General features: G+C 37.2%; 1 pseudogene; it reads left to right on the top strand.

The window, feature by feature from the left end:
• Positions 1–13,745: 13,745 nt before the first annotated feature.
• On the top strand, positions 13,746–54,931 carry LOC100296640 (proteasome maturation protein-like; annotated as a pseudogene).
• Positions 54,932–72,089: the final 17,158 nt, after the last annotated feature.

Below are 72,089 nucleotides of genomic sequence, written 5' to 3'. Positions count from 1 at the left end.
AAACAATTTCAAGGATCTCTAGGAGTTGATAGAAGATGCTGGCTGACAATCACTGGGAAAATGGGAACCTGCTTCCTACAACCACAGAGAACTGAGTTCAGCCAATAGTCGGTGAGCTCAGAATAGGACCCTTGCTTCAGAAAGAAATGTAGCCCTGCTGCCACATCTAAATTTCAGCCCTGTGAAACAGTAGATCACTCAGCTAAACTGTGACTGAACTCATGAGTCGTGGAAACCGTGAAATGATAAATGAATGCTGTCTTGTGCCATTAAGTTTAGGCTAATTTGTCATGCAGTGATAGAAAATGGATATATTTAGCAATAAAAATTATATGACCTACATACAAAACATAGATTAATCTCAAAACCATTGCTAAATGAAATCAGGTCTAATAGATTACCTATTAGGTTTTTTCATTTATGTAAATTTCTAGAATGGGAAAAGCATATTTCTAATGATAGAAATGAGTACAGTGATTGTTTCTGAGAATGGAAAGATTGACTAGAAAGGGAGACAAGATAATTTTGTGGAGTGTATAGAAATAGTTCTGTGTCTATGTTTATATTTGTCAAAACTCATTGAACTGTATACTTAAGATTTGTGCATTTGACTCTGTAAATTATACCTCCATTTAACAAAAAAGAAAGAGTGCCTAATAGTGTCAAATGTAGCTAAGAGGCTAGGACAAAGAGAAGTGTTCATTGGATTTGGCAATTCTCAGATACTTGGTAAACCTGAGAAAAGCACAAGGTGCTGATAAAATTAGATTAGAATATGTTATAGTGGGAATAGAAGCAGAAACACTCGAGTCATTGTGTATAGACAAGTCTTTTGGGATGTTTAGTTATCAAAGGGCAGTAGAAGATGAGGCAGTCTTTTGAGGATAAATGTGAAATAAGGGGAGGTATGCATTTCAAGATGGTAGATCCCAGAATATGTTGGAACTGATTAAGTATAGAAGAAAAATGCATCATTCAAAGTTTAGAAGGAATATATTAAAAAAAAAAACTTTTTGGCTGTGCCATGTGGCTTGTATAATCTTAGTTCCCCAACCAAGGATCGAAGGCACAGCTGGATTGCCAGGTATGCAATAACCACTGGATTGCCAGGGAATTCCATAGAAGGAATATATAAATGGATAGATTCCTTGAGAAGGCCAAGTTAGATGATCTTCAGAGTATAAGTGAAGGCAAAACCTGACAGGAGTAAAAAAGGTAAATGTATAAATTAAAATTGTGTTGAATATTTCAATGATTATCTTTTAATAACTGATAAATAAGTAGACAGATTGTTAGTAAGGATATAGAAGACATAGGAAGCATTTCAAAGAAATTTACCTAATTTACATTATAGAACAGTCCCCTAGCAATATCAGAGTATATTTTATTTTTATTTCTTCTTCTTATTATTTTGAATGTTATGTAGAAACCCATTTATTTATTTCCCTATTTGTTTTTACAGCTTCTTTTTAAACATGCATGGCTCATATAATGATAAAGTATGTACTGGGATATAAAGCAAATCTGAATAAATGCCAGGAGATTAAAATCATAAACAATATGTTCACAGACAACAATAGCATGGAATTAAAATTAATAGACAGCTATCAGCAAAATATCTACATATTTGGAAATTAAACAACACACTTCTAAATAATTCATGAGCTAAAGGAGAAATCAAAATGGAAATTAAAAAACATTTTGAAGTGAAGAAAATAGAAACATGAGATTCTTATTCCAGCCAAGCTGGGATAACTAAAAACTTTAGAAAAATGTATCTATAATTCTCTTGGTTCAATTTTCCAATTAATAAAAAATTCTACTGCTTCTCACCACCCCACTACTATGGTGATAGTCCAAGTTGTCATCATTTTTGCTTACATTGTTATAATAACCTTTTCTCTGCTCCCATCTCACTCCACAATTTAGTCAAACATTTTGAGTGAAACTTATAACATTTAAGTCACATCATATTATTGCTACTTTCAGAAATATTCAGTGATTTCTCATTATTCTCATTGTTAAAATAATGAAGGTCCAAAGAGACCAGTAGAACTTGGCTCATTGTTTCTCCAGCCTATTTTTAATACTCCTTCCTTTCTTGACTCTTAGTACTTTTGTCTCCTTTCTTGACTTTTACTATTTGTGTCTCCTTGATCTTTCTTTTCTTTCTCCCAATTTTTTTCTTGTATTGAAGGTATACTTCAGTGACTTTCCATCAGCTTAGAATAATTTTTTTTAAGCTTATCTGTAAAGGTTCTACCTGATCTGACTTTTGTCTACCTCTGTGACCTCATTCACCATTCCCCTGCTATCTGTCTCTCTCTCTCTCTCACAGACACACACACACACACACACACACACACACACACACACACACACACACACTATGTCCCAACCACCCTGGACCTCTTCCCATTCCTTGAACACATTAAATACTTTCCTGCCCCCAGCACCTTTTTCTTGCTGGTCCCTCTGCCTGGAATATTTTACTTTCATTTCTTCACATAGGCTTTCTTTTTCATCTTTCAAGCATCAGCTTTAAAGTAATTGCTTCTGAGATTATTTGCCTGTCCAGACCAGCTAAGGCTGCCCACCCTGCAGATACCATCCAGTAACTAATCCCATTTGATTTGCTTATAGCACATATGTACTGAAATTCTCTTATCCCATTACTTCTACATTATCATTTTCCCCTGTTGGACTCTGAGCTCCAAGAGCAGAGATCACATCTGGTTGTTCATCATGATATTCTCAGCTCAGAATATGTATACAAAAAAATTGCTGAATAAATGAATGATGTAAAGAAAATAAAACAGCAGGAATAAATAAATAAAATGGTGTGCATTGGATTCTCAGTTTCTTCTGGATTCCAGCTGGATTCTCAGCTTAGAGCAGATACTTTTTCCCTCACCGAAAAAGATGAGTGAAGGGACCAGATCAGTCCAGCAGGCATGTAGTGAAGATAACAGGAAAAGCCTTGTGCATGTAGTGAAGATAACAGGAAAAACCTTGTGAAATGGGCCTGGAAGAACAGTTGTTCTTAGAAGTACTGTCTCAACTACAAAGATGCTTAAGTTGCACTGAAGGGCTGAGATTCTGGGGCCAGACCACTTGAGTTTGAATTTAACTCTAGTACTTCCTAGCTTTACAGGTTTGGGCAAGTTCCTTTACCTCTCTGTGCCTCAGTTTGTCTGTCTGTAAATATCTGTACCTACTACTATCTAGACTCACTGTGCAGATAAGATGCCTTAGTATGCCTAGATGACTTAGAAAAATGACTGGCAGCTGCAAATGGTCTAAAACTATTTGTTAAATCTGTTTGGTTTCCTTGAAGCATCAAGGAAGAATGGCAGACACTAGTTATTAACGACGCCAGAGTCTGGTTCTGGTGTCAGCCCACTTGTCCCATGCCCCATGTTGCTTAATGGAGTAGATGAACAGAGTAAATGCAGTTTTGGCATGGTTTTCTCTGAGCCCAGACTTCTGAGTTTGTGCTTCATCTCCTTCTGAGCCAGAAACTCCCAGGTTTCCAGTCTGTCTGTATGTACATTGATGATGGAGCAGCTGGAAGACCCAACAGAATGAGTGTCTAGCCCATGTGGACCAAGGGTACTCAGCAGGCACTGCACAGGTCCTCAGTATTTCATTATGAAAATGTCAGATTTTTGTGAAAGATGAAAGAATTTTTACCTTGAAAACCCATGCATTTACTAGATAGATTCCATTAACATTTCTATACATACCACATAGTCAGTTCATCTGATTATTGATACATCATTCATCTTGTTTTACATATATTTCAAAGCAAGTTGCAGACACCAGTACCTTCACTCCTCAACACTTCAGCATGAATATCATTAGCTTGATGTCAGTATCTAATTAGTATTTTAAAAATCTTTTCTTTTGAAGTAAAAATTTAACCTACAAGGAAATATAAATTTATAAATATACTTTTCCATGAGCTTTGAGCTTGGAAACTGCATACAACAATGTAACTAAATCCCTATCAAGACTTTAAATGTTACCATCACCACAGAAAAGTTCCAGTCAATCTTTAACCCTGTTCCCCAATAATAATTCCCACTAGCCTCCTCATAGTTTTTTTTTTGTTGTTGTTCTAGAACTTAAAATAAATGAAATAATTTGGACGAGGTTTCTTTTACTCAGTATCATTTTGTGTTACATTCATATTTTTCCATGTTTCTGTAGTAGTTCATTTTTATGATGATAAAATATATGATATTCCATCACATAAATATACCAGTTTATTTTTATGCATTCACCAGTTGATGGATATATGTGTTTTCTCCAGTTTTGCTTTATTATGAATAAAGCTGCTTTGAACATTCTTGTACATATATTTTTATAGACGTATGTCTTTGTTTCTCTTGGTCTATATTTAGGATGAGAATTGCTGGGTTACAGAGTAGATATAAACCTATTTTTATAAGGAAATGAAAGACTTTTGTCAAAGTGATTATGACATTCCCTCAACAATGTACCAGAATTCCTGTTTTTCACTTCCTCTTCAACATTTGATGCACACCCTATCAAGGGTTTTGTACTTCCTGCACCTTCTGTCAACTACATTCTTCCCTGTGGATTGTTCACTCACAGACTTTTAAAAGACTTAAAAGAAAGACTTTTAAAAGTCTTAAAGTCTTTTTCTCAGAGCAGCCTTCCTTTTTTGTCAAACTTAAAATTGCACTCAGAGCACCCCCCTACCACCCACCAACAACCCTATGTCCCTTACTTCTTTAATTTTCCCAGAGAATTTGTGTACTTGTCAGTTTGTCTAGCCACCCTCCCCTCTGGTGATTTGTGATCTCCGTGATAACAGGAATTTTTTGCCATTTCTTCCATATGTGTTTAAAAAAGAATGTATTCTGATATTGTTGAGAGGGTGGATCGTTCCATAAAGTAAAATGTTATTCTTGCATTCCTTGTCTCTGTCAATGCTCCTAGCTCACAGTAAGCAGTTAATATATATCTTTTGAGTCAGTGAATGGCTAGAAACACTTGTGGAGTGAATAGAAGTACAGCAAGACTCCTTATATTTTCAAAAGTTTACTTTCATTTTTAGTCAAAATCATCGAGGGGTGAATTTGAAATAATTGGCTTAAATCGGATCACTTGTTTCACCAATTAGAATTTGTCCCTTTTTCCTTTGCTTGAACCTAAAAAGGTACAACAGATGTGATAGTAACTCATCAGGAGTGATAGTGTGTGTTTCAGTGCCTAGCAGTGAAGGAGTATCTTTTCCAAAGCCAACAATGAAAACTTTGAAGAGAAGTAGATATTTTTCCAAACTAATTTTAACATCCCTTAGACTGTCTGGAAGACTTTCATGATAAAAATAAAAAGTCTATAAAATGTTTGTAGCCCACACCTCATTATATTGTGTATCACTCAAACGGAGGAAACACATATGGCAGCTTAATTGAATATTGTTTCTTGACATTGTTTTGAGATCCACTTATCTTCCTAGAATTTTTTGCCTTGTTAATGAGATTTGAATATACTAAGAAAAGTTTCAGAATTTGTACAGCTGTTCCGTGAAACACTATTGAACTGTTACATTTTTTCCCTCTGGGTCTTATTTCCTTTTGAGTTGATTATAACTTTGATTCTTTTTTCATCAGAGTAAGGCCACAAATTCTCAAAGTAGCCTTTGAGAAGGAATAAATATATGTTGACTTTGCTCTAAATATTGTTTACATTATTAAATACAGAATTTCATCTACTTACAAAGTGGTTAAGTTCTAAAAGTCAATTTGCAAAAAATATTTATTTCTAAGTCTACAGAGTGTCCAAGGCAAGGGAGGCAAGGGGTTAAGCTTGCAGTTCATAGATATATTGCCACCAGTTAGGAAGTCTGCTGTCTCTTTAAAGCTTTAATAGCTTTTTAAAATATTTTAAAATTTTCTTCTCTTTCTTGATATTGTAACAGCAGTGACACTTTAAAATCTTCAATGTGATTTTTTATTTGCCTTTGTGAACTTTATTTATATTTTTAATTGTAGGATAATTACTTTGGGATGGTTTCTGTCATATATCAACATGAAAGGGCCATAGATATACATATGTCCCCTCCCTCTAATACACACCTCCCTCCCCCTCTCACTGCTTTAGGTTGTCACAGAGCATTGGCTTTGGGTTTTCTGCATCATACATCAGACTCCCACTGACTATCTATTTTGCATATGCTAATGTGTATGTTTCAATGCTATTCTCTCTAATCATCCCACCTTCTCCTTCACCCACCGTGTCCAAAAGTTTGTTCTTTATGTCTGTGTCTCCTTTGCTGCCCTGCACGTGGGATTCATCAGTACTATCTTTAGAGATTCCATATATATGCCTGAGCTTTTAACCTTGATGCTTTACTGACTGAGACATCTATTACTTTGGAAATAATGAAGATTTATAAAAGAAAGCAGTAGACCTTATTAAGGAAAGATTGTATAGAAAAATATAGTGGTATTTAAAAGCATAAATAGTGGCATTATTGTCTTTGGGTAGATTTTCCAATTTTTTTTCCTTTTCCCCTTTCCTTTGAAGAGTATCTCAGATCAAACAATGAAAACCCATCTCATAGTTTGAGCCACAGTGTAGGTGAGATACCCATTTGTCTAGCACATCAAGATGACCTCTTCTATAGAAGGAAATCATAACAGGAGAATCAAAAGGGAAAGTCAGTTTCCATTTCTGAGGATTATGGGAATGTGAAAGAAGAGAGAAGCAGGAGATAACATAGGTATCTTTTGCTTATTCTTAGAAAATATCCTAATTTGAAAAAAAAAAAAGTTTAGAATTTTAAGTCCTATGAGAAGAGTGGAGCTTTGTGTACTATGGATAAGAATTGGATATTTATAATAAGCAGTTCTTCAAGGATCAAATTAGACCAAAATTTTAAATGCTTTAAAAAGGAGCGCATTGCATGTGTGGGGAGGTGGGTGCTGGTGCGCTCAGCTATGGTGTAGTCATTTGATTACTGCAAAGCTAGTGAGCTCATTTCAAATTTATATTAGCAAATTCAGTTTTCTAAATTAGGTATGATTTACAGGCTTTGTGGTTATCACATATTCTATAGTTAAGATTACTTTTATAAGATTAAATAATATCTTTATATTAAACTGCTAAGTGACTTGAAGGAACTTTAGCCATTTTATTTTTAAATGAAAAGATATAGAAGGAGCTATAATCAATAATAAAAAGAAATTAAATACAATATTTTATTGCCACCAATTTACTGTGGTGTCTTGTATTTTGATTGTGTATTAAAATATAATCATGTGTTTTTTAAAAGATATGGAACATGCTTAGCTTTAATTTTAAATGAAATATTTCTTTCAAAAGTACCCTTTGTTCCCCTGTGCTTCCGAGATTACCAAACTCTTTATGTTATAAAACTCTGCTATAACTTTCATAGCAGTAGTAACATGGATTAAGATGTGTTGTCATTGGCTCCTGACACCTGCTGAGAATAAGGGCTGGAAGCAGGCTAATGTTCTTATTTTGTGGAGCAGGTAGGGTGTGAGAAGAATAAAACAGGGAGCTCTGTCATCTTTAAGAGGAATCTCCAATATTCTTCCAGGTTAATTACCTTGACAAGGCTAGTTAGTTGAATATAGGTTGAAGATTTATTACCTAAAAATACAGGATAACCTGTTAAATTTGAATTTAAGGAGACATGGGAGATACAGTTTTGATCCTTGGGTTGGGAAGATCCCCTGCAGAAGGAAATGGCAACCGACTCCAGTATTCTTGCCTGGAGAATCCCATGGATAGAGAATCCTGGTGGGCTACAACCCATGGGGTCAGAAAGAGTCAGACACAACTGAGTGACTAAACAACAACAACAAATAATTACTCAGTATACATCAGATCAGAGATCAGATCAGTCACTCAGTCGTGTCCAACTCTTTGCAACCCCATGAATCGCAGCACGCCAGGCCTCCCTGTCCATCACCAACTCTGGGAGTTCACTCAGACTCATGTCCATCGAGTCAGTGATGCCATCCAGCCATATCATCCTCTGCCGTCCCCTTCTCCTCCTGCCCCCAACCCCTCCCAGCATCAGAGTCTTTTCCAATGAGTCAACTCTTTGCATGAGGTGGCCAAAGTACTGGAGTTTCAGCTTTAGCATCATTCCTTCCAAAGAAATCCCAGGGCTGATCTCCTTCAGAATGGACCCGTTGGATCTCCTTGCAGTTCAAGGGACTCTCAAGAGTCTTCTCCAACACCACAGTTCAAAAGCATCAATTCTTCGGCGCTCAGCCTTCTTCACAGTCCAACTCTCACATCCATACATGACCACAGGAAAAACCATAGCCTTGACTAGACGAACCTTTGTTGGCAAAGTAATGTCTCTGCTTTTGAATATGCTATCTAGGTTGGTCATAACTTTCCTTCCAAGGAGTAAGCATCTTTTAATTTCATGGCTGCAGTCACCATCTGTAGTGATTTTGGAGCCCAGAAAAATAAAGTCTGACACTGTTTCCACTGTTTCCCCATCTATTTCCCATGAAGTGGTGGGACTGGATGCCATGATCTTCGTTTTCTGAATGTTGAGCTTTAAGCCAACTTTTTCACTCTCCTCTTTGACTTTCATCAAGAGGCTTTTTAGTTCCTCTTCACTTTCTGCCATAAGGGTGGTATCATCTGCATATCTGAGGTGATTGATATTTCTCCCAGCAATCTTGATTCCAGCTTGTGTTTCTTCCAGTCCAGCATTTCTTATGATGTACTCTGCATATAAGTTAAATAAACAGGGTGACAATATACAGCCTTGACGAACTCTGTCTGTACAATATTTGGAACATAATTTATTCATCACCTAGCTGAAATTCAGTCTTAACTGGGCATCTGATATTTTTTTGTCAGTCTTAATCAGATACTAATGGACTAGAAGAGCCTTAGGGTTATTGTCCCTGTCCTTCAAATTACACAAGCCAGCCACAAGATCCACAAATATCCTCATCAATGTTTTGCCACACATTTGCGATGAATGGTCCTGTGGAAATGCTCCAATTTCCTGATCAAAAAGGGCAAACAGATAAAGGATACCCACCTCAATAATCTGAAGGCCCACAGTTCTTTCCATTGTAACCAGCTGATTGGCCACAAGGCTGTGGCATGGAGCCAGCAGCAGATGGCAAAGGGGCCTGGAGGTGGTGAAGTGGAGGTCTGGCCTTGCCACCTCCTGCATGCAGACCACCGCCAACAAGAACTACTCCCCTGCCACCTCAGCAGCATCCAGCATGTCATCTGCAAGAACAAGTGCCTCTGGGATCCATCCTGCACAGCAGACGCCTGTGATGGTGAAGGGGAAACAGTGTGGTCACTCACTGCCCCCCAGAGCAACGAAGACGTCAGCCAACATTTCTCAAAAAAAGAAAAAAAAAAAAAAATGATACCAGATCATTCTGAACTGCAACCAGAACAAAAAAAGTTGGATTTGCATCATGAAGAACCTTTAGACTACAAGGTCAAGTGATTGGCCACACTTTCTGTGGTTATCTCAGTATCCACAGTACTGCAATTGTGCATCTTCATATTTTGTTGTTCAACCGCTATGTCCTGTCTGACTCTTTGTGACCTTATATACTGCAGCACTCCCAGCTTCCCTGACTTCATGTTTTGGATGCTGCTTATAGTAACTTTCTCTTCCCTATCTCATGAAAAGGGACCATAATCAGCTCAGTACTTGAATTAAGGAAGTTTGTATGACAAGATTATTTTCTCTGAATGTCTTTTCCATAAATAGCTCTGTGACCTACAGTTTCTTTTAGTTTTCAAAACAGAATTTTCATGTTTTCATAATATTTTATAATAATATATAATGTATATATAATATAATCAATATTTTATAATATTGATTATATTTTATAATATTTATTATAAAGACTAGAGAGAGGGAGACAAATATCTGATAAATAAGAGTCTTCTTGCCTCTCACTTGTGAGTCTGGGATGTGTCCTCCAGAAAAGCTGCCCTTGTCCAATCAGGGGTTTTCCTTCTTTAAATCAAATGGGTTAGTGCTACATGCTCTTACAGGTGGAGCTGTGAAGTTTAGATTTCTCAGCTACCCTTTGCTTCTCTGTGACAATCTTGCAGAAATAGCTGGTTTATTAATGAAGAACCTTCTAAGGGGATACATTAACAGTAAAATGACTCTGAGTGGAAGGCAAAAAAAAAGTCTATACCTGAGCAAAGCCAAGGGGAATGGATTGATGATGGGAAAGCATAGACGTCTGTGAAAGCAAATGAAGGAGATGTTGTTGAAGTCCTTTGGTGGCAAATCTGAAGATATTTCTGAGCCAAAGGAGAAGTCTTTGAGTTATACCATCTGCAGTCTTCTGCTAAGGATGTAAAGCCTCACAGGTGTACAAAACACATCATCCAGTAATCAGGAGCCCTACATTTGTCCCCACCAAAGTCCCATAAACTACACCCTGCCTAAGGCATCAGTATAGAGTAAGAAGCAGGGGATAGAGGAAGTTATCTGAGAAACTAAGCACTCTTCTCCAGAGAGATTTCTTTCTCTCAGTGCCTCTGTATCAGATATCCTGGATTCATTGCACACAACACAAATTCCTCATACAGATAGCTTTATCATCAATATGAATATGAGATTCTTGAGCGTAGACATTGTACCTCAGTATCCTTGGTAAAGTGCCTCGGGAAAGAAAACGCACTTCTAAAGAGATCAAATTGAACAGAAAAATATGTAGCAAAAAGAGAGATGTGCCAAAGGCATACCTGGCTAAAATAAATCTTTCTCTATTCAATATTCATAGAAAATTCTGGAAACTGTAAGTAAAAAAGTCAACAGAGTGAAAAATCACCTGTAGCTGTATTGTTCAAACATGTCTCCCATTTGTATTTTGTCTTCTACCCCTTGCAGTGGAATTACATGAGGCACAATGGTTATACTAGACTTTTCAGCGATTCACATATTTTGAACAATTCTCCTTGACAACACACTCAAATCTACACACATTCTTAATGTTGGAGCATGATTCTTTGCACTAAACTTTTTTAGATTAAATTAGCCGTTTAAGTAAATTGTTATCATGTGTGGATGTGAGAGTTAGACTATAAAGAAAACTGAATGCCGAAGAATTGATACTTTTGAACTGTGGTGTTGGAGAAGACTCTTGAGAGTCCCTTGGACTGCAAAGAGGTCCAACTAGTCCATCTAAAGGAGATCAGTCCTGAGTGTTCATTGGAAGGACTGATGTTGAAGCTGAAACTCCAATACTTTGGCCATCTGATGCAAAGACCTGAGTGATTTGAAAAGACCCTGATGCTGGGAAAGATTGAGGGGAGGAGGAGAAGGGGATGACAGAGGATGAGATGGTTGGATGGCATCACCGACTCGATGGACATGAGTTTGGGTAAATTCTGGGAGTTGGTGATGTACAGGGAGGCCTGGCGTGCTGTGTTCCATGGGGTTGAAAAGAGTTGGACATGACTGAGTGACTGAACTGAACTGATTGCTTTAAAGAATGATATCATTAGCAGCCTTGCATTTACATAGTTGGTTACACACTATTTATTACCTATTTTGATGAGATTATATTTGAATATTTTTGAAAAATTCATCTATTTTCATATTTTTCTTCCACATGAATGCTGTGTTTATTCATTAAGATTTTCTCCAGACCCTCATTTGTGTTGATTTGGAAATAATCAGAGTTTTACAATTTTGTATCTCCTTATTTAATTGTTTATTCATTTAACAAATGTTTATGAGGGACCTGCTGTTTGCTTGGCACTAGACAAATGAAGGTAATAAGTATGGCTTAGTGGGAAGAAGCATGGGAAAACACAAGTAATCAGAGAGTAAGTACATGATTTCTATTTGAAATGAGAGTAACGACAAAAGCTCACAGTGATTGAATTGTTAATATTGTGTCAGAGACAGCATCTTCATAAATGGAGATTTAGAATGAGACATGATAAATGCAAAGTGCAGGAGGAAACACATTAGTGAAAAAGGGAACAGCTGTAAAAGGGTCCTATGGCTACACATTTTTGAAGAACTGAAAGACTTCCATGGTCAGAGCATATAAGCAAGGGAAGCAAGCACACAAGATACACTAGGAGAAATAAGACAGCACTTCAAATGCTTTGATAAGGATTTCTGTTTTGGGCATTACATTGTGCAGCTATTTAAATTTAAATCTATGAAAAATACTGTGCTTTGTTTGAAGCTCATTTTAAATCACCTCTTGTTTATTAAGAAACAGCCATGTCATTTTTCATTGTGAAATAGTTCTAATTATTTAAGATTTGAAACCACAATATTTAATATTTAGATATTTAGGTGTACACCATTGAATGAGGCAGTCAGATTATGTTCTTTTCTGAGGCACACAGAGGCTTCTCTTATTGTAGAGAAAGGGCTCTAGAGCATGAAGGCTCAGTAGCTGTGGTGCATAGACTTAGTTTCCCTGCACCATTCTAAACATACATTTAGGTTTTTTTTTTTAACCTGTATTCAGTACAAGCATAAATCTTATCTGTGTTGTTATTTTAGCTTAATCTTTATTTTTAACCATAGTTCTTAACATTGTTTCTAATATTGACATATGACTTCTTAAAAATTATTATGATTAGTTGCTCAGTTGTGTCCAACTCTGCGACCCCATGGGCAATGGAGTCCATGGAATTCTCCAGCCCATGATACTGGAGAGGGTAACCTTTCCCTCTGCCAGGGATCTTCCAAACCCAGGGATTGAACCCATTGCAGGCAGATTCTATACCAGCTGAGCCACAAGGGAAGCCCAAGCTGGAATCAAGATTGCCGGGAGAAATATCAATAACCTCAGATACGCAGACAGTACCACACTTATGGCAGAAAGCGAAGAAGAGCCTCTTGATGAAAGTGAAAGAGGAAAGTGAAAATGTTGACTTAAAACTCAACATTCAGAAAACTAAGATCATGACATCTGGTCCCATCACTTCATGGCAAATAGATGGGGAAACAATGGAAATGGTGACAGACTTTATTTTGGGGGGCTCCAAAATCACTGCAGATGGTGCCTGCAGCCATGAAATTAAAAGACGCTTGTTCCTTGGAAGGAAAGTTATGACCAACCTAGATAGCATATTAAAAAGCAGAGACAATACTTTGCCAACAAAAGTCCGAATAGTCAAAGCTTTAGCTTTTCCACTAGTCATATATAGATGTGAGAGTTGGCCTATAAAGAAAACTGAGCACTGAAGAATTGATGCTTTTGAACTGTGGTGTTGGAGAAGACTCTTGAGAGTCCCTTGGACAGCATGGAGATCCAACCAGTCCATCCTAAAGGAAATCAGTCCTGAATATTCATTGGAAAGACCGATGCTGAAGCTGAAACTCCAGTTCTTTGGCCATTTGATGTGAAGACCTGACTCATTTGAAAAGACCCTGATGCTGGGAAAGATTGAAGGCAGGAGGAGAAGAGGACGACAGAGGATGAGATGTTTGGATGGCATCAGCAATTCTATGGACATGAGTTTGAGTAAGCTCTGGGAGTTGATGATGGACAGGGAGGCCTGGTGTGCTGCAGTCCATGGGGTCACAAATAGTCGGACATGACTGAGCGACTGAACTGAACTGAACTGTGATGAATCTGTTGCATTTGTAGCAAGGTGTGGCTAATAAAGAATGGGGTTGAACCAGAATCTAACTGGATCCTGTCACTGGGAGAGGCTGTTCCTAATGGGAGTTAGCCAGGATGTAGGTTTACAAAATGGTTCTTTTTTGTACCAGGAAGCTAAATTTTGAGAACTACAGCCAGCCTCCAGTATCCACAGGTTTGTATGCTGTGTGCTCAGTTGCTAGGTCAAGTCCGACTCTTTGTGACCCCTGGATTGTAGCCTAGCAGGTTCATCTGTCCATGGAATTTTCTGGGTAAGAGTACTAGAGCATATTGCCATTTCCTAAGGGGTGCAGGGGGAAAGTATCTGCCTGCCAATGCAGGAGAGATATGGGTTTGATCCCTAGTTCAGAAAGATTGTTTAGAGTAGGAAATGGTAACCCGATCCAGTATTCTTGCCTGTGGGGTCACAAACAGTTGATCACGACTGAGCACAGCACAGCACTCCAGAGGATCTTCCTGACCCAGAGATTGAACCTGCATCTCCTGCATTGGCAAGTAGATTCTTTACCACTGTGCCACTTGGAAAGCCCTATCCACAGGTTTGCATCAGCAAATTCAACTAACTGGATCAAAAATATTCAAAAAATTTCCAGAAAGTTCTAAAAGGCAAAATTTGAATTTTCCATGCTCTGGCAAATCTTTGCATAGTATTTATGTTACATTAGGCATTAATGTACTCTAGAGTTGATTGATGGAGAAGGCAATGGCACCCCACTCCAGAACTCTTGCCTGGAAAATCCCATGGATGGAGGAGCCTGGTAGGCTGCAGTCCATGGGGTCCTAAGAGTCAGACACGACTGAGTGACTTCACTTTCACTTTTCATGAATTGGAAAAGGAAATGGCAACCCACTCCAGTGTTCTTGCCTGGAGAATCCCAGGGATGGGGAAGCCTGGTGGGCTGCCGTCTATGGGGTCACACAGAGTCGGACACGACTGAAGTGACTTAGCAGTAGCAGCAGCAGCAGAGTTAATTGAAAATAAACAAGAAGATGTTCATAGAGGATATGAATGTCTAGGATTTGGGTATTTTGGGAGAGTGTCCTGAAACAAATCCCTCACAGCTGCTAAGGGATGACCATGTAAAAATGAGAAAGTTTTTGACAATTCAAACTGATCAGTTCTTACATAAATGCTTAGGAATATTTTGTTCAGGAGTGTTTTTCCCGAACTGAATTATAACATATTACTTTCTTTTATTCTCCCTAATGTGACTTTAACCAGTGATTTATATAATTATATACAATAAACTGTGAAAAATTCTGAAAGAGATGGGAATACCAGACCTCCTGACCAGCCTCTTGAGAAATTTGTATGCAGATCAGGAAGCAACAGTTAGAACTGGACATGGAACAACAGACTGGTTCCAAATAGGAAAAGGAGTACGTCAAGGCTGTATATTGTCACCCTGCTTATTTAACTTCTATGCAGAGTACATCGTGAGAAATGCTGGGCTGGAAGAAGCACAAGCTTGAATCAAGATTGCCAGGAGAAATATCAATCACCTCAGATATGCAGATGACACCACCCTTATGGCAGAAAGTGAAGAGGAACTCAAAAGCCTCGTGATGAAAGTGAAATAGGAGAGTGAAAAAGTTGGCTTAAAACTCAACATTCAGAAAACAAAGATCATGGCATCTGTTCCCATCACTTCATGAGAAATAGATGGGGAAATAGTGGAAACAGTGTCAGACTTTATTTTTTGGGCTCCAAAATCACTGCAGATGGTGACTGCAGCCATGAAATTGAAAGACGCTTACTCCTTGGAAGGAAAGTTATGACCAACCTAGATAACATATTCAAAAGCAGAGACATTACTTTGCCAACAAAGGTCCGTCTAGTCAAGGCTATGGTTTTTCTAGTGGTCATGTTTGGATGTGAGAGTTGGACTGTGAAGAAAGCTGAATGCCGAAGAATTGATGCTTTTGAACTGTGGTGTTGGAGAAGACTCTTGAGAGTCCTTTGGACTGCAAGGAGATCCAACCAGTCCATTCAGAAGGAGGTCAGCCCTGGGATTTTTTTGGAAGGAATGATGCTAAAACTGAAACTCTGGTAGTTTGGCCACCTCATGAGAAGAGTTGACTCATTGGAAAAGACCCTGATGCTGGGAGGGATTGGGGGTAGGAGGAGAAGGGACGACAGAGGATGAGATGGCTGGATGGCATCACTGACTCGATGGACGTGAGTCTGAGTGAATTCCGGGAGTTAGTGATGGACAGGGAGGCCTGGTGTGCTGCAATTCATGGGGTCGCAAAGAGTCGGACACGACTGAGCAACTGAACTGAACTGAACTGATACCTAAAATATCACTGTAAAGTTCTGTATCTATCTAAAAACAAATGCAGGACCAAGGATTATAACTCTATGATAACACTTCCCTTAGAGTTTATTATGGATGTTATTTAAATAAGTTCTACTCTATAAGAGACAGTATTTCATGCTTCTCATATATTAGCACTATTCCTCATATGAGCTCTGAAAAGTATGAATTGATATTTCTATTTTATTTGTGAGGAACCTGAATCTCAGAGAGGTGTCATCACTTTCTCAAAGTCACAATACCATAAGTGGCAGAGTCAAGATTCAAACTGCATCTGTTTTTTTTTTTTTTGTTTTTGTTTTTTTAATGCCAAGACTGTAGTAGTCTTTATTACACCACTTTCTTTGATGGAAATTTGTTTAACACCATGTCTTATACCAGGAACTCTACTAACCCATCTGGCATCATTGTAGTGCAAATTTAAAAGAGCAGCTCGTGAACAAGCAGCCTGGTGCTAAAAGTATATGTCTTGGTAGAGAGAGAACAAGCTGAACTTCAGTGCCCACTTGCACTTTCAGCCAGGACCCCAGAGCTATGAACAGTAGACACAATTGTATCTGAGGACCTTGAACATGATGGAACTTATATTATATCAACAAATCATCTAAATTAAAATGTCTACTTAATATTTGAAAGCCAATTAATAAAGAAAAGTTGCTCAGTTGTGTCCCACTCTTTGCAATACAGTCCATGGGATTCTCCAGGCCAGAATACTCAAGTGGGTAGCCTTTCCCTTCTCCAGGGGATCTTCCCAACCCAGGGATTGAATCCAGGTTTCCCACATTGCAGGTGGATTTTTTTACCAACTGATCCTCCAGGGAAGCCCAAGAATACTGGAGTGGGTAGCCTATCTCTTCTCCAGTGGATCTTCCCTGCCTAGGAATTGAACCAGGTCCCCTGCATTGCAGGTGGATTTTTTACCAGCTGAGCTATCATAAATTGAACTGCAACAAAACTAAAATAAGTCCTTGGTTTTTCCAGAAGGTGAAGTTGCCCAGTCGTGTCCGACTCTTTGCGATCCCATGGACTGTAGCCTACCAGGCTCCTCTGTCCATGGGATTTTCCAGGCAATAGTACTGGAGTGGATTGCCATTTCCTTCTCCATGGGATCTTCCCAACCCAGGGATTGAACCCGGGTCTCCCGCATCGTAGACAGACGCTTTACCATCTGAGCCACCAGGGAATTAGTTTTTCCAGAGCATTTGATTATTCCAAATATTAAATTTTATTCCCAGGTATAATTAAGAGTACAGCTTCCTGTTATATCCTGACAAATTCTATATGGCTTTGTTAATCATTAGCCTAGTGTCTGGTTCATGCATGCTGTGTGCACAGTCACTTCAGTCATGTCCAACTCTTTGCAACACCATGGACTGTAACCCGCCAGGCTCTGTCCGTGGGATTCTCCAGGCAAGAATACTGGAGTGGGTTACCATACCCTCCTCCAGGGGATCTTCCTGACCCAGGGATTGAATGTGTGTCTCTTACTCTACTTCATAATGGGATTCAACCCTGATTTTTTTTTAATTTTTAATTAGTAAAATTAAGTAAAGTATCCAACTTTCATTTCATAATATATATTTAATTTAATTTAATATCAATTTATATTTATTTAATTTTGTTTAATTACTTAATATTTAAATATATTCATAAATAAAATGTTCAGTTCAGTCATATCAAATTGTAGACTTTGAAAGAGTAACATAAGCCTTGCTGCTGCTGCTAAGTCGCTTCAGTCGTGTCCGACTCTGTGCAACCCCATAGATGGAAGCCTACCAGGCTCCCCCGTCCCTGGGATTCTCCAAGCAAGAACACTGGAGTGGGTTGCCATCTCCTTCTCCAATCCATGAAAGTGAAAAGTGAAAATGAAGTCCCTCAGTCGTGTCCGACTCCTATCGACCCCATGGGCTGCAGCCTACCAGGCTCCTTCATCCATGGGATTTTCCAGGCAAGAGTACTGGAGTGGGATGCCATTGCCTTCTCCGAACATAAGCCTTAGGCAAATATAATTATAGGAATCAAAACATTGACTTCATTTATTAATCAAAAATTTTATTTCTCTAGCCCTGTTTTGATTGTGGGATATTGAGCAGGTATGGGGAATCTAGGGAAAGGAGATGAGGTTAGAATGACTTTAAAATGAGGTCTAGTTGTGTGACTTTTCAAACTAATTGATAAATGTAATACCCACCTTTGGAATCCAGCTGCCATGGTGTGTAGAGGTTCCAGACATATGAAAATATCTGGGAATTCTAACATGTAGTGTTCTAACTGAGAACTCCCAATGAGATCATAGCTTGTAGAAAGCATCAGCCTCCAGACCCTTAACTGAGGTGGACTTTGAGATGATTTCAGCCCCAGGTGCCATCAGATTGCAACTGCTTGAAAGACCCCTTAAGTAAACTGCCTTGCTGAGGACATTAACACCAGAAAGATAGAAGATAAGACTAATAAACAATTGTTACTGTTTTTGCTAGTAGTTTGTCATTTGTTAAGTAGCACTAGATAACCAAAGCCTTCCTACCTGAAAGAATGACACATACACATATGCATCAGAGGAAAATAATAGTGTTTACAAAACACAAAAGATATTGGAAACAGGTGTTATCACTGGAGATCTTTGTATTTGGAAAAGGCTGAATGGAGGAAATGGAATATTAGCCAGATATAGGAGGATAAAGTATAAAATCCATTCAACAAGATGTGTATCAATTAATAAAATCAAATAGCATGCTATACAAGGTGGATTAGCATTCTAAGGGCTTCCCTGGTGGCTCAGCTGGTAAAGAAGCCGTCTGCAATGTGGGAGACCTGGGTTCAATCTCTAGGTTGGGAAGATCCCCTGGAGAAGGGAAAGGCTTCCCACTCCTTCTCGCCTGGAGAATTCCATGGACTGTACAGATTATGGTGTTGCAAAGTCGGACATGACTTAGTGACTTTCAAGGCTTCCCGGATAGCTCAGTTGGTAAAGCATTTTAAATAGAACATTCTTTTTTTCCAATTGTTTTTGAATTTAGTTGATTATGCTGTTGTTTTAGTTTCAGTTGTGCAGCAAAGTGATTAAAAATGTGTATATATTTGCATGTATATGTAAGGCTGAGTCACTTTGCTGTGCACTTGAAATTATCACAACATTGTTAATTGGTTATATGACAAAGTAAAATAAAGCATTGAATATATAAATATATATATTCTTTCTCAGATTCTTTTCCATTAAAGGTTATTATAGGATATTGCATATAGTTCCATATGCTATACAGTATGTCCTCGTTGTTTATCTGTTTCATATGTAGCAATGTGTTTCTGTTTATCCCAAACTCCTAATTTATCCCCCCACCCCCCAGCCTCTTCCCTTTTGATAACCATAAGATTGTTTTCTATGTGAGTCTCTTTCTGAGGAAGCAATATTTTAATTATTTATTTTGATGAAATAACTAAAAGAATTATGAATAAAGAAATTCATAAGCATGTTTATATCATTTTCTGTTTAGCAATTATAATTTTACCTTGAATCATAGTAGACCACATTGATCTAACACCAGGAAAGATAAACAGTTACACTTGAACCACACAAAAGGGCCAGATGTTTGATCTCTCTAATGGAAAGTAAAAAATATGTTGCATTACTTCATTTATAAACCATAAAGTTTGTGCCAATAATTAAACTGGAATTAAAAAATATTATAATCTAGGTGTCATTTTTCTTATTTTTTTTAAAAAAGAGTTTGATAGAAAAGGTTTAGATTGAAGAATAGAGAAGGTATGCTAGCCTCTTCAATTTTATTCATTTTGCATTTTGACAGTGAAATTCTGCCAAATGATATTCTAATTAAGAAAAATATTGCAATTATTTTGGCCCTTACTTGGCTATTATTAATACCATTAACTCTAAATTTCCAACGCCTTTTGGCTAATAGAAGATTCGACTATGTAGTTTACTTCTGTTGTTTCACCCAAAGTTTAAGTCTTTGAACAGACAAAATATCCAGTAGTGTCATTTCCTCTCAGACTTGTTGAATATTGGTCACTGAAGTAGAATCTATCATTTTATCTTCCTCTAATAGAGAGTTTGAACTAGCTCATCCGCATTGCAGTAGCTTAGGTTACTGTTCATCAAATAGTCACAGACTTCTCTTCATGGAAGAAGTGTAATTTATCATCTCATAGACTCAGAATTTGGCCATGTGGCTGGATGTGGCCAGTAGGTGTGGATGTCAGAATTTGGCAGTGTGACTGGCTGTGGCCAATGGGTGTGAATGGCAGTGACAATGTGCCAGTTCCATGCTGAGATTTTGGGAGGCACAACACGGGAGAAGAGCACACCCACACAGCCAACATACCTATTGCCATTAGGTTGTCTTCTAATGACTGCTTGTGAAACAGAACCAAACCCAAAGCTAATAATGTCACCAAGCCTATCCAAGTTCAGACAAAATCCACTGACTTGTATCTAACAAGACATAAATGTGAAACAAATGTGGTATTATAAGCCATTGTGATATTAGGGTTTTTGTTAGAGCATTATCATATAGCAAAACCTGACCAATACATATGTCTACAAATTAAACACACTTTTATTCTTTTCAACTTTTCTTAAGACTTTTAAGAACTTATCAATTTTCCAGAAAGGGTTATACTTTTCAGACGTATTTGTCATTTTCCAAATGCCTAAGGACAGACAGAGTTTTCTAAAATAAATTTTCTCCAAGACTTTTCCTTTGCTGTTACAGTTTTATAATCACACTTATGGATCAACAAATGAATTTTTTTTTACACGTGCTCTGTCATCATCTGGATAAGTTTGGAGAACAAAACACAGTGAGAATGCTGGCAAATAATTACCAGCATTCTAGAATAGAATAGAATAGAAATAGAAACCATTTTAGAATATGAAGTTTTTAGGGTCAGAATATATTTTGTTGGGTAAAAAGTGTTCTCCAGTAAATAACTGAAATATTACCAAGAATTGATAGCTTTTCTTAATGGCTCAGACAGTAAAAAAATCCGCTTGCAATGCAGGAGACCTGGGCTCCATGCCTGGGTCAGGAGAAAGGAATGGCTACCCACTCCAGTATTCTTTCTGGGAGAATTCCAAGGTCAGAGGAACCTGGCAGGCTACAGTCATTAGGATCTCAAAGTCAGACATGGCTGAAAAATCAAGCACAATAACTTTTCTTGTAATGCTATAATTTATAAGCAAAAAATTAAAGACAAAATTTTAAACCAAAAAAAAAGTCAATAATTTGTCAAAGAAGTCATTGTACCATATGTACTTCCCTTGTGTCTCAGATGGTGAAGAATCTTCCCACAACGCAGAGACCTAGGTTTGATCCTTGGATTGGGAAGATCCCCTAGATGGGGAAATGGCTACCCACTCCAGTATTCTTGCCTGGAAATTGCCATGGACTGAGGAGCCTGGTGGGCTACAGCCAATGACTTTTTTTGTAATGCTGTAATTTATAACCAAAAACTTAATAGCAAAAAATTTTAAATAAAAAAATAGTCAACCATTTGTCAAAGAAGTCATTGTAAGATATGTAGGCTATCACTAACATGTGGCTCAAGCAAATTTTCTTATCACTCAATCCATAATTGGCTTCTCACTTGTTTTTAGTTCACATCATTACTACAATTTACTTAACCACACTCTAGTTTGGTTCCCGTGTTTTTATAGTTTCATACATACTTTTCTGCACAGAGAAATTATGTTGGGAAATTAAAATATTGCTTCCCTAGACTTTCCCTTATTATAAAGAATAAGATCTTGCTGATAGTTGTATGGTCAAGCTACATTTTAGAGTGTAGGTTAACACTTCAATCTCTATTCTATCTCATACTCTGCTTTATAATAATTGGCTTTAATATATATTCTACTTGAATTCTCATTTAAATCAAGCTGATCTATGAACTACATATTATCTGCAAATCTTTAATAAACACATGCTACTTATGATTATCTTTTTCAGTTGTAAGACTATATTCACTTATTTCAGAGATACATGATTCTGCATGCAAAATAAAACCCCAAATAGTCCACCCCTGTGAAATTTGAAAAAAAAAATTGCTAAGTTAAATAAATAAATAATAATTTGATATGAGTCATTTAGATACTTGCTTCAAAATGGAAAATTGGTCATATAGCACTTTGGAAACCAGTCTTCAATCTACTTAATCGGTTACACATTCTTTAGTAATAATAATTTTATTTGTTTAATATTCTTATGGTACGATAGTACTGAAATCTATATAGCAGTCATTCCAGCACAAACACTTTGAATAGCAATTGTTCATTTACTTCTAAGGCCTGCGGAGAAATGTACTTGAATCTGAGTTTGGGAATTGTGCAGAGCAGTTTATGCTCTCGTCCTCATTCACAGTGGGCAACCTGTTAACTGGCCAGAACATCATGCATGATTTGGCAAATGCTGCCTTCAAAATCCAAAAAAGTCCAACAGGTACTTATGTCTCTTCTTAGTGGTGAATTGTGCAAGTAGAACAACTTTGCTTGGAGGGGGTATCCTAACATCCACCAGGTCACTGAGCTTCTAGAGCCTTTGCTGATACTATGTCAAAGAACATACAATAGTCCCCTCACCTGCAGCTTTGCTTTCCACGGTTTCAGTTTCCTGTGGTCAATTGCAGTCCGAAAATGTTAAATGAAAAATTCCAGAGGTAAAAATTTCTTAAGTTTTAAATTGTGCACTGTTCTGAGTAGTGTGCTGAATTCTCACACCCTTCTTCTCTGTCCTGCCCAGGACTCTATGCCTTCATCCAGCATACTGCGCCCATTCAGCCACTTAGAAACATCTCAGTTGTCAGATTGAATGTCTAATCACAGTGCTTTTGTGCAAGTAACCCTTATTTTACTTAATCAGATCAGATCAGATCAGTCGCTCAGTCGTGTCCGACTCTTTGCGACCCCATGAATTGCAGCACTCCAGACCTCCCTGTCCATCACCAACTCTCGGAGTTCACTCAGACTCACGTCCATCGAGTCAGTGATGCCATCCAGCCATCTCATCCTCTGTCGTCCCCTTCTCCTCCTGCCCCCAATCCCTCCCAGCATCAGAGTCTTTTCCAATGAGTCAACTCTTTGCATGAAGTGGCCAAAGTACTGGAGTTTCAGCTTTGGCATCATTCCTTCCAAAGAAATCCCAGGGCTGATCTTCAGAATGGACTGGTTGGATCTCCTTGCAGTCCAAGGGACTCTCAAGAGTCTTATCCAACACCACAGTTCAAAAGCATCAATTCTTCGGTGCTCAGCCTTCTTCACAGTCCAACTCTCACATCCATACATGACCACAGGAAAAACCATAGCCTTGACTAGATGAACCTTTGTTGGCAAAGTAATGTATGCTATCTAGGTTGGTCATAACTTTCCTTCCAAGGAGTAAGCGTCTTTTAATTTCATGGCTGCAGTCACCATCTGTAGTGATTTTGGAGCCCAGAAAAATAAAGTAAGACACTGTTTTCACTGTTTCCCCATCTATTTCCCATGAAGTGATGGGACCAGATGCCATGGTCTTCGTTTCTGAATGTTGAGCTTTAGGCCAACTTTTTCACTCTCCACTTTCACTTTCATCAAGAGGCTTTTCAGTTCCTCTTCACTATATTGGCCCCCAAACATGAGAGTAGTGATGCTGGTAATTTAGATATGCCAAAGAGAAACTGGCAAAGTGCTTCTTCTAAGTAAAAAAGGTAAAAGTTCTCAGTTTAATAAGGAAAGAAAAAGAAATTATACACTAATGTTGCTAATATTTCCAATATGAATGCATCTTCTCTCTGTGCAGTTGTAAACAGGTGCTGTTGCACTTCAAACTGCAAAAGTTTTGGCCACACTGTGTGATACATTCTTAGTTATCAAGGAGAAGGCCTTACATTTGTACAATAAAATATTTTGAGAGAGAGAAAAAGACCATATTCATGTAATATTTATTACAGTTTATTGTTATTATTAGATATGTGTTGATCTCTTACTGTGCTTAATCTAGATTAAACCTTATCATATGTATGTATATACAGGAAAAAACTCTGTGTGTGTGTGTGTGTGTGTGTGTGTGCGTGCACATGCATGATTTGGTACTATCAGTGGTTTCAGGTATCCACTGAGGGTCTTGGAACATATACCCTGTGGAAAGAGAGACTGTTATACTGTTGTCAGAGAACAGGAGGTAACACAGTGAAGATGCATTGCTATTTCTACCACATGTATGAGGACTCTTTTAGATCATGTTAACTAGATAACAATGGAATGAAAGCATTTTAGGGAATGTAGGTCAGCAAGCCTTCTTCTGTAAACGGCTAGACATAAATACTTTAGGTTTTATGAGTTAAGTACATACAATCTTTGTTATATATTCTTATTTGCCTTTAATAGAACTTTAACAATGCAACAGTGTTGCTTCTTGAGCTACACAAAAACAGTGCACGGGCTGCAATTTGCTAACCCCTGTTCCAGGTACTAGGTTCTAATTGCAGTCTGTACCATCATATAGGTTTGCAGTATTCTACATTCGTTTGCTGAGACCCATCTGGTACTTAAATGATGATGTTGTAATGCATCACACAGCCACATTTCTGAATCTTTTAACTTTTTAAGCTACTTAGCTTAGAAAATCCTAACAAATAAACCCCTCAATATTTAAAATTTTTCATTGATAAGTATGATTTCAATTTACTTTAAAAAAATTCTCACATTTTCACAAATAAAGAAACCTGAGCTTTTTATTCTATACAGAAAGTCATTATTCTATGCATATTTCCTCTTATTTACCTGTTGCTTAGAAGTTAAAGTGTCTGTCTGATAATACTGTATTAGGAAAAATACCACAGAAATATGACCATTGATTTAATTTAATAGGACTATTAACTGTTTTTTAAAGTTTTCCCTGGGGTCTGAATTATCAATGTGATAATTAAACTACTAGTTTATTCAGTGAGTAAAAATAAAATTTTATTAAAATTTTTTATTTATTTATTGGACAGCTTACAGAATCTTAGTTTCCTGGCCACGGATTGAACACAGGCCATGGCAGTGCTGAGTCCTAACCACTGGACCATCAGGAAATTCCCAAGAAGGGATAAAGTTAAAACAGTTCTTATGCATATAACACCAAGAAAAGGTATCTTGCAGTTTTTTTTTTTTTTTGGTTGTGTGAATAAATAGGCACAGTTTAATATCTGTCATGATTTTTCTACTCTCTTAAAATACCTTTTAAAGTTTCTAACAGCCTAATTTAATATATATTAGAAATTATTTTTCATTAACACACAGAGTTTTTCATTAATCTTCTGGGGCCAAACAGATGCCTTCTAAGAAACTCAACTACTTTACCAGAGGGTTTCTATTCCGATAAACTTTTGATAATGGAATGATTTATAAGTAAATAAAGTATAAGGAATCGGTTTAGAAATTATTACATTTCTCATGTTCAACTAATGACTAATGTTCAGTTAACAATGACTGAAAGAGCTATTCTGAAATTGTGAAAAAATAAAGTTATAAAAAATAATAAACTATATGTAGTAAGATCAGTCCTTTGGGGAACATATGGACAAAAGATCCTATTTGCCTGAGTCAAGTCTGCATTTTGTGGATTTAGGATGGCACCTTTTTATTCTACTGAGTAAATTTTCCCAGCTGCCATTTTTACTTGAATGCTAATTAAGATATATAATGTATATAAAAGTGTTTATCATCTTTATATGCCATTGTATTACATTTTGATAACGTCTTTAATTCTGTACTTTGTAAAGGTTAAACCATAGTATTAGAGAAATTTCTCTTTTTTAAAAAAAATTGGCGTAGAAATACAATGTCAAAGAATGTTCAAACTAACATTTGCCCTCATTTGCACTAGCAAAGTAATCCTTAAAATACTTCAAGCTAGGCTTCAGCTGTCCATGAACTGAGAACTCCCAGATGCCCAAGCTGGATTTAGAAGAGGCAGAGGAACCAGAGATCAAATTGTCAACATTTGTTGGATCATGGAGGAAGAAAGGGAATTCCAGAAAAACATCGACTTCTGCTTCATTGATTACACTAAATCGTTCGGGTGGATCACAGCAAACTGTGGAAAATTCTTAAAGAGATGGGAGTACCACATCACCTTACTGGTCTCCTGAGAAAACTGTATGCAAATCAAGAAGCACCATTTAGAATTGGACAGGGAACAGTGGACTGATTCCACTTGGGAAAAAAGAGTAGATCAAGGCGGTTTATTGTCACCCTGCATATTTAATTTATATGTAGAGTACATTGGGAGAAGGCAATGGCACCCCATCCCAGTACTCTTGCCTGGAAAATCCCATGGACAGAGGAGCCTGGTAGGCTGCTGTCCATGGGGTTGTGAAGAGTCGGACACAACTGAGTGACTTCACTTTCACTTTTCACTTTCATGCATTGGAGAAGGAAATGGCAACCCACTCCAGTGTTCTTGCTTGGAGAATCCCAGGGACGGGGGAGCCGGGTGGGCTGCCGTCTATGGGGTCACACAGAGTCGGACACGACTGAAGCAACTTAGCAGCAGCAGCAGCAGAGTACATTGTGTGAAATGTCAGGCTGGATGAATCACAAGCTGGAATCAAGATTACCAGGAGAAATATCAACAATCTTAGATGTGCAGATGATTCCATTCTAATGGCAGCAAGTGAAGAGGAATTAAAGAGCCTCTTGATGAGAATGAAAGAGGAGGGTGAAAAAGCTGGCTTGAAACTCAACATTTAAAACACCAAGATCATGGCATCTGGTCCTATCACTTCATGGCAAGTAGAAAGGGAAAAAGTAGGAACAGTGACAGATTTCATTTTCCTGGGCTCCAAAATCACTGTGGACATTGACTATAGTCATGAAATTAAGAAACTTGCTCCTTGGAAGAAAAGCTGTGATGATCTAGACAGTGTATTAAAAAGCAGAGACATCACATTGCCAACAAAGGTGTATATAGTTAAAGCTATGGTTTTTCCAGTAGTCATGTATGGATGTGAGAGTTTGGCCATTGAGAAGGCTGAGTTCCAAAGTAGTGATGCTTTTGAATTGTGGTGTTGGAGAAGACTCTTGAGAGTCCCTTGGACAGCAAGGAGATAAAACTGGCAAATCCTAAAGGAAATCAATCCTGAATATTTATTGGGAAGATCTGATGCTGAAGCTTAAGCTCCAATACTTTGGCCATCTAAAGTGAGGAACTGACTGATTGGAAAAGACCCTGATCCTTGGAAAGATTGAGGGCAGCAGGAGAAGGAAGTAACAGAGGATGAGATGGTTGGATGGCATCACCAACTCAATGGATGAGTTGAGCAAACTCAGGGAGAGAGTGAAGGACAAGGAAGCCTGGTGTGCTGCAGTCCAGAGGTTGCAAAGTGTTGAACAAGACTTAGCAACTGAACAAGGAAATTGTTGCTTTACAGTGTTGTATAACAAAGTGAGTTAGCTATATATCTTGGTCCTCTGCCCCACCACCCCCATTCCACCCATTTAGGTCACCAGAGAATGCCTAGCTAAGCTCCCTGCATTACACAGCGGATTCCCACTAGATACCTGTTTTGCACATGGTAGTGCACACATGACAACCCCAATCTCCCAATTCCTTCCCCCACTCTATCGGAGAAGGCAATGGCACCCCACTCCAGTACTCTTGCCTGGAAAATGTCATGGATGGAGGAGCCTGGAAGGCTGCAGTCCATGGGGTCGCTAAGAGTCAGACGCGACTGAGCGACTTCACTTTCACTTTTCACTTTCATGCATTGGAGAAGGAAATGGCAACCCACTCCAGTGTTCTTGCCTGGAGAATCCCAGGGATGGGGGAGCCTGGTAGGCTGTAGTCCATGGGGTCGCATAGAGTCAGACATGACTGAAGCGACTTAACAGTAGCAGCAGCAACCACTCTATGCCCACCATTTGTTCTCTACATCTGCATCTCTTTTCCTGCCCTGCAGATAAGTTCATCTATACCATTCTTCTACATTTCACACATATATATGTTAATACACAACATTTGTTTTTCTCTTTCTGACTTATACTTCATTCTGTATATTTCTAGGTCCATCTACAACTCTACAAATGACCCAGTTTTGTTCCTTTTATGGCTGAGTAATACTCCATTGTATATGTGTACAACATCTTCTTTATCCATTCATCCGTTGATGGAAATTTAGCTTGCTTCCAAGTCCAGGCTATTGTATAATAGTGCTGCAGTGAACATTGGGGTGCATATGTCTTTTTGAATTATGGTTCTCAGGGAATATGCCCAGTAGTGAGATTGCTGGGTCATGAGAAGGCAATGGCACCCCACTCCAGTACCCTTGCCCGGAAAATCCCATGGACAGAGGAGCCTGGTGGGCTGCAGTCCGTGGGGCACTTAAGGGTCAGATACAACTGAGCGACTTCACTTTCACTTTTCACTTTCATGCATTGGAGAAGGAAATGGCAACCCACTCCAGTGTTCTTGCCTGGAGAATCCCAGGGACAGCGGAGCCTGGTGGGCTGCTGTCTATGGGGTCGCACAGAGTCGGACACGACTGAAGCAACTTAGCAGCAGCAGCAGCATGGCAATTGTATTTATTTATTTATTTTTTTTAAGGAAACCTCCATACTGTTCTCCACAGTGGCTGTATCAATTTACATCTCCACCAGCAGTGAAAGAAGGTTCCCTTCTTCCATACCCTCTCCAGCATTTATTGCTTATGGATTTTCTAATGATGGGCATACTGATGGTGTGAGGTGGTACCTCATAGTTTGATTTGCATTTCTCTAATAATTAGTGATGTTGAGCATCTTTTCATGTGCCTCTTGGCCATCTGTATGTTTTCTTTGGAGAAATGTCTATTTAGGTCTTCAAAATTTTTTTTTAACTGAGTTGTTTGTCTTTTGAACTTTATGATATGTTTGTGTATTTTGGAGATTAGTCCCTTGTCAGTTCCTTCATTTGCAAGTATTTTATCCCATTCTGAGGGCTGTCTTTTTGTCTCACTTATGGTTTCCTTTGCTGTGCAAAACTTTTAAGTTTAATTAGATTCAATTTGTTTATTTCTGTTTTAATGTCACCTAGATTCCTAGTCTTAGCTGAATTGGAGTAAAGTCTTCTTTACCAAGACAACACTAAAGTAGCTTTTACTTATCTTTGAAAGCTCTTGACCCTTACCATACAACCTGAAGATTCTGTTTTCACAAAGATACCAGAAGTTTTATAAAGTCATTCAGCTATATGATTCAGTGTACCCTTAGTGATCATGTTGACAATCCTAGATATACTGTCACCAAATGAAGCATATACTGTAATTGAAAATTTTGTATAAGAAAATGCTGTGTTCAAGACCCTATGGTTGCAGAAATGTAGCACCAGTGACACTTACAGAGAAATTATTTTCTGGTTTTCTGGAAGCAATATTTTTCAGTGCAGAATAAATGTCATCAGTGGTGCTGTTTAAATTAGTCTAGATTTAAATAAGAAAATATCTTAATATTTTCCTCAGAGGTCAGTCAAAATGTAAGTTCCTTATAGGTAAAGATTGTATAATATTCATCCAATAAGAATCAGTTTGGGTAAAATGGAAATTATTAATAATTATGCCAGAATAATAGATATGTCATAGAACTATACAAATGACATTGGGCTATACATATTATTTTTAATGTATTTTGCCACCTTAGTATATTGAAATCATTATTGTGTTGTCCAAAAATTTCATTTGGGTCATCCCAATGTTTAATTTAATGAAAAGTCTTCCAGTATTGTTTTATTGGCTATTTATATGATTGCTTTTAATTTTTTTTTTCATTTTTTTCTCTTGTACTATAAAAATTAACCTTAAATGTACCTTTTAATACTTTCTTATAGTTATATATTTGCACCAATCAAGTAATACTATGTTTAGACAAATTCCTTGAGGAGTAACTATCTGCATAATTTATTTCATATTGTATTATTTTTTCAGCTTGTATCCATATTTAAAATTTTTTAAAGCACGTGTTTCCAAATTACTCTTCAAAGAAGATAGAGCAAATTTTAACTTCCTGCCTCAAAGTACCAGAGCATCTTTCTCATCTTCCTCAACAAATTCATCTTTTATTAAAGAAAATTTATTGTATTTTTGAGACTCACCAAATTTACAAAGATATACATGCTGGTCAAACACTGAAAGTGATAGAAATAACATGTGGCTGAAGGTTAGTGTGAAATCAAGTGTCATCCACTCATAGAATGTACTCTGAAATGAAAGAATAAAATGTTATCAAAATGTGTATAAAATAATTATTTTTACAGCTTTAATATGCAGAGTACATCATGAGAAACACTGGGCTGGAAGAAGCACAAGCTGGAATCAAGATTGCTGGGAGAAATATCAATAACCTCAGATATGCAGATGACACCACCCTTATGGCAGAAAGTGAAGAGGAACTAAAGAGACCCTCTTGATGAAAGTGAAAGAGGAGAGTGAAAAAGTTGGCCTAAAGCTTAATATTCAGAAAACTAAGATCATGGCATCTGGTCCCATCACCTCATGGCAAATAGAAAGGGAAACAGTGGAAACAGTGTCAGACTTTTATTCTTGGGAGCTCCAAAATCACCATAGATGATGACTGCAGCCATGAAATTAAAAGACACTTACTCCTTGGAAGGAAAGTTATGACTAACATAGATAGCATATTCAAAAGCAGAGGCATTACTTTGCCAACAAAGGTCCGTCTAATCAAGGATATGGTTTTTCCAGTGGTCATGTATGGATGTGAGAGTTGGACTGTGAAAAAAGCTGAGCTCCGAAGAACTGATGCTTTTGAACTGTGGTGCTGGAGAAGACTCTTGAGAGTCCCTTGGACTGCAAGGAGATCCAACCAGTCCATCCTAAAGGAGATCAGTCCTGGGTGTTCATTGGAAGGACTGATGGCTGAAGCTGAAACTCCAATACTTTGGCCACCTCATGCAAAGAGTTGACTCATTGGAAAAGACCCTGATGCTGGGAGGGATTGGGGGCAGGAGGAGAAGGGGACAACAGAGGATGAGATGGCTGGATGGTATCACAAACTCGATGAGTTTGAGTGAACTCCAGGAATTGGTGATGGACAGGGAGGCCTGGCGTGCTATGATTCATGGGGTCACAAAGAGCCGGACACAACTGAGCAACTGAATGACTGAACTGAACTGAACTGAATAATAAATATAGTCAACTTTTTAAATGTTGCATTGCTATGCGAGAATAATAAAAACTCAGTGTCTTATAGCTAAATTAAATACATTGCACTTCTGCTGTTGGACAATGATGGCTCCATTTCACTTAAATAAATAGATTGCAGGATATTTTTGTTGGCATCTCATTTTTTAAAAATAGTTTTTCCCTCATACTGTTTATATATTTATTTTTTCTTAAGTATTTTTATTATAAACTGTTACATATATTTAGGATATTTTAAAATGTAGAATTCATATAAGATTTTATTTTGAAAGGCTCAGAACCCAAATGAAATTCAGCGTCTCAATATAAAGTGAAGTTCTTTTAAGTTATTTGTTGAAAAGTTAAATGACAGCATACCAAAGATTCTGCAAAGAATTTTAATCTAATGCAATACCCATATCCTGCCTTGTAGTTTTTTTACATTTTATAAATAAAATTTCCTATATACTTTTAATATTTATTGGCTCAAATATATATCTAAAATTCTTTCAGATATTATCTAGTTAAAACATTCAACATTTGTATAGTTTGCTAATTCATTTTTCTATAACTATTTAAAGTTGCTAATACATGTTTTATGATAAATAATTAGCATCTTTCAAAATCATAGATTGTCACAGAATTTTACCCAAGCAATGAGAAGTTTATGCTTCAAGTTATATACAGAATGTCAACATTTAAAGTATATAAGAACTTTTCTGTAAGTGATATCCAGGGGCTTTCGTATATTTGAAAGTGAATACTCAGATATTAATAATAACTGTAGATAGTATGCCTTGATTGTATTACTGATATTCTTAAAGTGATTAGATAAGCTGCTATAGCTTATCAAATTACATGTTTATTATGCAAAGTACAGGCCTGCTGTTAACAATGTTGAAGGAGCCATTTAGCTGTTGATCATTAAAAGATAAATTCTGTTTACTTAAAATAGTTTACCAGGTATTTCTCCCGAGAAGAGTTTTTTTTAAGATCAACAGAGAATTGCAATTCTGGTTTTACAGCCTTGGTGAGCCAAGTCCCTGCAGGGCAAGAGAAATGTTACCTTTTGTAGAGAGGAATAGGGAGTTAGGAGGGCTATGGTAAACAGGGTCCACGGTTTTTCTTGGGCCAAGCTGTTGCTAGGAAGGTTAAGTCTTTCTTTTTCCTGTTGGGATCCACTATCATCACAGGCCAAGAGAGCGCCCCCTTCTGGTATCCTGACTTTGTTTCGTTAAGGTTTATATTAATTTCTTACAAACTAAAACCAAATAGTAGATTGGGGCAGAATATTACAAATGACGTCGAATTTAAGTATGTGCCCAAGTCAAAATGAACCATATTTTAGTATGGAAACAATCATGTTTTAAATCTAAGTCTGTATTTATTATGTACTGTATGGATTGCTCGGAGAAGGCAATGGCACCCCACTCCAGTACTCTTGCCTGGCAAATCCCATGGACGGAGGAGTCTGGTAGGCTGCCGTCCACGGGGTCGCTAAGAGTCGGACGCGACTGAACGACTTCACTTTCACTTTTCACTTTTCACTTTCATGCATTGGAGAAGGAAATGGCAACCCACTCCAGTGTTCTTGCCAGGAGAATCCCAGGGACGGGGGAGCCTGGTGGGTTGCCATCTATGGGGTCGCACAGAGTCGGACACGACTGAAATGACTTAGCAGTAGCAGTATTGCTACTCAATACTGCTTGCTTGCTCATTCCTGTTCTTTTTTTGAAGCGGTCCTCATTTTTTTTCTTTAATTTGATTAAGTATAGTTGATTTACAAAGTTGTGTTAATTTCAGGTGTACAACCAAGTGATTCTCATATATATATGTGTGTGTGTGTGTGTGTGTGTGTGTGTGTGTGTATTTTTATATACATTCTTTTTCAGATTCTTTTCCCATATAAGTTAGTAAAGAATATTGAGTAGAATTCTCTGTGCTATACCATAGGTACTTGTCGGTTACCTCTTTTATATATAATAGTGTATGTTTGTTAATCCCAAGCTCCTGTTTATCCCTCCCCACCACATTTCCCCTTTGGAAATCACAGTTTGTTTTCTATGTCTCTGTGTCTATTTCTGTATTGTGAATAAGTTCCTTTGTATCATTTTTAAAATTAGATTTCACATGTGAGTGATATTGTATGGTATATTTCTTTGTCCAACTTACTTCACTTAGTATGATAATTTCTAGGTCCAATCCACATTGCTGCAAATGGCATCATTTCATTCTTTTTCAGGGCTAATATTTGTTTTATATATGTACAACATCTCTTTTATCCATTCATCTGTTGATGGACATTTAGACTGCTTCCATGTTTTGGCCATTGTAAATAGTGTTGTTTGAACATCAGGGTGAATATATCTTTTCAAATTATCATTTTCTCTGGATATATGCTCAGAAGTGGTGTTGCTGGATCATACAATAGTTCTATTTTTTGTTTTTTAAAGAACTTCCATACTGTTCTGCACAGCAGTTGTACCAATTTATATTCCCACCAACAGTGTAGGAGGGTTCTATTTTCTCTACATCCTCTTTAGGATTTATTGTTTGTATTTTTTTTTTTTTTTAATAATGGCTATTCTGACTGGTGTGAGGTGACACCTCATTGTGGGTTTGATCTGCGTTTTTCTGCTAATCAGTGATATTGAGCATCTTTTCATATGCTTTGGGGCCATCTGTATGTCTTCATTAGAAAGATGTCTATTTGGATCTGCTTATTTTTTGGTTAAACTGTTTGGGTTTATTTATTTATTTATTTGACATATAGCTGCATGAGCTGTTTGTATATTTTGGAGAGTAATCCCTTGTTGGTTGGAGAAGGAAATGACAGCCCACTCCATTATTCTTGCCTGGTAAATTCCATGGACAGAAGAGCCTAGAGGGCTACAGTCCATGGGGTTGCAGAGAGTTGGACATGACTGAGCAGGTATGCATGTCCTTATTGGTTGCTTCATTTACAAATATCCATTTGTGGGTTGTTTTCTCATTTTTTTATGGTTTCCTTTGCTATGCAAAATCTTTTAAGTTCAGTTAGGTTCCATTTCTTTATTTTTGTTTTTATTTTCATTACATTAGGAGGTAGATCAAAAAAGATATTGCTGCAATTTATGCCAGAGAGTGTTCTGCTTTTCCTCTAAGAGTTTTATAGTGTCTGGTCTTACTTTTAGGTCTTTTATCCATTTTGCATTCATTTTTGTGTATGGTGTTATAGAGTATTCTAATTTCACTCTTTTACATATAGCTGTCCGGTTTTCCAGGACCATTTATTGAAGAGACTGTCTTTTCTCCATTGTATGTTGGAGATACATACAGCCTTGCCTCCTTTATCATAGATATGTGAGTTTATTTCTGGGTTTTCTATCCTGTTTCATTCATCTATGTTTCTGGTTTTGTGCCAGCACCATATTGTTTTGATCACTGTAGCTTTGTAATATAAGGGAACTGTATTCCTCAAGCTCTGTGTTTATTTCTCAGGATTGCTTTGGCTATTTGGAGTCTTTTGTGCTTCCATAAAAATTTCTGTTGTTGTTGTTCTAGTTCTATGAAGAATGTAATTTGATAGGGATGGAATTTAATCTGTAGATTGCCTTGGGTAGTGTAGTCATTTTGACAATATCGATTCTTCCAATCCAAAAGCATGGTGTATGTTTCCATCTGTTTGTGTCATCTTTGATTTCTTTCATCAGTGTCTTATAGTTTCCAAAATACAGGTCTTACACCTTTGGTTGCTCATTCTTAAATGACATATAATTACCATTGAAGACTTAATCTATTGTGGGAAATGCTTTAATCTTTGAGGAGATTATCTTGGAATTAAGCCACAAGATTTCCTGAAATTCTTATTTAAACTTCTATTTGTTGAATCAAAATTCATTTAACATATTGAAAGCCAGGTGAACATGTACTCTGACAAGCATAGATTTCTGCTAATTTTTAAACATCTATTGAATTTGTGCAGTATATTATCTTCTTAAAGTTTGTCTTCTTAAATGAGTTACCCATATCCCTAGTCAACTGACTAAATAAGAAAATAATTTTGAGAGATCTGTGTAATTCTTTTTTATGATTTCATCCTGATAAAGGTAAATTTAGATAGTTTTTGTACATTTAAACTTAATCATTATCTAAATTATACTACATAATTCACCAGTTCTAAATTTTGTTGTATGAGAAGAAAAACTCTTAGGAACTATCACAAATATCTATATAAACTAAATTTCCACTCCTCCTTAGTTGGAACCATGATTTCCATTAAAAAAAAAAAAAAAGATGTGTTCCTAATATGACCACCATTTTATATAAGCCTACAAAACCTGGAGATGATAAAAAATGAAGAAAGAAAACATACATAAACAGCTTATTTCAATTCAATGTTTTCTTCTAGATAACTATTTTCAAAAAGTGTTTCTCTCTTCTGACTTACTAACCAATGTTAATCAAAAACGTTTCTTTCATAAATTCACGTGTCCTATTATCTGTATATTTCTGATTTAATACTGACCTTGGGATAGAAAACTCAAGAATACTATAATATGATTAAACAACTGTCATCATATTGATTAAAAGACAGCAATTGACTGTAAAATGCTCACTTCTGGATATTTATTCAAAAGAACTAAAATCAGGACCTCAAAGAGGTATTTGATTTCCATATTCATTGCAGCATTATTTGCTATAGCCAAGAGATGTAATATCTAAATGTACATTGATGGATGAATGGATAAAGAAAAGTGGTATATACATACAATGAAAGAGTATTCAGGAATAAGGGAAATAGGAAATTCTGTCATATGCTGCTGCTGCTGCTGCTAAGTCACTTCAGTCGTGTCCGACTCTGTGCAACCCCATAGAGAGCAGCCCATTAGGCTCCTCTGTCCCTGGGATTCTCCAGGCAAGAATACTGAAGTGGGTTGCCATTTCCTTCTCCAATGCATGAAAGTAAAAAGTGAAAGTGAAGTCGCTCAGTCGTGTCCGACTCTTAGCGACCCCATAGACTGCAGCCTACCAGCCTCCTCCGTCCATGGATTTTCCAGGCAAGAGTACTGGAGTGGGGTGCCATTGCCTTCTCAGTGTCATATGCTACAACATGGATGAACCTTGAAGGCATTGTGCTATTTGAACTAAGCTGATCATTGAAGGGCAGACACTGCATGATCCCACTTATAGGAGGTATCTAAAATAGTAAACTCGTAGAAACAGGAAGAAGAGTGGTGGTTGTCAGAGACTGAGGAGAAGGAGAAATTTGGAGTTACTGTTTAATGAGTATTGAATTTCAATCGTGCAACAAAACAAAAAAAATTGTTCTTGAGATCTGATGTATGATGTATAATGTTGTGCTCATAGTTAACACTACTGATTACATACTTAAAAATTTAAGGTGATATATGTAATATCATGTGCTGAATGTTTTAAGCACAATATTTTAAAAGTGAAGTAGATTAAAAAAAGGCAATTAAAAAAGAAGGATGATCCCTAGGACTGGAATTCATCACAGTCTTCATAGAGTTAGTTCTTTTAGAGCTTTTCTCAATTATACATAAATGAAAGAAGGGGGAAGTTGGCATAAAGGTGTCCATTAAAAAAAAGTAATTGGAATTATGTAAGCTATAAATGAAGAAAGTTAAATTATAAATTTTATGTAGGTGTTTACTAATAGGTAAGATAAAAGAGGTTAAAGACAGGCTGTAAGCTCCTAAATAGTTTGAATTTTATCCTAAACAAAATAGGGGGTCTTTTAAAAGACTGACTATATGTTTCCTTTAATATATAAGATATTTATGACATATGATATATACATGTATATATATGAATATATATATGTGTATAAATGAATTTATCTGAATATATCTTATAAAAGATTATCCTTTAAGGAGGAAAAAAGGTAGAGACATCAGGAAACATCAATAATTTTTCCTAATGAAAATGCTATAACAGAATTCTATTTGAGATATGTTTGTAGTAATCAAGCCACCAGGCACTATTGGTATCAAATAGTTTATTCTAGCAAGTACTTTTTGAATTAGTTGGTTTTTAGGAAGAGATAAGGATGTAAAGCAGAGATGAGTGTACTATTACTGAACATGTCTTCTTTAGTAATTCCTGACAAGAAAGCCAACAAATGTAGTTTATTTAAATACAGAATTCTATGAGATATTTCTGCCCTTAGCTTTAGAAGTTTTTGATATGTATCTTACTCAGAAAACTACATGCGTAAAAAGTATATTGAAATGTATTGCTGGGATGATAAGATGAAGCCCAGTGCTAATATGACATGGGACCACAAATATTTTAATGGCATCTCTTCTTTGGGGAACATTTTATATCCAAATATATTCCAGGGACTAAATGTAGATACTCACAAGGAGAGAGAGACACTCTGCAAGGGCATCCACCATTAGGCAATATAAGAATGTCCCCTGAACCATGAGACTCAATGGACTTGTAGGCTACTCTAGGGAGCTAAATAAGCAATTTGCAGAGCAATGATTCAAAGTCTGGTTCCCAGAAACTGTATTGAACTATCTTAAAGCAATATTTCAGAAATAGGGAACAAGGTCTTCCCTAGTGGCTCAGAGAGTAAAGAGTCTGCCGGCAATGTAGAAGACCTGGGTTTGTTCCCTGGGTCAGGACTATCCCCTAGAAAAGAGAATGGCTCCCCATTCCAGTGTTCTTGCCTGGAGAATTCCATGGACAGAGGGGCCCAGTGGGCTGCAGTCTATAGGGTTGCAAAAAGTTAAACACAACTGACTGACTAACACTTTCACTTTATTTTTCAATGTATCAATAAAATTCAGATTTTGTTTTCTCTTTTATAGGTTTCTCTTTATATTACTGGAGATTAAAAAGATGCTTTCAGTGGATCTATTTTTTTTAAGGTATCTTTCTATATCCTATCTCAGTTCTAGAAGTTTGGGAAAGAAGTCATCTTAAGCAGACCTTTTTAAAAATTCTTGTTTTGAATAATATTTGTTCACCCAGCTTTCCCTAATGTTACTATATTAGAAACTATTTAAAACTATCAAAAGGAGAAATTAACCTTGATGCAATCCTCTTAAGTAATCTATTGATCTTATGTGAATATTGGTCATTTTTTCCCACTATTGTGCTTTTTATGATTCAGAATCCAATCCTGGATCTCACATTCTGTTTAATTGTCATTATCTCTTACTTTCCTTCATTCTAGAGAGTTCTTCATTTCCTCAGTCTTTTTTATTTTGTCTTTCATAGCCTTGCCTTGCCACTTTTGAAGAGTATAAGCCAATTATTTGTAGATTACCTCTCAGTTTGGGTTTGTGCAATATTTTGTCATGATTAGGCTGAAGTTATATATTTTTAGCAAGAACGCCACAGAAATGTTATACCCTTCTCAGTGTATAATTTTCAGTTCAGTTTAGTCGTTCAGTCATGTCTGACTCTTTGCAACCCCATGAACCACAGCACGCCAGGCCTCCCTGTCCATCACCAACTCCTGGAGTCCACCAAAACCCATGTCCATTGAGTTGGTGATGCCATCCAACCATCTCATCCTCTGTCATCCCCTTCTCCTCCTGCCCTCAATCTTTCCCAGCATCAGGGTCTTTTCCAATGAGTCAGCTCTTCACATCAGGTGGCCAGAGTATTGGAGTTTCAGCTTCAACATCAGTCCTTCCAATGAACACCCAGGACTGATCTCCTTTAGGATGGACTGGTTGGATCTCCTTGCAGCCCAAGGGACTCTCAAGAGTCTTCTCCAACACCACAGTTCAAAAGCATCAATTCTTTGGTACTCAGCCTTCTTCACAGTCCAACTCTCGCATCCATACATGACCACTGGAAAAACCATAGCCTTGACTAGACGGACCTTTGTTGGCAAAGTAATGTCTCTGCTTTTCAATATGCTATCTAGGTCGGTCATAACTTTCCTTCCAAGGAGTAAGCATCTTTTAATTTCATGGCTGCAGTCACCATCTGCAGTGATTTTGGAGCCCTAAAAAATAAAGTCTGACCCTGTTTCCTCATCTATTAGCCATAAAGTGATGGGACCAGATGCCATAATCTTAGTTTTCTGAATGCTGTGTTTTAACCCAGCTTTTTCACTCTCCTCTTTCACTGTCATCAAGAGGCTCTTTAGTTCTTCTTCACTTTTTACCATAAGGGTGGTGTCATCTGCATATCTGAGGTTATTGATATTTCTCCCGGCAATCTTGATTCCAGCTTGTGCTTCCTCCAGCTCAGTGTTTCTCATGATGTACTCTGCATATAAGTTAAATAAGCAGGGTGACAATATACAGCCTTGACGTACTCCTTTTCCTATTTGGAACCAGTCTGTTGTTCCATGTCCAGTTCTAACTGTTGCTTCCTGACCTGCATACAGGTTTCTCAAGAGGCAGGTCAGTGGTCTGGTATGTCCATGTCTTTCAGAATTTTCCACTGTTTATTGTGATCCACACAGTCAAAGGCTTTGGCATAGTCATTAAAGCAGAAATAGATGTTTTTCTGGAACTATCTTGCTTTTTCAATGATCCAGCAGATGTTGGCAATTTGATCTCTGGTTCCTCTGCCTTTTCTAAAATCAGCTTGGATCTGGAAGTTCATGGTTCATGCATTGCTGAAGCCTGGCTTGGAGAATTTTAAGCATTACTTTACTAGCGTGTGAAATGAGTGCAATTGTGTGGTAGTTTGAGCATTTTTTGGCATTGTCTTTCTTTGGGATTGGAATAAAAACTGACCTTTTCCAGTCCTGTGGCCACTGCTGAGTTTTCCAAATTTGCTGGCATATTGAGTGCAATACTTTCACAACATCATCTTTCAGGATTTGAAATAGCTCAACTGGAATTCCATCACCTCCACTAGATAATTTTAGGAAGAGCACAAGGTAAATATTTCTTATTGCTGGTAGTCTTAACTTTGATCCCATGTTTAAGGTGGTATTAACCAGTTTTCTCCACTGCAAAGTTATGATTCTTGTTTTGTAATTAACAAGTCTCTCCTAAAGAGATACTTTAAGACTGTATAAATGTCCTGTTTCTCATAATATTCCTATTCACTGATTTTAGCATCCATAGATAGTTCTTGGCTGCTACAAATATTATTGTGGTATTTTCTAATGGTCAATTTCTGTTTTGTTTATCTTCCTGCATTTGTTAATTGGAATTCCAGATAAACAAAGAGACATTTTCCTCCTGCATTTATGTAGTGAGCTGTTTATTCATTCATTCATTTATAGTAAGGTAATATGGATTACTGCACATTTATCTTGTTCTGTTTCTTGTAATCTAGTATTATCATCGTTTATTTTATTGCTAAATATGTGCTCGATTTAGCCATTGGCAGCTCCTTTGAGTTGGAGCCTGTTTGCTTTCAACTTGTGCCCCATTGTTTTCTGTGTATGTCCTTATTTATTGCCTACTCAAGATTTTCCAGGGTCATGTTGTGCATTTCTGTGTCCCAGCTCTGACATCAGTCATTTTCCAGGGAGACTGAGTTCATTTTATTGGAGAATAGTATTGAGATGCCAAGGTCTGAGCTAAGTAGTCCTTTTAGAGATTTTATTGTTGAGATTTCAAGTTAGAAACACGTGGCCCTTGATGTGAATCATCTTCAGAGTAATACTTTCCAGAATTAAAATCTCAGAAATTTTATAGAAAACTAAATGAGTATGTGAATGCGACTCAGGGTGAGAAATTTGCAGTTGCAAACAAAACTCAAAAAAGTAGTAGAAATCCAATATGGGAACTGTTTAAATTCATTTGTAAAGGAAGAAAAATTCTCTGAACTTGTATCAGAGTATGGGAGATGGTAAGACCTAAAACAGATCACATTAGAATGTAATTATAGGTGGCTGTGTTAATGTAAGGGACTTTATTAGTTACTAAAAGCTTAGTGTTATCATCCTTTCAGTGAGAAAATAGAGAAAATGATATTATTGTGAATATGTAAGCACAAAAGTCTTTTAATATCTTCCTTTCTAATGCTAAAATGCTATTTGAACTGTTTTACATAAATAGAAGAAAAAAATACTTCTTAGTGTCAACACTATAATCATGTATCTCTGAATCAATGACCTCATTATGACTAACAGTAGATATATTAGAAAGCTGGGAAATAATGGATACTAGCGCTTCCTTCCAGAGAAGGCAATGGCACCCCACTCCAGTACTCTTGCCTGGAAAATCCCATGGATGGAGGAGCCTGGTAGGCTGCAATCCATGGGGTCGCTAAGAGTCTGATACAACTGAGCCACTTCACTTTCACTTTTCACTTTCATGCTTTGGAGAAAGAAATGGCAACCTACTCCAGTGTTCTTGCCTGGAGAATCCCAGGAACGAGGCAGCCTGGTGGGCTGCCATTTATGGGGTCGCACAGAGTTGGACACGACTGAAGTGACTTAGCAGCAGCACTTCCCTTGTGGCCCAACTGTTAAAGAATCTGTCCGCAATCCAGGAGACCTGGGTTCGATCCCTGGTTTGGGAAGATCCCCTGGAGAATGGAAAGGCTACGCACTCCAGTATTCTGGCCTGGAGAATTCCATGAACTGTATAGTCCATGGGGTCGCAAAGAGTCAGACACAACTGAGCAACTTTCATTATTCATTAGACATTATTTAGAAATTATGGTAAATCAGGGCAAGTGAAAATTTTACGTAACTATTATTATTTTTTGAGCTTTGCAAGTACTTTCCCTCTCTCTGGAAAAAAATATATGTATATGAAACATATACACTTGTATGAAACATATATATATACACATATAAGCTTTAAAGAAAGTCAGACATTTTACTCATTTAAAATCTATATTTGAAACAGTACAGAGTACCTAAACTCAAAGAAAACAAAAATGGTTGTGGGGCTTAGAATTTCAGTGGAAATATTTCCTGAATTATTTCTGCTTAAGTTCAAATTCTGCTAATGTTCTCCTATAGGACACAATTCTCAAGATAAGTTGAGGTAACTTATCTTTTCTAGGAGTACTTTTGTTTTCAGTATTGTTAGGAATATCATGACCTTATACTATCAGAAAACCTGCTGAAATCACTGCTAGCTTAGTGTGCCAACTGAGAATGCTCCAGAATGATATCACTGTGTCCACTGGCTAAGTGTTCTCTAATGGCATGTGACAGCTAAAATGCCAGGGCTTGGATTCGGCACAGTTCTCAACTTAATTGGCACCTTAGAGTCACCTGGATTCAACAAAATCACAGTTATGAAAAGATATTACACTTCACTGTTAATTACCACAAGATCTCTGAGGGAAATTTTGAAGCCTGAGCTAGGATACCTGTGCAGTTCTACCAAACTGACAATGAGACTTGTCAATCTCCAGCCATCAATCAAGATAATGTGTTTGCTTTATATTACTTTCCCATGACTAATATTAACATGTAAAATTCAAATAAAGATAGGAAAGGAAACTACACACAATATTAAAAATATGGAGTGGAAATGAATTATTTTGGAGCATATTCTGCTTAAGAATAACGGCCAACACATGAATCATTTTTTTAGAGAATTTCTTATCAAACTCATCAACTTCCTTATACAAGTCTCTTCATATTGTTAAATCTGGTGAATTCTAACCTTAAGAGTTTAATATGTAACAGTAGATATTATATAACTTGAATCATGTGATTTCCATTCCACATACCAGAATATAAAATTGAAACTGGTATCAGAAAAAAAAAAAGTTTCTAATTTTATGATCTGCTTTAATCAACTTAGACCTTTGACAGATCACAAAATGGGGTACAATTACCAGAATTTATTAGTTCAGTGAGTCATTACATGTATTCCTCCTGTCCCTATCTGTCCCTTGAGAGGCGTTTTGTGGTCAGGTGTGGTGCAGAAAATTAGACCTCTTCTTCTGACTCAGGATTGAGTCAGAGTTCAGTTGTTCAGTCGTGTCCAACTCTTTGCAACCCCATAGTGCAGCATGCCAGGCTTCCCTGTCCTTCACCAACTCCTGGAGCATGCTAAGACTCATGTCCATCAAGTCCATGATGTCATCTAACCGACTCATCCTCTGTCATCCTCTTCTCCTCCTGCCTGCAATCTTTCCCAGCATCAAGGTCTTTTCTAATGAGTCAGCTTTTTGTATAAGGTGACCAAAGTATTGGAGCTTCAGCTTCAGCATCAGTCCTTCCAATGAGTATTCAGGACTGATTTCCTTAAGGATTGACTGGTTGGATCTCCTTGCAGTCCAAGGGAATCTCAAGAGTCTTTTCCAACACCACAGTTCAAAAGCATCAATTCTTCAGTGCTCAGCTTTCTTTAAAGTCCAACTCTCACATCTATACATGACTACTGGAAAAACCAAAACTTTGGCTAGACAGACCTTTGTCAGCAAAGTAATGTCTTTGCTTTGTAATATGCTGTCTAGGCTGGTCATAGCTTTCCTTCCAAGGAGCAAGTGTCTTTTAATTCATGGCTGCAGTAACCATCTGCAGTGATTTTGGAGCCCAAAAAATAAAGTCTGTCACTGTTTCCATTGTTTCCCCATCTATTTGCCATGAAATGATGGGACCGCATGCCATGATCTTAGGTTTTTGAATGTTCAGTGAAAAATCCAGCTTTTTCACTCTCCTTTTTCACTTTCATCAAGAGGCTGTTTAGATCTTCATCGCTTTCTGCCATAAAGGTGGCATTATCAGCATATCTGAGGTTATTGATATTTCTCCCAGCAAACTTGATTCCAGATTGTGCTTCATCCAGCCCATCATTTCTCATGATGTACTCTGCATAAAAGTTAAATAAGCAGGGTGACAATATACAGCCTTGACATATGCCTTTCCCAATTTTGAACTAGTCCATGTTCCATGTCCAGTTCTGACTGTTGTTTCTTGACCTGCATACAGATTTCTCAGGAGGCAGGTCAGGTGGTCTGGTATCCCCATCTCTTGAAGAATTTTCCACAGTTTGTTGTGATCCACACAGACAAAGACTTCTGCATAGTCAATAAAGCAGAAGTAGATTTTTCTGGAACTCTTTTGCTTTTTCAGTGATCCAACATATGTTGGCAATTTGATCTCTGGTTCCTCTGGCTTTTCTAAATCCAGCTTGAATATCTGGAAGTTCTCAGTTCATGTACTGTTGAAGCCTGGCTTGGAGAATTTTGAGCATGAATTTGCTAGCATGTGAGATGAGTGCAATTGTATGGTAGTTAGAAGAGTTTTTGGCATTGCCCTTTTGGGAATGGAATGAAAATTGACCTTTTCCAGTCCTGTGGTCACTGTTGAGTTTTCCAAATTTCCTGGCATATTGAATGCAGCACTTTCACAGCATCATCTTTTAGGATTTGAAATAGCATAACTGGAATTCCATCACCTCCACTAGCTTTGTTCGTAGTGATGCTTCCTAAGGCCCATTTGACTTCACATTCCAGGATGTCTGGCTCTAGGTGTGATCACACCATCATGGTTATCTGGGTCATGAAGATCGTTTTTGTACATTTCTTCTGTGTATTCTTGCCACCTCTTCTTAATATCTTCTGCTTCTGTTAGGTCCCTATGGTTTCTGTCCTTAAATGTGCCTATCTTTACATGAAATCTTCCCTTGTGAAAGTTACTCAGTTATGTCCAACTCGTTGTGATCCCATGAACTGTATAGTCCATGGGATTCTCTAGGCAAGTATACTGGAGTGGGTAGCCTTTCCTTCTCCAGGGGATTTCCCAACCCAGGAATCAAACCCAGGTCTCTGGGATTGCAGACAGATTCTTTACCAGCTGAGCCACAAGGGAAGCACAAGAATATTGGAGTGGGTAACCTATCCCTTCTCCAGCAGGTCTTCCCAACTCAGGAATAGAACTGGGGTCTCCTGAATTGCAGGTGGATTCTTTACCAACAGAGATATCAGGGAAGCCCTGTATCTTCCCTTTACGTCTCTAATTTTCTTGAAGAGATCTCTAGTCTTTTCCATTCTATTGTTTTCCTCTATTTCTTTGCCTTGATCACTGAGGAAGGCATTCTTATCTCTCCTTGCTATTCTTTGGAACTCAGCATTCAGATGGGTATATTTTTCATTTTGTCTTGCCTTTAGCTTCTCTTCTTTTCTCAGCTATTTGTAAGACCTCCTCAGACAACCATTTTGGCTTTTTTCATTTCCTTTTCTTGGAGATGGTCTTTATCATGCCTCCTGTATGATGTCATGAGCTTCTGTCAATAGTTCATCAGGCCCTCTGTCATCAGATCTTGAGTCCAAAAACAAGTATAAAATCTTAGAAATCATTTAGTTGAGTGTTGTAGTCTATGTGCCTGTGGAAGGAGTAAAGTCAACTTTTTGAAATGTGTCTCTTAATAAACAATCAAAATTATGCATTTTAATTACAGTCATAAAATATGCATGAAAATTATAAATATGAGAAATTATAACAGTGTATGAGATAGCTGGTTGTTAATATTTTTCTTCTTTTGGTCAGAATTTAAATCTACTTAGAGATACCATTGGAAACTCTCTTTGTAATTATATGTGACTTTCATTAAAACAAAAATAAACTGGGAAATGACCACTTAATAGATTGAATTTTTTCATAAATAGCAATTTAAAACATCAATGTTTTGGGGAAATGATAATAATTTTAAAATGCCCTGAGGGTATTCACATATGCCCAAAAATAGACATTTTAAACCAACCACGATGTGATGGGAAGCAAAAATTTACTACAAATACCAGCAAGTAAACCTAACTGCATCACAAGTGAATAACATATCCCACCCTGAAAAAGGTGGAGAAGTCAAGAACTAATATAAGAAACTGTGGGAAATACTGTAAGATAAAGACAAAATAGGGGCTTCCCTGGTGCCTCAGATGGTAAAGAATCTGTCTGCAATGCAGGAGACTGGGATTCGATTCCTGGGTAGAGAAAGTCCCCTGGAGAAGGGAATGGTAACCCAGTGCAGTACTCTTGCCTGGAGAATCCCATGGACAGAGTAGCCTGGTCGGCTACAGTCCATGGGGTTGCAAAGATTTGGACACAACTGAACAACTGACACATACAAAGACAAAATAAACTCTGGTTAGGAAAATTGTTTTTTGTAGGGGTATGACTTAGCAATTCTGAAACTATTTTATGTGTGTACTGAAACTGACAAATATGAAAAATAGTGTTGATAAAATGAGAGCCCCGTCTCACATTTCTCATTTTCAAAGAAAGAACTTACAAATAAGGAAAGAAGGAAGGCTAGAATGAACTATACAGTGTTGGATTTGGTTTGAGCTATCTGTATAAACTGGTTTTTGATAGATTAATAAATAGAACAATAGACATAGAGTGTGTTTGTTCACCCATGCAGGTGTTAGTACACAAACACATTTTCTTATTCTGTCTGTTAGTATGGCCTAGAAGCCATGATATTTTTCTGATCACAATTAGGTCACCTAGGACCCAGAAGAATCTGAAACTTCTTCTGGTTCCAGAAAGTAAAGAGTTTTGCAAAGAGAGAAGACAACAATAAAAACAACACAGAGTCACCCTAGGGAACCCTAGACAGAACTAGAATAACTTTTTCAAAAGAATAAAATAATAATAGTATTGGAATATAACTCCTGGGCTAAAATACATTTTCATGGATCCTTACTGACTTAAATAAATAATCAGATTAACTAATAAATTATGGAAACATGACAAACCTTTCCTATAGTAGAATTCTAATGAAAACATAGAAGAAACAAGGGAAATAAAGGACTATTGTTAGGCACTACCTTCAGTCATAATTTGTTACAGACAAAAATCCATTGATGAATAGAGAAATTTTGGGAAAAGGTTTGAGGAGAAAAAAATTTGCATAACCTCAAGTGTGTCTCCCAAGGTATTTATCAACTGCGAAGAGAAGAATGATAACTTTAGCAGACACCATCTTAACCAAGTGATCCAAGTAAACATCACTAGGAATAAGACATAGAGACGTCACGAGTCCCTTGATGTGAAGTACCAAGAAAGGTACAACATTATGCATGTGTTATTTTTGACAATAATGTACAACTTCAGTCTAACCATGAGAAAACATCAGATGATCCCCATATTAAGGGCATTCTCTAACATTGTTGATGAATATTCTTCAAAAGTATCATAAGCATAAAAGACAAGAAAAGCTAAGGAACTGCCATAGATTGTATAACAAATATAAATGACAACTAAATATAATGTGAAATCTTGTACGGGATGCTACAAAAGAAAAATGACATTAATGGAAAGTTTGTGAAATTCAAATAAGCTCTGTAGTTTAGTTAATAATATTGCGTCAACATTAATTTCTTATTCTTCATTATTTTACTGTAGTTGTATAAAATAACATTAGAAGAAGCTGCATGAGAAATACAGGAAAACTCTTGTACTATTCCTGAAGTTATGTAAATCTAAAGTTAGTTTTTAATGTATTCAAATAAAATTTTAAAAGGGGCTTTGTAGGGACCCATGTGTACAACCTGCTCATTTTACACATAGAAGCTCCAAAATACTAAAGGATTTATCCACAATACGAAGTTTGAGGGAAAGTTAAGATGAGCTCTAAGGGTATTGTCAAATTTTCTGAGAACTTCTTTCCTCTGGTTCAACGTATGACAATTGAATTTTAATTCTTAGCAATTGGTAACTGCTGGTCAGCTTGTCTAAATTACAGCTTCCCAGTTTCAGTTCTCTTGGTGTTTATGCAATATGAAGATGAATGCCAAAATTGTTTTCACTATCTCTTGTCATACTGACAACTGACCTACAGTACATTGAGTAAATATACCAGTGACAAAAATGCTTTATCTCAGGTAGGCTGGTCTGTCTAGATTGAGGAATAAATAAAGCTACCAGACTTTATCAAGTTAAGAGAAAAACTCAGAATTTATAAATAAGATATTTTTAGCAATAATTATCAACATTAAATGACTCTTCAACTTTTGAAATGTGAATATCAAGCCACTTTAATTTAGAAATGTTAGATTCATAAAATAGTAACTTACACATGCTAGGAGTAGATCTCTTACAAAAAGAAATATGTTTATATTTGCACTTTTCTTTGATTTTGAGACTTCAGCTAAGCCTAATGCACTTTCATTTATCTTTAGAAAAGAGGCAGGAACTATTTATCTTATAAAGCTTTATTAATTCCATATTCATTAACTGTCCAGTTTAGCACTCGCTCAATGAATCAGCATTATCTTTGGGCCTGATATTGGTTTTCTAAAATTTTTTATTGAAAAGTTTTATTCTTTGTCAGTAAGTAAGTATTACTCATGCAGTTGTGTCTTAACTCTTTGTGACTCCATGGGCTGTAATCCGCTAGGCTCCTTTGTCCATAGTATTCTGTGTGGAAGAACAGTGGAATGGGTGCCCATTCCCTTCTCCAGGGGATTATATTTGCCTTCAAAGTAGCAATTAACAACAACACAACAAAAATACATCAAAAATGTTAAAGGTAGTAGCAATAAAAAGTGATCAGTGTCTTCCCTAGTGGCTCAATGGTGAAAAATCCACCTGCATGGATGAGGGTCCAATCCCTGATCCAGGAAGATATCACATCCTGTGGAGCAATCAAGCCCAGATGCCACAACTATTGAGCCTGTGCTCTAGAGCCTGGGAGCTGCAACTCCTGAGCCCATGTGCTATAACTACTGAACCCTACACATCTAGATCCCTTGCTCTGCAACAAGAGAAGCCACAGGGAGAAGCCTGCACACGGCTAGAGAAAAGCCTGCTCAGCAACACAGCCAAACATAATTAATTAATAATTTGAAAAAAAAGTTATCAGGTTCCACTTGGATATGTATTATTTATAGATACAAATTGCTGATGCATCTGTTGCCAGGCTGAAAATCTCAGAAGACTGATTAGCACCAGAACTAGTCTTGAGAATTACATACATGGTATGAACTGAGGTAGTCTGGTCAGAGCTATCTGTTCCCACATGGTTCCACTGCTGAGCTACCCACTAGCTGAGACTCGAGCATGAGAGCTTTACAGATAATACATATAAATGTTAAGAAAAAGAAAAGCGTAACCTGGCAGCCTTGGATTCTGGGTTGTAGAGTTTTCACCAATAATGATTTTTGTTACTTTAAACAAACTTTATTTTATATTGTAGTATTTAGTTGATTATTTTTTGTTACTTCGGACATGAAACTTTACATCTCGTATTCTCCATTTCCCTTCTGAAAAGGCTTCTTTGAGTTTTACCACTCATAGTACTCCAGATGATGATGCTAAAATTCACAGAGTCTTTGTTCCTGGAACTTGCATTACTCTGTGTGGGATTACCTTCCATCTTCCCTGCCAAGGATAAAATTCATATTGGAACTGATTTAAAATATTTGTGTAGCTTTTTAAATGCTGTGAACAAGGAATGAGATTTTGCGACAAAACTCTCTTACCAGAAAACATACCTTTTTTTCAGAGATAATACATCCTCCACTTTATGTTCTTTACAGTTTATAAAACATTTAATACATATCACTGAAGGTTCTTATAGCCCCAGTAGATATTAAGATGATTTTATGGAAGCTGAATTTGAAGACTAGTGAATGGATCCCTAAAATCGTCCATTAGTGAGAGGTGCAGCTCATCCAGCTACTGTGCTTCCCATTATACCACATCATCTTAGGACACACTAGTTAGTGTTAGTTATTTCAAAAATAGGAACTTCTGAAATCACATATTAGCTCTTAGATTTTTTAAAAAATAACTGTGTTTAATAGTAAGGGAAACGAATATGACTTGATATTTTATTTTGATTGAACATGAGCAAATGGTGCTTCCTTTGGGTATTTCTCTTATCTCCTCACTGAATTCATATGGAATTAGCAGTGGTAGTTTGGGAAATTCTTTTATAAAAATACGTTTCTTGACTTTGAGGTGTAGAAAGAGAATGGCTATGAATGAATATACTTGACAGTGAGCAGTGCATTTTGTGAGACTTGAAATTCATCAAACTTAAGGTGCCTTATTTCTGAGCCTGTTCATGAAAGGACCTGAGAAGGCTGAAAGAGTTTTATATATGATCAAAATTGAATCTGAAGAAAAGCTGTCTAAAATTCTCATTGCCACATTTCTAAAGTTAGAAAAAAGTTTAAAATGGGATTGTATAGAGAGTCTCATCCTGAAATCCTAGAAAATGACAATTCTTAGGAGGTTTAGGGAGGGGGTATGGGAGAAAAATGGGTGTAGGGAACAAAGAAAATCAAAGTAAAACTTCATAGAAATCAGAAAATATTATTTTAGGTAAGAGAATAAATAAATCCTTACTCTAGGACTCAGCTTAATAAAGCTGATTAGTCAAATTTAAAACCTTTGGTTTTGGAATCACAACCACAAGGATATGGGATAAATCCTAGCTCACGGTTCTGAGCAGCTTCTTAATCATTTTCAGCATCAGTTTCATGTATACAGTGGGAATATGAGTTTATTAGAAATGATGTTTTGAAAATTAGGGGGAAAGAATGTAAAGGTACTAAAACATTGCTCTGGCAAATCTTTTATTTTTAAGTGCAAAAAAAAATCACCAGAGTTCTTACTAATAAAACTAGATTATTTATATTGAATATAGATTTTTGGGGTTGAAGAAAGGAGTAGGGGGATTTATTTTCACCATATATCATTTAGCTAAGTTTGAAATGTATACCATGAATATGTATTGCCTCATGAAAAGAATGATTTTTAAAATTATGCTAACATTATAGACTAAATCTCATGTTGAGATCTTGGGAATCTATAAAGTAATCAATGGAAATCCGTATTTCTATGATCCCCTTATAGAAGTACTGTAAAGGAATAAATGGCCTCCTAGCTGCACCTTTTGTTTCTCACTTACGTCCCAGCTGAAAGCCTCCCATCAATTTAGTACAAATATGTACCTGAAGTTCAGTTCAGTTCAGTCACTCAGTCGTGTCCGACTCTTTGCGACCCCATGAACCGCAGCACGCCAGGCCTCCCTGTCCATCACCAACTACCAGAGTTCACCCAGATTCAGGTCCATTGAGTCAGTGATGCCATCCGGCCATCTCATCCTCTGTCGTCCCCTTCTCCTCCTGCCCCCAATCCCTCCCAGCATCAGAGTCTTTTCCAGTGAGTCAACTCTTCATATGAGGTGGCCAAAGTACTGGAGTTTCAGCTTTAGCATCATTCCTTCCAAAGAACACCCAGGGCTGATCTCCTTCAGAATGGACTGGTTGGATCTCCTTGCAGTCCAAGGGACTCTCAAGAGTCTTCTCCAATACCACAGTTCAAAACCATCAATTCTTTGGTGCTCAGCCTTCTTCACAGTCCAACTCTCACATCCATACATGACCACAGGAAAAACCATAGCCTTGACTAGACAGACCTTTGTTGGCAAAGTAATGTCTCTGCTTTTGAATATGCTATCTAGGTTGGTCATAACTTTCCTTCCAAGGAGAGAGCATCTTTTAATTTCATGGCTGCAGTCACCATCTGTAGTGATTTTGGAGCCCAGAAAAATAAAGTCTGACACTCTTTCCACTGTTTCCCCATCTATTTCCCATGAAGTGATGGGACCAGATGCCATGATCTTCGTTTTCTGAATGTTGAGCTTTAAGCCAACTTTTTCACTCTCTTCTTTCACTTTCATCAAGAGGCTTTGTAGTTCCTCTTCACTTTCTGCCATAAGGGTGGTGTCATCTGCATCTCTGAGGTTATTGATATTTCTCCTGGCAATCTTGATTCCAGCTTGTGCTTCTTCCAGCCCAGCATTTCTCATGATGTACTCTGCATATAAGTTAAATAAGCAGGGTGACAATATACAGCCTTGATGTACTCCTTTCCCTATTTGGAACCAGTCTGTTGTTCCATGAAAGCATTTTGTAAAATTCTTATATATATATATATTTTAAATTATCCTTAAATGTTTTGAAAGTCATATACTTTTGATATTCCATTTTATAGACAGGTATACATGCTGGACTTCATAGATATTAATTCATTCAAAATCACATGGTAAGTAAAAGCGATGGGATTCAAACTTTGAAAACTTTCAAAATTTTATTATGCTTTAAAAATAGAGCATATTTTTTTAGAACAGAATGTATGGAGATTTCCCATATTCTGTGTCCCCATGCATGCATAGCTTCCCCATTATCAACACCCCTCACCACCATGGTAAATCTGTTACAACTGATGTACTCACAGTGATATATCATAATTACCTGAAGTTCCCAGGTGGCAGATTAAAAACCCGCCTGCCAATGCAGGAAACATAAGAGACCAGGGTTCGATCCCTGGGTCAGGAAGATCCCCTGGAGGAGGGCATGGCAACTCATTCCAGTATTCTTGCCTGGAGAATCCCATGGACAGAGAAGCCTGGTGGGCTACAGTCCGTAGGGTCCCAAAGAGTTGGACATGACTGAAGTGACAGCATGCATGCATGTACCTGAAGTTTAAAGCTTACATTAAAATTCATTCTTGGTGTGCATTCTATGAGCTTTGGCAAATGTATCTAAATAATGAAATATATACATCATTATGGTATCATACAGGGCATCTGCACTGCCCTAAAGCCCTGCTTTACCTATTCACATATCCTTTCCCCTTAATTCCTGGCAACCACTGAAAATATCTATAATTTTGTCTTTTTTCTGAATATCATCTAATTAGAATCATACAGTATGTAAAATTTTTGGATTAGCTTCTTTCACTTAGTATTATGCATTTAAGTTTCCTCCATGTCTTTTAACTTTATAGCTATTTCTTTTTAGTGATAAATAATATTTCATTGTCTGGATGCACCACCGTTTATTTATCTATTCTCCTACTGATGGGCATCATGGTCACTTCCAAATTTTGACATTTGTGAATAAAGCTGCAGTAAATATCCATATGCAGGTTTTTGTGTGGGTATACAGTTTCAATTCTTTCAGGTAAATACCAAGAAGTGAATTTGCTGGAATTCTATGGTAAGAGTATGTTTAGTTTCATTAAATGCCACCAAACTGTCTTCCAAAATGCCTATCATTTTTCATTTCCACCAGAAATGAATGAGAACTCTTGATGCTCCATACTTCACCAGCATCTGGTGTTGTCAGTTCTGGATTTCACCCTTTTTTCTAGGTGTGTAGTGGTATTTCATTGCTGTTTTCATTTTCATTTCTCTAATGATATATAATGTGAAGCATCTTTTCATGTGTTTGTTTGCTATTTGTAACTTTTAAATCTTTTTGACAACAAATCTGCGTATTAAAAACAAACAAAAGAAGTGTGCCACCGGATGTGAGGAATTAGTTCCCAAAATTGGAAGTGAGGGTCCAGGGGGCTAAGAAGCTGTGTAGAGGGCAGGCTGAAAATAGATGCTGGAGAACTTGGATCTCAGCAAATGGGCAGTTGTCCAATTACTGAACTTTCAGCAGGTGGACCTTTTGAAAGTCATGATATTCTTTGGAAATGTTTTTCTTATGTGAAAAATGAACTTTTGCCCAGTCATCCTCCTGAATTATTAAGAGACACCTAATCTTACATTTTAATTTTGCATCTTATATCTGCTCAGAAATGATAAGGGGAAGTAGGTAGGGAATATAACACAAGATGGACCAGGTGTTAATAACTGCCAATGATGGGTAATGGTGAAGGATTTTATTATATTCTTCTATTTCTACATATGGTTAAATTTTTCTACAATAAATTATTTAAAATAAATATGCAAAGCAACACGATATTAAGATATATAAAGTTTTTGAGATAAGACACAGCTTGTTCCTTTAGGAGAAGGAAATGGTAACCCCCTCCAGTATTCTTGCCTGGAGAATCCCAGGGACAGAGGAGTCTGGTGGGCTGCCGTCTATGGGGTCGCACAGAGTCGGACACGACTGAAGCGACTTAGCAGCAGCAGCAGCAGTGTTCCTTTAATTGGTGGGTCATTTGCTAAGTGTTTTGAATCATTTAAAATCATACAAAACTGTAATATTTGAAGCTTCATGCTTTTAGTGTATATTATATTGACAGAGGTATTTTCTGATTCCCAGGTGGCTCAGTGGTAAAGAATCCCCCTGTACTCTGAACCCAACAGTATTCCCCGAATTCATATATTGAAGCTCTAATTCCCAGGATGACTATATTTGGAGATAGGGCCTTTAAGAAGGTCATTAAGATTAAATGTGGCCATAAATGCCCTAATCCAATGACTGATGTCATTACAACAAGAGGAAGAGACCCCAGAGATATACACAAAGGCCTTGTGAGGACACAAAGAGAAGGCCTGTATCTGTGAGTGAAGGACAGAGGCCTTAGGAGAAACTAACCCTGCCAGCATCATGATTTCAGACTTCCAACCTTCAGAATGTGGAAAAATAAATGTCTATTATTTAGGTCATTCAGTTGGTGTTTTTGTTTTTTTTTTTTTCTTTTTTAATGGCAGCCCCAGCTGACTAGTATACCAAAATAAAATGTTCAATGGAAATAAAATGAATTTATCCACATTAAGAAACATTTAGGGTCTATTTGCTCTACTAAAATTACAAATGAAGTTCAAGGCAATGCAGCCTTGAACTTCCATTTTGTTCCAGCTTCAAATCTTTCACTGATTATGTTAAGGGGTAATGAAAAGGCTATTAAGGTATTTTTAATGATCCATCATAAAATGATGTAATGAAAGAACCCCTCTTGATGGTGGAATATAAATTTGGCTTACTATAATAAAGTTGTGTTATTAATTAAAGTAGAAGCACTGCATCTTATTTATAGTTAGTTGCCTTTTTACTATAATTTAACCTATACAACATTAGAAGTACTGATACAAGAGAAATTCTACTCCTCTGAAAACACCTCTGCCAACACAACATGCACTAAAGGCATAAAACCTCAAATATTACGTTCTTGTCTGATTTTAAATGTTTCAAAACACTTAGCAAATGACCCAACACCAAACAATTAAAGGAACACAGTTGTATCTTCTTGTCTCAAAAACTTTACTTATATATTTTATATCATGTCACTTTGAACATTTATTTTAAATTATTTATTATAGACACCTTTAACCTATATAGAAATAGGAGAATATAATAAAATCCTTTAGCATTATCTATCATCAACAGTTATCGACACCTGGCCCATCTCATGTTCTGTACCCTACTTACTTTCCCTTATCATTCCTGTACAAGCGTAAAAGGTATTACTTCATCTGTACATATTTCAGTGTGTTTCTCTGAAAGTCAATAACCTTCTTTTTAAAGATACCCACGATGTCATTATTATTTGAAAAACTTAATAAATCCTTAATATCAGAAAAGATCCATTGTTTAAATGTTTCCAACTTTCTCACAAATGTCACAATTATTTTTATATTTAAAAAATCAGGAACAAGGTCAGTTATAAACATTACATTTAGTTAATATGTCTCTTTAAAAGATTTTGTAGCAGAACACGTGGCTTTTTGCCCACTGCACAATGGAAAGACCAAATGCTGAGGCAATAGTCTCTTCCAGAATGTAAAGGCTTCATTGCAGTGTGGCCAAATAAAGAGACAGGAAGCAAAGTTAAGATATGTTTCCTGGATAGGCAGTTGAGTGGGGTATTTTATCTGGGAAGCAGGGAGCAAGAGGGGTAGGGGGCTCAGGAATGAATGATGGTAAGCAAATTTTTAGTTTCAAGAGTTCACTATACAAATGTGCTGCTGCTGCTAAGTCGCTTCAGTCATGTCTGACTCTGTGCAACCCCATAGACGACTGCCCACGAGGCTACCCCGTCCCTGGGATTCTCCAGGCAAGAACACTGGAGTGGGTTGCCATTTCCTTCTCCAATGCATGAAAGTGAAAAGTGAAGGTGAAAGTGAAGTTGCTCAGTCGTGTCCGACTCTTAGCGACCCCATGGACTACAGCCCACCAGGCCCTCTGTCCATGGGATTTTCCAGGCAAAAGTACTGGAGTGGGGTGCCGTTGCCTTAAGTGTGACTGTTCTTCATACCTTGTCATGTGTTACATTTGCAAAATGGGCAGGATTCATTATGAAACTTGTGGTAGGTTTTCATCTTTGTGGTGTTTGCAAAATGGGCAGGATTCATTATGAAACTTGTGGTAGGTTTTTATCTTTGTGGTGTAAAGCTCACTATGTCATTCTAGTCCCTCAATGTGCCTGCATCTGCATGATGCTTAGTGAGGGGCTGTAAGTGAGTCATTCCTTTATTTGTGGTTTCTCTGGTACTCAGCAAAACAAGCTTGGTGTTCTCAACCTATCATTCTGTTTCTGCCTTAGTGCCTTGTAACTTAGAGCTGATAGTGTCTGTTTCTCTCCATCTTTCTCTTTTTTAAAAATTACTTGCAACATAGTTGTTGAATCAGAAATAAGGTTCTTTGTCCAGCAGTTCCCTGTAGTTCAGCTTTTGCTGATTGCTTCTCTCCTGTGTCTTTTAACATATTCTTTGCTCTTTGTTAAAGAAGTTATTGAGAGGTCATGACTAGCAATTGACCTGTGAACTGGGTCAGGGTAGTCAGAGGCTCCTCTCCCTCTTCTCTGTCCTTTGAATGAATATATGTTCCACCCACTGATACCACAGCCGGAACCATTTTCAAGGATGCAAACTGGAGAGAGTAATTTACTGTTGAGACCATCTAGACGTAAACATGACTGAACCCAGTTAAAGCCTCTATATAAACTTTTAAGATTCTGATGTTCAGGTGTGAAGATCTGCTTGTCTTGCAGCTGCCCAAGTCAAGCCTGGCAATTAAGTCCCCTCGCTTATTAAACCTGCCACCTACCAATCAGGAATGGTCAGCCTCTTTCTTAGATCTCTTCTTGCCCTCCATATATAGGGGCCAGTTTCAGATCTCACCCAGTAAATTCACAAATTTGTAAACCAAAAGTCTTGTGTATTTTTCTATAGATTAGAAATGGAGGCTTGATGTGATTCAGATTTATTAATTTCTCTTTTTTGTAATACTGTTTCATAGATAGTATTGTGTTTATCTAAAATAAGGCACATAAAGTCTGTCTTGTTTTCTGATGTTAAGAGTAACTGTTGATCAATATCTAGATTAATTAATTCATTAGTGTATATAAAATGATATAATTCTGTCATATTATTTTCTAATCTGAAATTCTCCCTTAAAAATAAACTTCTCATATGTTGCTTCATTATCCAAAAAACACAGTGATGGTAGAAAACGGTAGGATACATATTCAAGTTTTTACATTTATTTCACAGCATAATGAGTCCATTTACCAGCATCTTCAAATGATGAGCAATGAGCATTTTTTTATCATCACAATAAACTGTTACATTTATTCCATTTTATGTATTTAAATTATCTTATTTTTGATGCTTGCATTTTTGAATCTTCAACCAGTATGAAACTCTTCAATAACTACAGAGTCCTTTGGCATGACCCTAGTAGAGGTCTTGAGATTTATTTACTTATTTTTTGGTACCTAAGGTAAAATGTTTCCATGCAGACATTATATAATCCCTGCTGTTTTTGAGAAACTTTGGCTCATTTTATAGGAAAATGATATACTAAGACCAAAGTCTGGGCACTATAAATATCCTTTGCTATCAGGTTGTCAGTAGGATCTTTCCAATGGACATGGATTGGAAAAATACTTTAAAAATTTATGTTTAGTGATTGTGTTTCATTTTAACAGCATGTTATTATTAATAAAATAAGTAGGCTTCAGCAATACGTGAACCATGAACTTCCAGATGTTCAAGCTGGTTTTAGAAAAGGCAGAAGAAACAGAGATCAAATTGCCAATATGTGATGGATCATGGAAAAAGCAAGATAGTTCCAGAAAAACATATATTTCTGCTTTATTGACTATGTCAAAGGCTTTGACTGTGTCGATCACAATAAACTGGAAAATTCTGAAAGAGAGGGGAATACCAGACCACCTGACCTGACTCTTGAGAAACCTGTATGCAGGTCAGGAAGCAAAGTTAGAACTGGACAAGGAACAACAGACTGGTTCCAAATAGGAAAAGGAGTTTGTCAAGACTGTATATCGTCACCCTGCTTATTTAACTTCTATGCAGACTACATCATGAGAAACGCTGGGCTGGAAGAAACACAAGCTGGAATCAAGATTGCCGGGAGAAATATCAACAACCTCAGATATGCAGATGACACCACCCTTATGGCAAAAAGTGAAGAGGAACTAAAAAACCTCTTGATGAAAGTGAAAGAGGAGAGTGAAAAAGTTGGCTTAAAACTCAACATTCAGAAAATGAAGATCATGGCATCTAGTCCCATTACTTCATGGCAAATAGATAGGAAAACAGTGGAAATAGTGTCAGACTTTATTTTTTGGGCTCCAAAATCACTGCACATGGTGACCGCAGCCATGAAATTAAAAAGACGCTTACTCCTTGGAAGGAAAGTTATGGCCAACCTAGATAGCATATTGAAAAGCAGAGACATTACTTTGCCAAAAAGGTATTCTAGTCAAGGCTCTGGTTTTTCCAGTGGTCATATATGGATGTGAGAGTTGGACTGTGAAGAAAGCTGAGTGCCGAAGAATTGATGCTTTTAAACTGTGGTGTTGGAGAAGACTCTTGAGAGTCCCTTGGACTGCAAGGAGATCCAGCCAACCATTCCTCTCTAAAGGAGATCAGTCCTGGGTGTTCTTTGGAAGGAATGATGCTAAAGCTGAAACTCCAGTACTTTGGTCACCTCATGCAAAGAGTTGACTCATTGGAAAAGACCCTGATGCTGGGAGGGATTGGGGGCAGGAACAGAAGGGGACGACAGCAGATGAGGTGGCTGGATGGCATCCCTGACTCGATGGGCCTGAGTTTGAGTGAACTCCGGTAGTTGGTGATGGACAGGTAGGCCTGGTGTGCTGTGATTCATGGGGTTGCAAAGAGTCGGACGTGACTGAGCTACTGAACTGAACTGAACTGAGAGATATGTATGTATACATATTTGTGCATATATATATATACACACACATATCTATTTATTTATCTGCTTCAGCCTAATTCCTGGACACCTTAGGTAAACAATTAGAAATACTCTTTCCCTCTTTCTGTTTTGTATTCTTTTTCTCCCTTTGTCTTCCCCTCCTCTTCTGTTTTCTCTTACAGATCAGGAAAGTTAGAAAACTTATTACGCCAGTATAGTTGAGAAATAATGACCAAGGTTATAGCAGTTACATTTGGAATGTATCTGGAAGGTAGAACCAGCAGCATCTGATGATGAATGGACTGTAAGTGTAGAATGAGGGAATGGGAGAAAACAAAAATAACTGTGGTTTTTGACATAAACACATGGTGAATTGAGATGCCATTTACTGAAATAGGAAGGACTGGAGGAGAAATACATATGAAGGGGGAGAGGGACTTAGAATTATATGGACTTGCCAAGTTTGATATGTCCATTAGACCTCCAAGACTGAATATCAAATACAATTGGATAAAGCCCCCAACTAGAAAATAAACTCTAAGAAGATAGCTATTTTTGTCTATTTTGTTCAGTACTATGGCTCAGATGGTAAAGAATCTGCCTGCAATGCGGGAGACCTAATCTCGATCCCTGCGTTGGGAAGATCCCCTGAAGAAGGGTATGGCTACCCCCTCCATTATCCTTGCCTGGAGAATTCCATGTACAGATGAGCCTGGTGGGTTTTAGTCCATGGGGTCACAAAGAGTTGGACATGACTGAGCAACTTTCACTTTTTCACTGTATCTTCAAAGCTTGAAAGAGGCGCATAATGGATGTCCAGTAGATATTCACTGAGTGAATAAGTAGACAAAAATAAATGTGAAAAATATATCTCAGAACTTAGAAAATATGTCTCTTCTTATTCCAAATGGGCACCTCTCCAATTGATGTAATTTTAATATTCTATTTAATCTTTATACAGCTTCAGTTAAGAACAATACTGATAGAATAGCCATTTAATTCCTAATGGAAGAGATAATAAGCAGCAGGCAGATGGACCTAATGGGTCAAATCAACTATTTATATTTCAAGCCTTTATTATCTTTATACTTGGCAGTTTGTCACTTTATATATATATATATATATATTTGTCACTTATATATATATATTGGCTTCCCAAAGTCAAATATGAAAGACAAAGGGAAACAAATGAAGGCTTTGTAAGGGGTTAATGGGTTCTCACTTTGATTTTGACAGTAGTTAATTATCAGCCCCTGGGTGTTTCATAGTATGTGACTAGGACATAGTAGCAGAAAGTGGCTTTTTACCTACTCAGATTATTTTTGGCCTTGCTCTACTGGTATAAGATGGTTTTCTGTGTATTTTATCCTGTTTTAAGGATTTCATGAAACTTATACTTGATTTGCAAATAATTTCTGACATGACAACAAAGATGATACATTTATTGTCCTTTTACTCTTGTTTTCTTTGGGAATTCCTTGGCAGTCTTCTGGTTGGGACACGGAACTATAACTGCAGAGTCCAGGTACTATCCCTGGTCGGAGAACTAAGATCCCTCAAGCTGCACTGCACAGCCGAATTAAAAACAAAACAAAACAAACAGACAAAAAAAAAAAAAAAAAAAATCCTTTGGTTTTCTTTCTGGCCTCAGAATTTTAGAGAGAAGTGCCTTATTGTTTCTACAACTTGCCAAAGCAAATGTTGGAAAAAATTAGATTGGCATTTATTCTAGTACACTCATTGCATTATCATTTAAAGCTAGATTAGCCATTGCAGTCTTGGCAGTGAAAAACAAGCCATTAATTTTAAATTGTAAGATGAGTGATCAGTTACAATTAACTGCAGTCAAGAAGCAACAGTTAGAATTGGACATGGAACAACAGCCTGGTTCCAAATTGGGAAAGGAGTATGTCAAGGTTGTATATTGTCACCCTGCTTATTTAACTTCTATGCAGACTACATCATGCTAAATGCTGGGCTGGATAAATCACAAGCTGGAATCAAGATTTCTGGGAGAAAAATCAATGATCTCAGATTCGCAGATGACACCACCCTTATGGGAGAAAGCGAAGAAGAACTAAAGACTCTTGATGAAAGTGAAAGAGGAGAGTGAAAAAGTTGGCTTAAAACTCAACATTCAGAAAACCTAAATCATGGCATCTGGTCCCATCACTTCATGGCAAATAGATGGGGAAACAATGGAAACAGTGACGGAGTTTGTTTTTTGGGGCTCCAAAATCACTGCAGATGGTGACTGCAGCCATGAAATTAAAAGATGCTTACTCCTTGGAAGAAAAGTTATGACCAACATAGACAGCATACTAAAAAGCAAAGACATTACTTTGCCAACAGAGGTCCGACTAGTAAAAGCTATGGTTTTTCCAGTAGTCTTGTATGGATGTGAGAGTTGGACTATAAAGAAAGCTGAGCACCAAAGAATTGATGCTTTTGAACTGTGGTGTTGGAGAAGACTCTTGAGAGTTCCTTGGACTGCAAGGAGATCGAGCCAGTCTATCCTAAAGGAAATCAGTCCTGAATAATCATTGGAAGGACTGATGCTGAAGCTGAAATTCCCATCGTTTGGCCACCTGATGCAAAGAAGTGATTCATTGGAAAAGACCCAGAGGCTGGGAAAGATCGAAGGTCTGAGGAGAAGGGGACGAGAAAGGATGAGATGGTTGGATAGCACCACTGACTCAATGGACATGAGTCTGAGTAAGCTCCGGGAGTTATTGATGGACAGGGAGGCCTGGTGTGCTGCAGTCCATGGGGTTGCAAAGAGTTGGACATGACTGAGCGACTGAACTGAACTGATGAGTGGTCAGAGATGATGACACTCAGGTATGTATGAACAAAAGTTCTCATTTAGGAAGAGAATGTGAATTATGTGCTTTTATTCAACACATGGTTTCCAGGTGGTTTATTATCCTATGAGTCTGAGATCCTAGATTTAATTTGATATAACCTTGAATTGGTATCCATAGGAGCTGCTGTGATATTGAATAATTTGTAACGAGATTTATCAAAATGTGTACAGAATTCTGCAGAATTTTGTCTAGGTACTTCTGAATGTAAACTACAGTCATGAATGAAATGTTAGGGTAATATTATGCCACTATGATTGTATTCATTATTTGTGAGTATGCTGTAATCAATATATCTTGAGTTGAATTCTGATAAAAAATTTTATTTTTAAATTGCATATTTTATAAATTCTAGTCTCAAATATGCAAGTTAATTTAGTAGCAATGAGCTTCTTATAAGGAAATTTATACAGCTGGTAATTCAGAATTTCAGGAATCTTCTCCATATTTATGCTACTATCCAACTGTACCAAGTGTTTCAAATTAATATTCAATTCACTTAGGTTTCTGATGCACTTTTCATCCCTGTAAAGGTCTTGGTATCATAACTTTTTTTATGTTTCCCTCATACATATTCTATAGAGGTATAATGTAAAATTATTTGTTAACTACAAATAGTCTATCCTTCTAGAGGTAATTTTTCAACCTTTTTGTAGATTTAAGGTCAAACAACCCTCAAAAGGCTTGAATCCCTAAGATCATTATACTGCATTTAAAAATTAGTTTAATGATATGCATATTAATTGCAGCCTTTATTTTAAACATTTTTTCATGTGAGCTCAGGCCCTCTTACAATGAAGAAAAGTACAATTTTTGGTAAATGAATTAACATATGATGAATATGCCCAGGGGTGGGAGGAAAAGAAACATGAATGTTAAGACCTAAAGACATTTGTCAGATCAAGTGGAAGTTAGAAGAGGAATACTAAGAAAGAGGACAAATCAAAAGGAGAGACAAGAAGACAAGTCTGATTAGTATGATTTTTTTTTTAAGATTTTTTTTTTTTTAATGAGGACCAGTTTTTAAGGTCTTCATTGAATTTGTTACAATGTTGCTTCTGTTTTGTGTTTTGTTTTTTTGGTCCCAAAGCATATGGGTTCTTAGCACACTGACCAGGGATTGAACCCTCTGCATTGGAAGGCAAAGTCTTCACCACTGGACTACCAGAAAAGCCTATGATTAAGTTGATCTTTGAAGATGAAGGCAAGAATCCTCTTTGTTGTAATTCTCAGCAGAACATGGATTCTAGTTTTTATAGTTCACAGAAATTTTTTTTTCTACTAATGAAGATCAGCCTATGTATATTAGTGGAGATTGGAATAAGGCAAATATGAATTTGCTGGTTCATTCTATCTTCTTCCCCATCTTCTTTCACTGTTACAGAGAACTAAATGGGATATATATAACATCTCATTTTATTTATTTCATTTGCCCTCAGAGTAATTTCAAATGAAGTGTGAAATGACTAAAAATACCTAAGCTTTTTCTTGAATCATTTAAATAGAATTATAAGGAAATATTTATATTTATAGTTTGCAAATGTATATTATTTTCTAAATTTCCATGCCTTTGCAATGTTTTGTATGTTTGTGTATATCTTTTTTTTTTTAAATTTTGGCATCTAAGCTAAAGAAACAAAAATAATATTATAGTGGTGGATGAAGTTATCACCCTACTAATATCGTATATTGGCTTGACAGTAAAGAATCACCTGCAATGTGGGAGAGCTGGGTTCAGTCCCTGTGTTGGGAAGATCCCCTGCAGAGGGCATGGCAACCCACTCCAGTATTCTTACTTTGAGAATCTCCATGGGCAGAATAACCTGGTGGGCTACAGTCTGTGGGGTCATAAAGAGTCGGACATGACTGAGTGACTAAGTACACAGCATGCAGTATCATACGGTTGATACAAAGAAGCATGCATTATTGTTTTTCAAATCTTCAGGTTAAGTTTATGAATTATGAAAAAGGAAATATTGCACCCAAACACCAAAGTGGGGAATGTAGATAAACTTAGTTGATTCTTCAGTGAAAGTTAGCTTCATTGTTTGTTAAAGTTTAGGTTAAAAAACATGCACATTTTACACATAGCCATTTATGAGACACTTTTGATTACTCTCACCACTTATTTATAAAATAGAGTTGACAATTGAAACATGAAAGAGGTAAGAGTTAAGTAAATTAACTTTAAAATTATTTTGGATATGGTTACTGATTGTTTCCTATCTTGAACAATGATTAAGTTGGAGATTAAAATATCAACTTTAAAATGATCTTATTGCCTTGATATGTTCTAGAAATGAGTTGGATGATTAAAAATGGGTATTTCAACTGCAAGGTTTTAGAATTATGTAATTATTTACAGAGACACTTAAGGTGACCTTTCACTATTAGGAGGAACTGCAGCCTGATATTAATAAGTAATTTAACCTGCCAGAGAAACTTGATGAAAGAATTTCAGAATCTATGGCTTTCAAATCCTTCAAGGTTTATTAGTCTCTGTACCCTGACACAGCAACAAGCTGATAACTATAATGCATTACTTTTCAGTGAAGAAGGTATTTAAAAGCTGAATAGCCACAAAAAGAGCTTACAGTATTTTAGGAGAATGATAATTTTTATAGTACCATACAAACATGTAATCCAAATGTTGCTCATTAGTTCTAATCCTTTTAGCTAGCATTGTAATATTATAAGCTATTTTGCAGCTATTCAGCTTTTAAATACCCTCTTCACTGGAAAGTAATGCCTTATAGTTATCAGCTTATTGCTGTGTCAGGGTACAGAGACTAATAAACCTTGAAGAATTTAGAAAGCCATAGATTATGAAATTCTTTCATCTACTGTGGGCAAGAATCCCTTAGAAGAAAAGGAGTAGCCATCATAATCAATAAAACAGTCTGAACTTCAGTACTTGGATGCAATCTCAAAAATGACAGAATGATCTCTGTTTGTTTCCAAGGCAAACCTTTCAATATCACAGTAATGCACGCCTATGCCCCGACCAGTAACGCTGAAGAAGCTGAAGTTGAACAGTTCTATGAAGACCTACAAGACCTTCTAGAACTAACACCCAGAAAAGATGTCATTCATCAAAGGGGACTTAAATGCAAAAGAGGTATGTCCAGAGATACATAGAGTAACAGGCAAATTTGGCCTTGAAGTACAGAATGAAGCAGGGCAAAAGCTAATAGGGTTTTGCCAAGAGAATGCATTGGTCAGAGCAAACACCCTCTTTCAACAACACAAGAGAAGACTCTACAAATGGACATCACCAGATGGTCGATACTGAAATCAGATTGATTATATTCTTTGAGAATAAAGATGGTGAAGCTCTATACAGTCAGCAAAAACAAGAACAGGAGCTGACTGTGGCTCAGATCATGAATTCCTTATGGCCGAATTCAGACTTAAATTGAATAAAGTAGGGAAAATGACTAGACAATTCAGGTACGACCTAAATCAAATCCCTTATGAATATACAGTGGAAGTGCAAATAGATTCAAGGGATTAGATCTGATAGAGTGCCTGAAGGACTATGGACAGAGGTTCATGATACTGTACAGGAGGCAGTGATCAAGACCATACCCAAGAAAAAGAAATGCAAAAATGAAAAATGATTGTCTGAGGAGGCCTTACAAATAGCTGTGAAAGAAGAGAAGTGAAAGGCAAAGGAGAAAAGGAAAGATAAACCCATTTGAATGCAGAGTTCCAAAGAATAGCAAGGAGAGATAAGAAAACCTTTCTCCATGATCAATGCCAAGAAATAGAAGAAAACAATAGAATGGGAAAGACTAGAGATCTCTTCAAGAAAATTAGAGGTACCAAGGGAACATTTCATGCAAAGATGAACACAAAAAAGGACAGAAATGTTATGGACCTAAGAGAAGCGAAGATATTAAGAGGTGGCAAGAATACACAGAAGAACTATACAAAAAAGATCTTAATGACCCAGATAATCATGATGGTGTGATCTCTCACCCAGAGCCAAACATATGGAATGTGAAGTCAAGTGGGCCTTAGGAAGTATCACTGTACACAAAGCTAGTGGAGGTGATGGAATTCCACTTGACCTATTTCAAATCCTAAAAGATGATGCTGTGAAAGTGCTGCACTCAATATGTCAGCAAATTTGGAAAATTCAGCAGTGGCCACAGGACTGGAAAAGGTCAGTTTTCATTCCAATCCCAAAGAAAGACAATGCTAAAAACTCTTCAAACTACTGCACAGTTGCACTCATCTCACACACTAGAAAGATCAGATCAGATCAGTCGCTCAGTCGTGTCCGACTCTTTGTGACCTCATGAATTGCAGCACACCAGGCCTCCCTGTCCATCACCAACTCCCAGAGTTCACTCAGACTCACATCCATTGAGTCAGTGATGCCATCCAGCCATCTCATCCTCTGTCATCTCCTTCTCCTCTTGCCCCCAATCCCTCCCAGCATCAGAGTCTTTTCCAGTGAGTCAACTCTTCACATGAGGTGGCCAAAGTACTGGAGTTTCAGCTTTAGCATCATTCCTTCCAAAGAAATCCCAGGGCTGATCTCCTTCAGAATGGACTGGTTGGATCTCCTTGCAGTCCAAGGGACTCTCAAGAGTCTTCTCCAACACCACAGTTCAAAAGCATCAATTCTTCGGCGCTCAGCCTTCTTCACAGTCCAACTCTCACATCCATACATGACCACAGGAAAAACCATAGCCTTGACTAGACAGACCTTTGTGGGCAAAGTAATGTCTCTGCTTTTGAATATGCCATCTAGGTTGGTCATAACTTTCCTTCCAAGGAGTAAGCGTCTTTTAATTTCATGGCTGCAGTCATAATCTGCAGTGATTTTGGAGCCCAGAAAACTAAAATCTGACACTCTTTCCACTGTTTCCCCATCTATTTGCCATGAAGTGATGGGACCGGATGCCATGATCTTCGTTTTCTGAATGTTGAGCTTTAAGCCAACTTTTTCACTCTCTTCTTTCACTTTCATCAAGAGGCTTTTTAGTTCCTCTTCACTTTCTGCCATAAGGGTGGTGTCATCTGCATATCTGAGGTGATTGATATTTCTCCCAGCAATCTTGATTCCAGCTTGTGTTTCTTCCAGCCCAGCATTTCTCATGATGTACTCTGCATACAAGTTAAATAAACAGGGTGACAATATACAGCCTTGAAGTAAAGTAATGCTTAAAATTCTCCAAGCCAGGCTTCAACAGTACGTGACCTGAGAACTTCCAGATGTTCAAGCTGGATTTAGTAAAGGCAGAGGAACCAGAGATCAAATTGCCAACATCTGTTGGATCATTGAGAAAGCAAGAAAATTCCAGAAAAAAAAAATCTACTTCTGCTTTATTGACTATGCCAAAGCTTTGACTGTGTGGATCACAACAAACTGTGGAAAATTACCTTCAAGAGATGGGATTACCAGACCACCTGACCTGCCTTCTGAGAAATCTATATGCAGGTCAAGGAGCAACAGTTAGAACTGGACATGGAACAATAGAATGGTTCCAAATTGTGTAAGGAGTATATCAAGGCTGTATATTGTCATCCTGCTTAGTGAACTTATATACCTTCTACATCATGAGAAATGCTGGAGTGTATAAAGCAGAAGCTGCAATCAAGATTGCTGGGAAAAATATCAATAACCTCAGATATGCAGATGATACCACCCTTATGGCAGAAAGCAAAGAAGAACCAAAGATCCTCTTGATGAAAGTAAAAGAGGAAAGTGAAAAAGTTGGCTCAAGACATAACGTTCAGAAAACTAAGATCATGGCATCTGGTCCCATCACTTCATGGCAAATAGATGGGGAAACAGTGGAAACAATGACAGACTTTATTTTTTGGGCTCCAAAATCACTGTAGATGGTGGCTGCAGCCATGAATTTAAAAGACGCTTGCTCCTTGGAATAAAAGCTATGACCAACCTAGACAGCATATTAAAAAGCAAAGACATTACTTTGCCAACAAAGGTACATCTAGTCAAAGCTATGGTTTTTCCAGTAGTCATGTATGGATGTTGAGAGTTGGACTATAAAGAAAGCTGAGCAGCGAAGAATTGATGCTTTTGAACTGTGGTGTTGGAGAGGACTCTTGAGAGTCCCTTGGACTGCAAGGAGATCCAACCAATCAATCCCAAAGGAAATCAGTCCTGAATATTCATTGGAAGGACTGATGCTGAAGCTGAAACTTCAATTGTTTGCCCACCTGATGCGAAAAACTGACTCATTGGAAAAGGCCCTGATGCTGGGAAAGATTGAGGATGGGAGGAAAAAGAGACAATGTAGGATGAGATGGTTGGATGGCATCACCAACTCAGTGGACATGCTGCTGCTGCTAAGTCGCTTCAGTCGTGTCTGACTCTGTGGGACCCCATAGATGGCAGCCCACCAGGCCTCCCCGTCCCTGGGATTCTCCAGGCAAGAACACTGGAGTGGGTTGCCATTTCCTTCTCCAATGCATTAATATGAAAAGTGAAAGCGAAGTCACTCAGTCGTGTCCGACTCCTAGCGACCCCATGGGCTGCAGCCTACCAGGCTCCTCCGCCCATGGGACTTTCTAGGCAAGAGTAATGGAGTGGGCTGCCATCTCTGGGAGTTGCTGATGGACAGGGAAGCCTGGTGTGCTACAGTCCATGGGGTCACAAAGAGCCTGACACAACTGTGCGACTGAACTGAACTGAACTTTTAAACTAAAATTGAAACTGAATAAGCTAGATTCAGTTCCAGTTTTTTTATTGCTTCCCATAAAATCAATGCTGATTTATATAGCATTCTAGACAAAAGAACTTTTATTTTGGGGAAATTATATTTATCTTCTTCAAGTGCCAATGTGAAGGAAGAATAGAGGTGGGGGGCAAAGAATAGAATATTATATTTGAAATGTTTTGCTGATTTAAAATCTAGTCATTTCATTAGATATCTATAAATCAAGACAATCTTTCAATAGAAATGTGAGTCACTCTTCAGCTGAGTGAAGGACCTAATTGCAAACACAGTAGTAGGGCTATGAACCCCCTAGAATTCCTAGAGGGTCTCTGTGCTTCAAATGGTGTCAGAGTTATCCCAGTGAGTTAGCCCTCAGAGCAGTTTGCACCATGCTCCAATTTATAGCATAGTTCTGTAGAAGGAAAACATCTTGAGGAGAGAGGTAGAATGTAGTGGGTATTCATTTGGCAGAGGATTAACCTCTTTATTAAAGGTATAAGAGTGCTAAGGGACTGAAATGTATGACTTGCATATGAGTCCCCACCTCTTCTGACAACCTTCCCCAAACAGCAGACATTGAGATTTTCAAAAAATTTTCAGACCCATTTTTCATAGCATAAACAATTCACTTGTTTACTGTAAACTCAGAGGAAAGAGTGTGGTCAGAATAGTTCAAGATCTGCTGTTCAATTTTCCCAGAAAATGGTAAATAAATTATGGCAATAGTAATGAAAAGTATAACATTCTTAGCACTTTACATATGCTAACTTATTCAATCCTCTCAATAACTTTCAATTGAAGAGGAAACTGAAGCATAATGTAATTAATAATATGCCACTACCTACTCCAATATTCTTTCCTGGAGAATTCCATGGACAGAGGAGCCTAGTGGGCTACAGTCCACGGGGTCATAGAGAGTTGGACATGACTGAGAGATTAACACTTTCACTTTTAAAGCCACAAAGCAGTAAATCCAGCAATTCAAATCTAACAGACTGGTACCACATCCTCAGCCTTTAATCACTGTTCTATTCTGTCGTGTAAGACCCTTCCTTCTTTCACCTTATCCTAGTTCCAGAATTCTAAAGTTAACTCATTGGCCCTTTTCAGACTCTGCACTCTGTAATATCTTCATTGCAATGGAATATAGAAATTCACTTAAAGCTTTAAGATGGCTTCCAATGAAGATCTAACAACTTCATTATGTTTCTTTGAACACTACTTCCATGAACTGAACTGTGAAAATATTTAGAAACATTTTCAGGTCATATCTTCCTATACAATTAAAGGTCATGGAAGTATTATAAGAAAGGAATGTTTACAATTTCGTGTAACCCAGTTGTTCACATTTCATTCAAAAAGACACTACACTCTGCTTTGGTTGTAGAACACTTCATAAGCTCTGGAGAAACTGATTTTCTCAGAAGCACCAGTTGAGAAACAAATACTGGTTATTGTTATTGTTGTCCAGTTGCTAAGTTGTGTCCGACTGTGACCCCATGGACTGAAGCCATCCAGGCTTCCCTGTCCTTCTTTATCTCCCAGAATTTGCTCAGATTTATGTCCATTGGGTCAGCAATACTATCTAACCATCTCATCTTCTGCCCTCCTCTTCTTTTGTCTTCAGTCTTTCCCAGCATCAGGGTATTTTCGAATGAGTCAGCTCTTCGCATCAGGTGGCCAGAATATTAGAGCCTGGTGGCCTCTGGAAATAGATTAACGCAGAGCCACCTAAGGTATCATATGCTGAAGTCAAAGTACTTGGAAGTGATTGATATAGAATCTCTCCTTCTTTGTCTGAGTCATATCTCATGCATTGATACTATTTTAAATATTTCCCCTTAACTATTTTGTTTGCACAGACCCCTTGCTTTGATAGGAAATATTTAGGTGCTTACTTTTAGTCCCTGCTGTGTTTCATTCCATTTGCAAAGGGAAAGCCATTAAGAGCCAGAAAGCACTTTGCTTTAACACCAGCTGCAGCTTACATCTGAGCACTGCTGGTTGTTTTTATCTGTAACAATACCAGCTGTAGAAGGGAACCAAGGAATACAACATAAAAGGTCATTTGGCCCTGGATCCTTTCTTCCAACTATAAATGCAGAACACAAGTGAACTTAAGAGTTGGAACAACAATTTGCAGTTTTTATTTTACTATAGTTTATCACTCCAAATTATCTAAAGTGGGGAGCTCCTGTAAATGTTTTTTTTTTTTTTTTTTAATCTTTGCCTGGAAAATTTTATCTTCCAAAAGCAAGTTTTAAGAATATTAGCAATTTGTTGTTGCACTGGAAGTCTAAATGTTACTGTACAGTGACTGAAATTATAGCATTTGGTATGTGGAAATAAATAAAGCTCACCCAGATGAAGACAAACAAAGGGTATTTATTCAGAGCTTGTTATGGAAAAGGATTCAGTTACCATTAATTGTTTCAGCAAGGACTCAAAGTTAGGCAGAGTAGAAAAGTTTTATAGTAAAAAAAGAGACTTCAGGTAGGCTCTAATTAGAGGTTGTTGGCATGGCAAAGGAGAGGTGAGCTAACTAGAAGTGGGATATGCTATGTAATTGGGTTGGAGAGCACATTTTACTTTCTCTGGTTGATCCTAAGTTGGACAAAGGTGGAAGTGGGAAAAATAGGGAAGCTAGAAGTCAGTGACCTAGCCCTGACCATTCTGAGATGATTGCTACAGAGGTTGTAGGTCCAAGTTCTATTAGCATAAGTTTATGTTCTAGCCATTTTCCATTGTGTTCAGTATCTCAATCGCAAAAACCTTGATTAGCATATTGATTCTGTTTCTTGTAAACTGTGTTATCTTGGGCAGGATATTGCTCTCCAAACTTGAGTTTCATCCACATTTGAAATTAAAAAGGTATTACTTACTTTAGAGGGTAATTATGAGGGAAAAAGGAAATTTAAAAAAATCACTATATGCTTCAAGCAGTAATCATTTAGCACATAAAAGATCTCATTGCTGGTACCATACTAAAATGTCCTTTTAAAAGTTCATTTTGAGTAATGTCAGTAAGACAATTTTCCTTTTCAAGTTATTGCACTTGAAAGCAGGAAGTTGTTTTCTCTAAAGTATTAACAAAATTGTGGATATGGATAATGTAGCCTTGAACATCCTTTCTTTCCCAACCTTTTCATATCTCTTCTCTGAACCTCTCAGAAATAAAACCACCTCTCCTTTCTTTGACGAATTTCAGTGAAACTCCTACATCTTCCTAATTCAATTTTAGTTGTTTGGCTTACATTCAACTCATTAAGCTTTTCACAAAGAACCTCATAATGTAAAGAACTCTGTTTGTTTTATTAATGTATTATGTATATTAATCAAATAATTGATTATTATTTATTAATAAGCTATAGTTTATTCTGTGACTTTACTAATGCCTGATTATGAAAGTTATAAAATAAATAATGTTAAGGTTATACTGTACTCTAAATAGTTTTCCTTGCCATGGAAACCATGTGCCCATGTGCTATGATTATATTGATTTATTTATGGTTCAAATAGTCTTACTCAATGTATAATGAATCAAGCGTCAAGTTAAATTAATTTTTTTTTACATTCCCCTAATATTAATAGATTTTAGCATATTCTCATTTTTTT

Source organism: Bos taurus, chromosome 11 (genome assembly GCF_002263795.3).
Source record: "Bos taurus isolate L1 Dominette 01449 registration number 42190680 breed Hereford chromosome 11, ARS-UCD2.0, whole genome shotgun sequence".
Classification (NCBI taxonomy): Eukaryota; Metazoa; Chordata; class Mammalia; order Artiodactyla; family Bovidae; genus Bos; species Bos taurus.
The sequence above is the reverse complement of the archived record's forward strand: the minus strand, read 5'-3'. Positions and strand labels throughout refer to the sequence as shown.